This window comes from Oryza sativa, chromosome 9 (genome assembly GCF_034140825.1).
Source record: "Oryza sativa Japonica Group chromosome 9, ASM3414082v1".
Taxonomy (NCBI): domain Eukaryota; kingdom Viridiplantae; phylum Streptophyta; class Magnoliopsida; order Poales; family Poaceae; genus Oryza; species Oryza sativa.
This window is the reverse complement of record NC_089043.1, coordinates 14,561,703-14,630,608: the sequence shown is the minus strand read 5'-3', so window position 1 is coordinate 14,630,608 and position 68,906 is coordinate 14,561,703. Positions and strand designations below refer to the sequence as shown.

The 68,906-nt window shown below is 42.7% G+C and overlaps 4 protein-coding genes, 1 long non-coding RNA gene and 2 other non-coding genes across 17 annotated transcripts in view; 1 reads left to right on the top strand and 6 right to left on the bottom strand.

The window, feature by feature from the left end:
* Nucleotides 1-4,003: 4,003 nt before the first annotated feature.
* Nucleotides 4,004-5,769, bottom strand: LOC107277188 (uncharacterized). Its single transcript, XR_010734822.1, has 3 exons — nt 5,637-5,769; nt 5,461-5,514; nt 4,004-4,217 (listed from the first exon to the last, which is right to left on the bottom strand). It is a non-coding gene; the product is annotated as an uncharacterized protein (transcript).
* A 2,610-nt stretch (nt 5,770-8,379) lies between these two features.
* LOC136351220 (BTB/POZ and MATH domain-containing protein 2-like) lies at nt 8,380-9,729 on the bottom strand. The gene has a single exon (XM_066304364.1). The coding sequence runs from the start codon at nt 9,684-9,686 to the stop codon at nt 8,535-8,537; it is 1,152 nt and encodes a 383-aa protein (XP_066160461.1). The 5' UTR covers nt 9,687-9,729; the 3' UTR covers nt 8,380-8,534.
* A 13,471-nt stretch (nt 9,730-23,200) lies between these two features.
* Nucleotides 23,201-24,505, bottom strand: LOC136351772 (uncharacterized). Its single transcript, XM_066304087.1, has one exon. It carries the CDS (start codon nt 24,503-24,505, stop codon nt 23,201-23,203), a length of 1,305 nt encoding a protein of 434 aa, XP_066160184.1.
* Nucleotides 24,506-29,776: 5,271 nt separating this feature from the next.
* Nucleotides 29,777-35,690, top strand: LOC9269728 (uncharacterized). 10 transcript variants are annotated; one of them, XR_010735268.1, is made up of 9 exons: nt 29,777-30,171; nt 30,867-30,944; nt 31,067-31,212; nt 31,864-31,985; nt 32,066-32,378; nt 32,542-32,670; nt 34,932-35,052; nt 35,133-35,380; nt 35,510-35,690. It is a non-coding gene; the product is annotated as an uncharacterized protein (transcript). The 10 variants fall into 10 exon arrangements; XR_010735266.1 differs by having other exon boundaries at nt 30,779-30,944; XR_010735269.1 differs by lacking the exon at nt 30,867-30,944 and having other exon boundaries at nt 31,064-31,212.
* A 6,680-nt stretch (nt 35,691-42,370) lies between these two features.
* Nucleotides 42,371-45,053, bottom strand: LOC4346773 (ankyrin repeat-containing protein At5g02620). The gene is made up of 2 exons (XM_015795887.3): nt 43,426-45,053; nt 42,371-43,305 (listed from the first exon to the last, which is right to left on the bottom strand). Exons 1-2 carry the CDS (start codon nt 44,083-44,085, stop codon nt 42,562-42,564), a joined length of 1,404 nt encoding a protein of 467 aa, XP_015651373.1. The 5' UTR covers nt 44,086-45,053; the 3' UTR covers nt 42,371-42,561.
* A 1,735-nt stretch (nt 45,054-46,788) lies between these two features.
* On the bottom strand, nt 46,789-55,200 carry LOC136351698 (ankyrin repeat-containing protein NPR4-like). Its single transcript, XM_066303962.1, has 3 exons — nt 54,970-55,200; nt 53,703-53,797; nt 46,789-47,771 (listed from the first exon to the last, which is right to left on the bottom strand). The coding sequence occupies exons 1-3, from the start codon at nt 55,198-55,200 to the stop codon at nt 46,826-46,828; spliced, it is 1,272 nt and encodes a 423-aa protein (XP_066160059.1). The 3' UTR covers nt 46,789-46,825.
* A 13,144-nt stretch (nt 55,201-68,344) lies between these two features.
* The window catches only part of LOC9269567 (uncharacterized), a 2,774-nt gene continuing 2,212 nt past the window's right edge, over nt 68,345-68,906 (bottom strand). For both annotated transcript variants that reach the window (XR_010735062.1, XR_001548565.3), the window contains one exon: nt 68,345-68,685. This is a non-coding gene — a long non-coding RNA (uncharacterized lncRNA). The remainder of the gene's footprint in view (nt 68,686-68,906) is intronic.

The following is a 68,906-nucleotide window of genomic DNA, read 5'->3' as shown; positions in this document are numbered from 1 at the left end:
GGCCTTTAGGTAATCTAATTTGTTTTTCTTGTAAAAGATAATCAAAAATTTTATCACACTTGGCCACATAAAAACTATATTTAACCTCACTTTGTCGATCTTTGCGAGGAGTCGGCATTAGGTTAGAGCAAACAAAAGGCTTGTTTTTATTAGTACATGACCACTCGGCAACATATATATCATGATAACCCTCTTCCTCACTATCACTAGCCTCAGGGTAATCAATCGCATTAACATTGGGCTTTTTGTCATATGATCTAACAAGTTTTTTATTATCCTTAACCCGGCTTTCCTGAGCCAGAGCCCTTTGCATAAGTTGACTAACATCAAGAAATTGTTGGCCATCTAGTCTTTCTCTAAGAGGAGCAATTAAACCATTAAAAGCAAGACCAGCCAAATCTCTATCAGTTATATTCAAGGTATAACATCGGTTTCTAACATCCCTAAATCTCTTAATATAATCAATGACTGGCTCATTATACTTTTCCTTAACCGATGTTAAATCACATAACCTAAGCTCAGTTTCTCCAGTATAGAAATAATCATGAAATTTCTCTTCTAATTGAGCGCAAGTATGAATAGAATTTGCCGGTAAAGAAGTAAACCATGTAAAAGCATTACCAGACAAAGATAAAGAAAACAAGCGCAATTTAAAAGTATCACTATTAGCCTCACCACATTGTGCCAAAAATTGACCTACATGCTCCCATGTGGTTTCACTATCCTCACCACTAAACTTGGTAAATTCGGGAACTCTATAATTACGGGGAAATGGCACATTATCATAATAGTCAGGATACGGCTTTTTGTAAACCCTAGCACGATTCCTAGTTTCAATCCCGAATCTATTCCTAATAATCTCACTAATTATATCCTCCATATTATTAGGCCCATGTTGATTTGGCGGTGGATTAGGTGGTCTAATAGGTTGTGTTTGTGGCGCAATATGATTATATTGGCCTTGTCTAGTATCGGGAGGATACCCCCTAGCAACATCATTATAAGCATTAGGAACATGTGGGGGAACTTGGGGACTACTTGTAGCACTAGATACAGGAGGATCAAATGTTCTAAGATGATACAAATAACCAACATTAGTCATTGGATCTATTCCCTGTATCGGAACAATTGCGCCGGTCTGACCGGCCCAGGGCCCGGTCTGACTGGCATCCAGAGGTGCGGTCGGACTGGCCTGAGTGCCGGTCTGACCGCCGGGGTAATACCCGGTCTGACCGGCCGTTTGGCCGGTCGGACCGACGGCTAAGTCCTGGTCTGACCGGTCGTCAGGCCCGGTCAGACCGGCCGTGTGCGCCGTTCCATCGGTTTTACTACCCGTTTGATCTATAGGAGGTTGGTTAGCAGTGGTAGAGGCTTTATCCTTTGACATGTAATCAGCCATAAGAGGGCCGAATTTAACCCTTAAAAACTTATCAAATTTACCCTCAAAAGTTGCATCTAACTTATCTTTAAAAGCAATCATAGATGAATCTATTGTAGATGCTACTTGTTGTTGGATAGATTGTGTTACCTCATCATTACTTACCAAGTCGGGGGCAAGCTTAGGACGTGGCCCGGGCTTGATGATCACGCCTTGAGGAGTCCTAGTGCTTGCCCTCATCAACGCCTCCCGTGTGAGTTCGTTGATGTACTCCTCCATAGCTTTGCGGTCCTCTCCTTCGATATCCTCCAATGTGACCGGTATCACATTGGATGGCTCCACCTCCGTCTTGGATGGCGGCTTCGTCATGGCGAAATCGAAGTTGAGTTGACGATGAACGGATCTCGTCCCCAGTGGAGTCGCCAAAAATCGTGTTGGCAACTTTTTTGACAAGTTGACAAGCACGATCGTAGCACCTTAAGCCTTGCGGTGATCCTAGAGTCGCCAACCACCTCGATCTAGCAAAGAGCTAAACCTAGATGGGTTTTGATAACTAAACCGACTAGCGGAGCCGATTTATAGATAACTACCTGTCTCGTGGGCAAAACGGAAAGTTTTCAGGACAAATCTACAAAGAGATGTCGCACTCTCGTAGCGGCAGCGGACGGTTTACGGTGCAAACCGACAAAGATGGACAAACTAAGAGAAAACTAAAAGCAATATGAAAAACGATTTGATTGATTGATTGTAGATTTTTTTATTACAATGAACCGGCCATGTCCCTTATATAGGGGTTGGTCTTGCCCTCTACAGGCCCTACTCCACGTCCAAGTCGGGGTAGAAACCAAAGGAAACCCGAAACATGCCTTCCCGAGCAAGAAAACTTCGAGACCCAACGAAACACAGTCGGACTCGGACCTGCCGGTCAGATCAGCCACACACCGCCGGTCTGACCGGCCCTCAACCGGTGGTCTGACCGCCCAACACACGGCAGTCAGACCGGCCCACTCGGAGGAAACCGGTAGACTTCCAAATTTTGGCAATCTTTCCTATCTTAATCCTAAGTGCCAAATTTGGGTGTAAACAGGAGGAGCATGAGGGCGAGGTGACCATGTGGAAGGGAAGAAGGGATTAGGGTTGGGAATTGTTGCACAAATCTCAAAGCGTATAACCGTCTAAAATTCGTAAGGTTTCGTAAGGTTTTTAGGTGTGTTTTCTATCAAATCCATATAGGCAGTCCCTTTCTTTAATCTACCATCTAAACTTACATCCAAAATATAGAGTACTTTTAATTTATCATGTAAATGTTGTAGCCATTTAAGTTAATTATTACTTTTATTTTGCTATAGTATTAAGCTAGATTAATTAACATTGTGGTTTAGCAAAACATTAGAACCATATTACATGTGGACTATGTGCCAAAACTCTTATATTTTTTAAAACTTTAACCATAATATGTGGGTTTTTTAAATTTATTTTACCTCTAAAGCAGTTGGGATTTATACACCTTCCTAAGGATGGGAAAAAACAAAAAAAAACTAAAAATCTTGATAGAAATAAACACTACTAAAAAAATGACATCAGTGCTGAAAATAGACCCGACATAAAACTTTTGGCACTAATGATACCCTCCCCCCTGCCAAAAAATCAGTGTTGGGTCTCTGCCCGGCACATATGGGCCTAGACGCACATAGGCAAAATCTGGATAGAATCATGTGACAGGTAATTTCTAAACCCAACACTGATATGGACAAAATTTAGGCTATGGAAAAAGTACAAAAATATTTTTAATACTCTTACTATCCTTACTCATGTATCTACAAAGCCACAACCACTATTACCTATTTTCGCAAGTCGTATATAATTCGTGTCATGGCAAGGATTCAAACTTGAGACTTCTACCTCGTATTCAGTTTCCTTACCAACTCACTTACACATCAATCCTGTTAGCAAATGGTATTTTCCCTTTTAAGCCTTTCTAAACCCAGATTTGAATCATGAATTTGAGTATAAAAACACAAATAAAAATGTTGTCAACTACCAAATTATAGATCTTGTTGAGAGCTACAATTTTCATATAAACTGTCGTAATCCGAATTTGTCTGAAAAAGTTATGTTCATATGGTCAAGCTTATCACTGCCTGGTCATAATAATACCCAGCATGACCAGTATTCTAAAAGCCCGGCACTGATGTCCTTTTCCGCTAAAAGTAGAGTCAACTCGTTCCAAACGGGAAAACCCGACACTGATGTGTTACTCATCGATATCGGTTAGTGACAAGACCCGACACTGATATGTCACCGAACAATCACAGCCAGATGGTTGTAAGACCCGGTATCGATGTCTTCTTATCAGTGTTGTGTGAAGTAGGTGCATAATGCGAACTCGTTCTTTGGGCTGAAAAGCATGGTCAGTGCTGGATTTTGTCGATCCGGCACTGATGAGAGGGGCATTGATTGTAACACCCTAGGTATCCTTTTACCTACAATGCTATACACTATGGAATAAAAACCACCAAATCCTAAATCCATTAAGAATTTTGACAGAGTCTCCCCTCTAAATCCATTAAGAATTTTGACAGAGTCTCCCCTGTAAATATGGATTTCCACGGCTGGTAGTTAATATATTAAACTATTAATAATATTATTCCCACAGTGCGATCCATCCATATAATCCATGGAAATAAACTAATAGATATCTAAACGATTATTACAAGACCAAACCATGATATAGTTTAAGTGTCATTATGTACCTAAGTAATATAGTTTGATAGTGTGTAGATAAATGTGTATATAAGAGTGCTACTTCCCGCCCTTGCATGCCGATCTCAATGTGTACCTAAAACCAAACAAACACAATAGTGAGTACAAAAATACTCAGCAGGTATAATATGGAAGTAGAAAACACATATACACATGATTGGAAATAGAGAATGAGCAAAAAGTTTTCCTTCTTTGAAAAGAAATAGCAAGGTTAAAGGAATTAGTAGTTCCCATCCCGAGCATACATGAAATAAAGTAGTATTTTCCATCCCGTACAGTTGCGAATACATCCTAACAATTGCCGGCAAGACCGAATAAGCGTGATCAGCGCTTACCCACATGAACATGAATAAAACCAGATAGCATATACATGACTCGCATGGAACATGATTAATTGAAACCGGAAATAAGGAAACAAATTGAAACCATATTGCACATCCATGACAACTATGGAACTTGAATTATTTACTGAGAACTAGCATACGGAATATTAAAACAAGGATAACGTCGTAAACATAAAATACACTTGAAATCTAAATGGCATGAACAACAGTCTGAATATAAGCAGCCACTTATCACATAGAAATATAACGGAAATAAATAGATAGAGCCATCAATCCATAAATCACACAATTAGTTTGTCATGTACTTGCATTTAACCTTGACGGTAACCCGACGAACCACCTTCCACACCAGATCTCTCCACACATATGGAGCAAAACTACGAATAAACCACTGTATTCAACTAATGATAGTTACAAAGGATATTTACTAAAAATCAAAATCTAGAACATATAAACTTTTTACCTATTTGTATTAAACAACCTATAGTAGTTCCATTACTGCTTTATGCATAACTCGCAAACCGTCTAACGGAATCTGGCAACCAATACAACTTTGGTCATCTAGTTAAAAACTGTCTACAACTTTTATGTTGGGTGAAAAATCAGGTTACGCTTCTGTAGGTCTCAGATTAAGGAAACACGAATTCTCCCTATTTCCAGACCCGACAGTAGTACTTTTTTTGTTGTTTCTGCTAAACCGTTTATCGGAATCAAGGGAAACTAGCGCCGTTAGAAAGATATCAACGATGACTACAAACTTTATTTAGGACAACTAACCTGAATCCTGATGATTTAATACCAGATTTGAAAATACGGTTTCCGGCCCGTAAACAAAAACCTCAAAAATTGCACGAGCGGCTATCGAATCACTTTCTATTTGAATCTTATAGTTCTAGGGAGTAAACAAAAATACCGTTACAGCGAGGATACTAAACAAAAGTACCGTTACAGCGAGGATACTAGAACGGCCTTTACCTTCCCTTCTTCCTCCTGTTCTCCTGATCCTCTGCACTCTGAACCTTCTCCTCTCTGTCCGATGCAGCAGCAGCCAGCAGCAGACCATGCAGCAGCAACCGCATGGAACCATTAGTAGCAGCAACAAACAACCAAAGCTGTAGCCATAGATCAGATCGACAACAGCAGGAGCTCACTGGGAAGAAGCAAAACGGAAAGGAACCATCGGTTGCGATGGATGACGACGGTTTTGCGGTCTCTGGCAATGGCCGTGGTGGCGGCGCAAAGACGGCGGCTGCAACCAGATGACAGCAGCAGTGGCAAGAGCGCAGGTGCGGTGGCGGCTAGGGCTGGCTGTAGCGATCTCTCCTTTATTCCTTTTTTCTTTTTTTTTATATAAAGAAAAAATGCCTGTGCGTTGCAATGGGTAAAGTTGGTTTTTTTTACAAGCCGAGTAATAAAATAAAATATTGGGATCACAATACATTATAATTAAAAAGTAGCCCATTCCGTGCCTGTAAAATGGTGGAGTTATCCTCCTATCAAATTCGGCTGAATCTTTCTCGATCTCCCAAAATTGATCGAGTGCTTTTAATCTACTCGATCTCCTCTTTCTGTTTGTCTACTCGATCTTCTCTTTCAGTTTTTTTCAAAATCAGAGCTAACCAAACTCACCCATCGACCATTATCAACTACGGTTAAATATAGATTAAATTCAACAAATTAAATCCAAAATTGAAATAGGAAATCATGGGGAACATGATGATAAAGGTGTGGGAAATCGATTTTTATAATCAATTGAAGGAGGAAATATATGGGATATGGGAGGTAGCCTAGCTGCAGCTTAGGCTTGCGGATTGGATAGGAGGAGATCGGAAAAAAAACGGAACTGACCCACTAAAAAATTGGAAAAAAATACATGTGGAGAAGGGAAAAACCGGGCCAAAAAAAGCTAAAAAAGCAAAAACATCTTAAATTTTTATAATAGGTAAAGATGAGACTAAAAAGGAGATCTAACGCCCACATCATTTCAATCCACAAGACATCATTCGGACTCCGATTACTATAAATTTATAGTCCATGTTGCATTACTCGACGAGCTCTACGCATCCACGGTTCCTGATCGCCTATTCGAAACAGTTTAAAAGTTGAACTTTTACGTGTATATTCTAATATTTTTCAAAATACATTAATTTGAAACTCGGGTATTACATTGATGTGCTGCTCCATGGTAGTGAAATGATTACATTCAAATGCTGTGCATCACGTTTTATGTAGATATATGCCAACAAGACCTCTAAGTACTAACATGATGGCACTCTCTAAGTTTTCTATGTACTAATCTATGCTTTCTATAAAGTTACAAGCCCACTAAGTCAGGCAACTATATATGCCACTTTATCACCCTCTAGCAATAATTACATATTTAATCATGCAAGAATACAACATAATTTACAATTTAATTAATTATACAAATCAAAATGCAAGCATATCCAATCACCACCCCTCATATCATTTGCATAATATTTTAACAAAACTATCTATCACATTTACAATATTTAACATATATTGATCAATATGTTTCACACTAAAGCACGTGTATCATTTGACTGATAAACCCTAATGTTTCAACTTTTTTTCTTTTTACTCCTAGCTTGATTGTAAAAAAAAAGTTAATATTGGAAATTTCTTAGTAATTCCCGCTGCAAAACGTGGGAAATCACCTAGTACTAATATATAAAATAGGCCACATCACCATCCAACACTAGTGGAGAAACCTTTTTTTACTCCCGGTTGGTAACCCCTTTAGTCCCGGGTTTCCAACTGGGAGTAGGAATCCGGGACTAAAGATCTGGTTGAAATAATGGGGACCAAAGATCTATCTTTAGTACCGGTTGGTAGCAAAAACCGGGACTAAATATAGGGATCTTTAGTCCTAGTTGGTAAAGAGAGGGTAGCGGCAGTCTAGATGGCCCCCTTTTCTTTTTTGTTTCTTTTTTGTTTTCTCCCAAATCGAGTGGCATGCACATCCCAAACCAAACGCTAAATCTCCAAATCAAAGTAACATCTCAAATCCACATCACAAATCTTAAAGTTACTTATACGCACAAATCAAATACATCACAAATCCTAAAAAAATTACACACAAATCAAAAACATCACATATTATACATCTCAAATCCATACAATGAATCATAAAATTATACATCTCAGTGATTCACAAAATAAAAAAAAGAAAGAGAAAACAAGCTCCAAGCACAGCGCCACTACTACTGCTACTACTCAGTGCACCGTGTTTGCAGCTGCGCGCGCATGTGCTCCCCCTGCAACCGCACGTTTGCACCACACGCCGCGCGTCCGCGTGGCCTCCTCCGTCTCCAGGGGAGGGAGGAGAAAGGGGAGAAGGGGGAGGAGAGGGGAGGAGGAAGGGGAGGCGAGGATCGGCTGTGACCTGTGAGGAAGTGGTTGTGATTGTGGAGGAGAGGATAAGGGTTAGGGATTATATACTACGTGTTGAATTTTAGTCCCGGTAATACCAACCGAGAGCAAAGATCTAAATTATCTTTAGGATGACTAAAGTGGTGATCTTTAGTCCCGATTGGTGTCACCAACTAGGACTAAAGATCCTCGCCCCCTGACATGCCTCTAACAGAGAATGAATCGGGACTAAAAACCATCTTTAGACTAAAGATCATATAATGGCTGTGGGGTTTTCAACCGGGGCTAAAGATCATTTTTAGTCCCGGTTCTTTTTGGAACTAGACTATTGTGGTTTTGGGTCGACCTAGTAAAGATCAATTCTCCAGTAGTGCAAGTATCCTACATGACCTATACCACAATGAGATAAGACTCTCTATTTGCTAGTCCTATATAGGACACAGACCACAACAACAAAACTAGCACAGACCTCTAACTCAGTAACAACGACGAAAGTAGCATAACGATAATATATTAGACAACTGGAATAACATTTTTATGGGGTTTATAATATACACACAACAAAGCTATAAGTTTTCTTTAAAAGAAAACCCGTGGCAACGTATGGGCATTATGGTAGTTCATTCTGAAATTAATTAACATGATAACAACTGTAATTAAGGGTTGTTTTGATCTTTGGTATCGGTCGATGGGAATTTCGGAGTTAGCCGTGGTTTCTTAAACCTGTCCCGTATCTCCGTCAGCACGTCCGGGTAGCTCTGCACCACCTCGTAGCACTCGTCGTTGGTCGCCACCGAGTAAATCTGCGTGTTGGACAGGAACTCGAGGCACGACCCCCTCAGCTTCGGGTACGACCCCTTCTCCGTCAGCGCCAGCGTCGAGGCGACCGTGTCCATGTTGATCCCGGCGCACAGCGTGTCCTCGCACGCCTGCCTCAGCGCCTCCACCCCGTACGCGTCGGCCGCGACGAGCAGCCGCTGCAGCTCGGCGATCCTCGTGACATGGTCTGCCTCGCCGTCATCGTCGTCACCGTCGCCGGTGGCCGGTGGCGGTAGCTGGTTGCAGTAGATGTAGTGGAGCATGTGCTTGAAGGTGGTGGCGCTGATGCCGTCGATGGTGACGACTGCGGTCTCCGTCTTGGTCTCGGCGTCATCGGAGCCGAACAGCAAGCTCCTGAACACCTCCGACTGCGCCGCCATCACCAGGCGGTGCGCGTTGAACCTCTCGCCATCGACGTCGAAGCATACGTCGGTGAGAGTACTGTCCTTCTTGTTCGACATGGCGGCGAGACGGTGGCCTAGCGAGTCCAGCCATAGGCAAGGTGGCAACTCCGGGAGAAAGAGCACGGAGCACACCGCCACCAGGACGCCATCCTGCACGCAGTTCTCCTCGAGGTAATCCTTGGAGACGAGCAACCCGCACCCTCCTTGGTTGCTCCCGGCGGCGGCCTGGATAGCCATGGATCTCGTAGGCGGCTGCAGGGCCACCGACCTGGCATTGTCGACGAGGACGAGATCGACCACCACCTTGTGCACGTCTCGGTAGCGTGGGCCGGACACAACCACGGCGAAGGCGGCCAGCTTTCTCCGCCCGATCAGCAGCCTGAAGGACGCCTCACACCTGTACGCGCCGCTGTCGCCGATGGCGCACGTCGTGCGCAGCGTACGGCCGGCGACGGCGGGTCGCCTCGCGGCCGCGTAGTCGACCCGGAACGTGACGTGCCGACCGTCGCCGGAAGAGAGGAGCTTGCACAGTGGGCTGTCGTTGATAACGGCTACACCTTGATCGGTGGTGCTGGCAGCTGCCATTGGTGACGTCGAGAAAGGAGAGTAGGTGGAAGAGGAGGGGGTGGTCGGGGGTGGGAGTGGAGGCGGCGATGTGGTTCGGGTTGGTTGGCACAGCATCTATACTATGCAGAGGCGGCAAACGAGAAATCCGATTGGTTATATTTCGGTCCTTATATTTAGAGTTCGGTTTGGAATTATATCTGTTTATCTATTCGGTTTCAAGAAGAGACACAGAAACGTATTGCAAAACTATGTATGTAGGGCAACCCAGTGTGTATATAGTAGTAGTCGTCGTCCAGGGGGCCGGTTTGATTTTGGTTAGGAGGCAAATGTTGACAACCGCAGTATACATTCCTTCTAGATATCAGAGCAGGAACAATAATTTTGACAACTATTACCATATTAACTCTTCACTGTATCTCTTCTCTATCTCTATCTCTATCTCTATCTCTACTATTATAAAATTAAATATGTTTTTACCGGTACTTTGGTACGTCATCCGTGTATGGGTCGGTTTTATGTCCGTTTGCTTTTAGAAATACAAATTCGTATTTGAGTCGGTTTTTAAGTTCGTTCGCTTTTGAAAATACAGAGAAATCGTATAAGAAATCTCTTTAAAAAACTCGCATGCTAACTTGAGACGATCGGACTCTAATTGCAGCTCATGATTTTGTAACAAAATATATATCCAAACGAATTTAACACAATGCATTTCATATTAACTAAACCATATATCTCTATCTCTTCTCTACTATTATAAAAATTGAAGGTGTTTTTGCCGATATTTTGGTAGATCACCCGTGTTTGAATAGGTTTTAATTTAATGTTTCTATCCAAGCAAATTAATTGGGCTGCCTTGAAAAAAAAACGTGTCCGATTCCCCGTAAAGAGGGTGAAAAAACCGTCCGTAATAAAAGTAAAAACAGAGCGAAAAAGTCCCCCAAAAGAAAAGTCTGATTCCCCGAGAACGGCGAAAAAAAGTCGTTCCTTAATAAAACAAAAGATTCATTTTTTTATGCAGCAATAAAAAAGGCAGTTAAGCAGTCCGTGAAAAAAATCCATCCAAATAAAAAGGCAAAAATAAACAAAAAAAAAGCCTTCAAAAGAGAACAGAACGTTTCCGTCGTAATCTTTACCTATTATAAAAATTAAATAATTTTATACTCATCGAATTTTTGTCCGTTATCCCTTCGTTCCAACAAGCCGTCTTGTTCGTTACTCGGTTCCCGACCACGCGCAGGTATGTGATCGGCCGCATCCGGCTCTGTTTATGACGCGTACAATGCGTTAGACAGCTCAACCAAGTACCATGTAACTAAGGTTTATCCTCTTATTTAACATATAAGTGTGTTCACGGGTGTTAGGACAAAACTCAACGAGTACTGTATGTGTATTGTCTCTGTATTCAAATGTGATCAACTGTGAGCAATGTTTACATATTTATACAAAGGTATATAAGAGAAAATTACTTTATTGTGAGCAATGTTTACATATTTATACAAAGGTATATAAGAGAAAATTACTTTATTGCCCCTAGTTCTATAGTGAATCTAGAGTGGCTGGCCGGTGGGCTAGCCCTTGGGCAGAGAAAATACTATGACAAATTTATACTGTAGCATCGATGGTGCAACAGGATGGCAGAGGGAATCCAAGCCGTTGGCTCCATCGTTCCAACGGTTATAATGTGCTCCAACTGATAAAGTTGTAGTCGTTACTACAACAACACCGGATCTCACTTCTTCAAGACGGCTTTCAGATGCTGCACCTGGCCACTGACTATCCACTTAATTAATGCAAGGGGTCTTGCTATCGGTGACCAGCTCTTCTTCACAAACACGGAACGTCGGCAGATGCTTCTAGGTGAGCCCCATGGACCTGCTCGACAGTTGAGATGGTTTTTTTAATTTAGGCAAGATTCGATTTGTACAACGGTGTCTCTGTTAATCTATCTTTATCTTTACCATACTATAATGGAGCAATTTAGGTAGACATGCTAGACCCTCACCGTTTGATTGTGAAATCCAATGGCCCAGATCAGTTCAACGATCCTCCTAGAGTCTCAGTGAAATCATTCGTGCCACCAACTAATCCCACACATACGCCCCTCCCTCTGGTGCTAACCACGCCTCCAACCCTCCACAACCTACACATAGATGGCCAAATAGGCTGCTCGGCCCGACCATGCCCAGCCGTGAGATCAGTCATGCCGACATGGTCCGACCTACACGCCGAATCGGGCTGTGTCCGTTCGTGGGATGCACGACCTAACAGGGGTGGATTTAATGTAGAAATGATGAGGGCCTTGGACCCTTGTCAAAATTACACTCCTTAGGTATATCGGTATATCCCTAGTAGTATGACCTATGGGCCCCCACTTTAATTGGGAGGAAGGACCTCAGTCCCCAAGTTTTTGTTCCTTTCATCGCAATCGCGCACGCGTGGAGGGGTCGAACGGCCGCTCCCTTTCTCTAATTCTCCCAGATTCCATCAACTGGCAAATCCGCAAATTATGGATCAGGGAAGGGAATAGAAAGCGAACCCACCATTCGTCGCGCTTCCCCGCATGCCACACAGTTCGTCTTCACCTGAATCGCCGCTTTCTGCCTTCGTCGACCGCTCATCATCGTCAGCGCCTCAGCCTCAGCAGCGCTGCTCGTTCTCTCCTCTCTGCCTCCCTGGTACGTACTCATCCCCTTGACCCTCTCCTCCCTTTCGTGCTATCAATAGTTATAGTGGATGGATCCATAAGTCTCCCTCCTCATGTGCTCTATCTAATTAGCATTCCCATGATTTGGTTGGTGAGATAATGAACAATTTTTTTATTAAAAATCCAGCAGCTATGAACACCACCGGAGGAAGTTCTAGTGCAAATGCATCTAGACCAATACTGAGAAAAATCTGGACTCTGGAGTGCCTCAACCAATTCATATGGACAAGTTTCCTCGGATACAGTAAAAGGAATAGAATGGCAGTTATCATCCCAACATGAAGACATAAGAAAATATTAGATACAATCTCTAATGACGTGATTGTCGATTGTTTCCATAAAATGAAACACCGTCGTGAAAAGGGTAAAAAGGATGCCATGTACTATATTTATAAATCTTATTTCTTATCTATATATACTAGTTTCAGTAATATTTATATGGCTTGTGTTAACTTATGTTGTTTCTATATACAATTGACATTATTTGAAAGGCCTATCTATATATTACTATTAAAAATAATGTAATATCTCAGAGTTTTTAGAAGCTGCAATAAGGTGAGTTTCACTTGGCTTTCTAACTATTCTATGAGTTATATAGATGCATGCCCCCAGTCATTTTTTATCCTGCGTCCGCCCCGCGACCTAATAAGATGGGTTGTGCCGTGCCGGAGGCACGAAAGCCCATCGTACTCGTCTTTAGAATAAGTCTATTTTGCCTTCCAAATCTCTTTGGGTCGTGCCATATAGGCTAGAATAAGTCTATTTTGCCCTCAACTATTTGCACATGCCTTATATGGCTGACAATAAGTCTATAGTTCCTCCCTCATCCATTTTCCTCCGATCATTGGACCGTGCCATGCTGGGCCAGCCCACCATGCTGAGGCAGAGGCCGAGGCATGACCCAACGGTCAGGCCGGGTTGGCACGGGCCCAACATGTGCCGTGCCTGGACCGGGGCAAAACCCCATACCATGGGCCGGGCCATCGGGCATTCGGGCCTAGGCGTTTTGGCCATCTATACCCTGCAGCCCGTTCCCCCCAACTCCCGTCGTCGCTGCCCTCCAGCTCCCATGGCCTATGCTTTCCATCGCTGCAGGCTACCCCAGTCGCTGTTGCGCCCTCCACCTTCACTGCACCGTTCTCGGAAGCCCTAATGGGCGATTAGTCACGCCCCCCGCACGGCCCGCAGTCAGTTGACTCCTCTAGTCTCTCCTATCTACTACATATATATACGTATATAAAGTATATATGTATGTATACATATTGTATATATTTATTATTTTTTTAATATGTATATATTTTTATATACAAAGTTTGTATAGTTATATATAAACTTTGTATATGTATATATACAAAATATACCAATTTTGTATACGTATATATACAAAGTTTGTAAATGCAATATAAACTTTGTATACTCATTTGTATACGTGTGTATTAAAAAACCGAAAAAACTGAAAAAGATATGGAAAGAAAAAACAGAAAAAAGAAACGTGCGCCAAAAAAGAAAAGGAAACCGGACTAAAAATATACGAAAAGAAAAAAAAAACAGAAAAGAAGAAAACCGTTCGTTAAAAAAAAAAAAGGGAGAAACCGCGTGCTGGCCGCGTCCCCCTCTCCGCGCGGGGGAGGACGCGCGCGGCTGAGCGCTCGTTAGTCTTTTCAGCGGGTTTGCCCCAGGATATGGTACTGGTGGCGCTGGACAAAGCAGACAGCGATTCGCGACGGCAAGCAGTACATGTGGTTGGTCGTTGCATGCGTGGCTACTGTTAGAATAAATGGGCTGGCCCGATTTTTCTATTAAATTGCAAAGGCCCATAATAAATATTAAGGATAATAATACTACCCTGGGAATTAAACGAGGAGTATCTCAATTTAAATAGGGAGTTATTGGAGGCTCCCTGTTGACCGGTTGAGGTGTGGATCGGAAAGCCACACGCGCGCGCGCCTAGCCTGTGCTGCTTCTGTCTGCTTCCCCGGTTTTGATCGCTTGCACGCACGAGAGATCGGAACGAGCAGGGCATTCAGAACCACACCATTGCCTGAGATCTGCACCGGGTAGGCGGGTGATCAAGTTTTTGGGGAGTGCTTCCGCACGACTGCTCTCGTCTTCTGTTCGTCGACGTTCGTCATCGACCGTACGTCTGCATCACCATGTCTGCCTCACTTGCACCTAGAAATGGCGCATCGAGAGCTGGTGCACAGAACAACAACACCAACGGAGGCAGTTATGCCTCACAATCCAGCGGAGGGACTTTCACAGGGTATAATCCTCTACTGCTATTTCAGTTTTTGATATTTCTGTTAGTCGCAATGCAATTGCGTTCTATGTATGAAGATGATGTTTACTCTACCTTAAGCATGCTCCTGTTTATATTTGATTTTATCACTAGATCACCTCATATTGTTCATGTCATGATTATTGTCTTAATATTTTGGATTAAAATATGCTGATATATGACTATATTTCCAACAATCCAAAAACCTGATAGGTCATTTTCGGTAGTTGGGTTTGCTGCTGCACTGAAACCACATGCTTTTGATGGTTCTAATTATAAGAGGTGGAAAGCACGTACACTACTGTGGTTGACAGCGATGCAATGTTTCTATGTTTCACGGGGCAAACGAAGTGAACCACCTGTCTCTCCTGAGGAAGAGGTTAAGTTCGAGGCTTCGGATTGCCTGTTCCGTGGAGCATTGATCAGTGTACTCGCTGACAATATAGTGGACGTGTATATGCACATGCCTTCAGGGAAGGACATGTGGGATGCACTTGAGGCCAAGTTCGGAGTTTCTGACGCCGGCAGTGAGCTGTATGTCATGGAGCAATTCTATGACTACAAGATGGTCGATGACCGTTCTGTAGTAGAACAAGCTCATGAGATTCAGATGCTGGCTAAGGAACTTGAGAACAACAACTGTGAGTTGCCGGACAAGTTTGTGGTGGGTGGTATTATTGCCAAATTGCCACCTTGGTCGGACTTTGCCACTTTTCTAAAGCACAAGAGACAAGAGTTCAGTGTTTCTGATCTCATTGGCTTTTTGGGTGTTGAAGAGAAGGCTAGGGCAAAGGACAACCGGGGCAAAAAGGTTGAGGGAGGTTCTAGTGCCATTATGGTACAGAAGAACCCTCATGCATCCCACAACAACAAAAAAGTCATGCCTGATGTCAAACCCAAGGCTACAACCAATTTTAAGAAGAAAGGCAAGGGAAAGGCAAAGGGAGACTGCTTCGTGTGTGGCAAGTCTAGGCATTGGGCCAAGTACTGTCCTGAGCGCAAAGACATAAAGTCTGCCAACATGGTCATTAGCGAGGGCGGAGGAACATCGGGGTACGGTAAATTATTACCTATAGTTCTCTCTGTTTTTTCATTCACCTGATTGGTAGGTTGATACTGGTGCTAATATTCATGTATGTGCTGATATTTTCCTGTTTTCTTCTTATCAGGTCGGGAGAGGTTCCTCCTTGTTCATGGTGTTGGTACGGTCGATCTGAAGTTTACTTCGGGAAAGACCGTGCAGCTGAAGAACGTGCAGCATGTCCCTTCAATAAAGAAGAATCTAGTTAGCGGCTCTCTACTGTGTAGAGAAGGTTTTAGACTTGTGTTTGAATCCAATAAATGTGTCGTATCTAAATATGGAACTTTTATTGGAAAAAGTTATGACAGCGGAGGCTTGTTCCGCTTTTCTTTGGATGACATGTGTAATAATAATAATGTTGTGAACCATATTAGCGAGAATGATGAGTCCAATGTGTGGCATTCGCGACTCTGTCATGTGAATTTCGGTTGTATGACGCGCTTGGCTGACATGAGTTTAATTTCAAAATTCACTTTGGTCAAAGGTTTCAAGTGCCATACTTGTGTTTAATCGAAACAACATCACAAGCCTCACAAGGCATCTGAGGCGAGGGATTTGGCACCTCTAGAACTTGTTCATTCTGATTTGTGCGAAATGAATGGCGTGTGGACTAAAGGGGGAAAGAAATATTTCATTACACTGATAGATGATTGCACTAGATTTTGTTATGTGTATCTATTGAAAACAAATGATGAAGCATTGCATTACTTTTAAGACTTATAAAGTTGAGGTAGAAAACCAACTTGAAAGGAAAATCAAACGGTTGAGGTCCGATAGAGGTGGGGAGTATTTTTTCAATGAGTTTACATCCTTTTGCGAAGAGTTTGGAATTATTCATGAGAGTACGCCTCCCTATTCACCCCAATCAAATGGGGTAGCCGAAAGAAAGAACCGTACTCTAACTAAGATGGTGAATGCCATGTTAGACACTGCGGGGCTTTCCAAGGAATGGTGGGGTGAGGCAGTTTTGACTGCACGTCATGTCCTGAATAAAATTCCAATGAAGCATAAGGAAGTAACACCATTCGAGGAGTGGGAAAGGAAGAAACTAAATCTCTCATACCTACGAACATGGAGCTGTTTGGCCAAGGTAAATGTACCTATAGCCAAAAATGTAATCTTGGACCGAATACTGTTGATTGTGTGTTCCTTGGTTATGCTATTCACAGCATGGGTTATAGATTCTTAATAGTAAATTCTAGAGTACCCGACATGCGTGTTGGTACAATTATTGAGTCCAGAGATGCTACATTCTTTGAGAATGAATTTCCCATGAAAAATACACCTAGCACTTCTAGTCAAAAAACTGTCATACCCCATGAGCACTTTGCACCGATAGAACACAATGATCAAACGCTTGAGGGAAATCCTGAGGAGGATAACATTGTAGATACTCGTAAGAGTAAGAGACAAAGGGTTGCAAAATCCTTTGGAGATGACTACATTGTATACCTCGTGGATGACACTCCAAGAACCATAGAAGAGGCATATTCATCTCCTGACGCTGACTACTGGAAGGAAGCAGTACGCAGTAAGATGGACTCGATTATGTCTAATGGTACTTGGGAAGTCGTTGAGCGTTCATATGGGTGCAACCCTGTAGGATGCAAATGGGTTTTCAAGAAAAAGTTTAGGCTTGATGGTACAATTGAAAAGTACAAGGCAAGGCTTGTGGCCAAGAGTTATACCCAAAAAGAAGGCGATGATTTTTTTCGACACCTACTCACCAGTTGCCCGTTTGACCACGATTCGAGTACTACTTGCTCTGGCAGCCTCTCATGGTCTTCTCGTTCATCAGATGGACGTTAAGACAGCTGTCCTAAACGGAGAGCTGGAGGAGGAGATCTATATGGATCAACCAGACGGGTATGTACTAGAAGGTTAGGAGGGAATGGTGTGTAAACTGTTGATATTCTTGTATGGCCTTAAGCAAGCACCTAAGCAATGACATGAGAAGTTTGACACCACACTTACATCTGCTGGCTTTGTTGTGAACGAAGGTGACAAATGTGTGTACTATCGCTATGGTGGGGGAGAAGGAGTGATCTTGTGCTTATATGTCGATGACATATTGATCTTTGGGACCAGCCTCAATGTGATTGAGGAGGTCAGGACTTTCTGTCTAAGACTTTTGAAATGAAGGATTTGGGAGAGACTAATGTTATTCTTAACATTAAGCTACTGAGAGGAGATGAGGGTGGGATTACACTTGTGCAATCCCACAATGTGGACAAGGTTTTGAGTCGCTTTGGATACAGTGACTGCAAGCCAGCTATTACTCCTTATGATCCCAGCGTGCTATTAAGGAAAAACCGAAGAATAGCAAGGGATTAACTGAGATACTCCCAGATCATTGGTTTATTGATGTACTTGGCTTGTGCAACGAGGCCTGACATCTCATTTGCTGTAAGCAAGCTGAGCCGGTTTGTCTCAAACCCAGGAGATGATCATTGGCAGGCTCTGGAAAGAGTAATGCGCTATCTAAAGGGCACTATAAGCTATGGAATTAACTATAACGGGTACCCAAAAGTACTGGAATGGTATAGTGGCTCAAACTGGATATCTGATGATGATGAGATAAAAGCCACAAGTGGATATGTGTTCACACTTGGAGGTGGCGCTATTTCCTGGAAGTCTTGTAAGCAGACCATCTTAACGAGGTCAACAATGGAAGCAGAACTTACAGCACTAGATATTGCGACAGTTGAGGCCGAGTGGCTTCGTGAACTCCTGATGGATTTGCCGGTGGTTGAAAAACCAGTGCTAACTATCCTAATGAACTGTGATAATCAAACAGTGATTATTAAAGTGAACAGTTCAAAGGACAACATGAAGTCATCTAGGCATATCAAAAGAACACTGAAATATGTTAGAAAGCAGAAAAACTCCGGAGTGATAGCATTGGACTATGTCCACATGGCTAAAAATCTAGCAAATCAGTTTACCAAGGGGCTATCACATAATGTGATAGACAGTGCATCGAAGGAAATGAGCTTGATACCCACCTAAGGTTGTACAATAGTGGAAACATGTCCATTGTGATTGGAGATCCCGTGAATTTGGATGGCGAATCAAACTATTGTGTGGCTGAGAGAAGAGACCCTTGAAAAGGGCTCATTTTCATGATGTACTTCTCTTCTACTCTGCATGGTAGGATGACTTATGCCTTAATGTGATCCGAGTGGTTTTTCTAAGCAGAGATGTTGACCTGTAGAACATCTCAAAAGGAACACACCTATATGAGTTCGACTGCTAGTCACAGTCTATGAGATTTGGGCGATCTCTAGATACTCATGAAAGGGCCTAGAGTTTGACTTATATGCTCCAAAGAAAGCGGATGCAAACGGCAGCCCAATAACACTCAAGGGTTTGAGTGAAACCTGATCACACAAGACTAACAATTCAAGGCATAGTCCATTGTTCAGTTGTGGTCTGATGTAGCTCATTTCCTAGGTGGAAGTTCAACTTAACAGTCTCCACCAAAACACTGGTATATCAAACAGGCACAACTTTGAGAACATTTCTTATGAGCCATGAAATTTGGTGGGGATTGTTAGAATAAATGGGCTAGGCCCGATTTTTCTATTAAATCTCAAAGGCCCATAATAAATGTTAAGGATAATAATACCACCCTGGGAATTAAACGAGGAGTATCTCAACTTAAATAGGGAGTTATTGGAGGCTCCTTGTTGACCGGTTGAGGTGAGGATCGGAAAGCCACACGCGCACGCGCGCGCCGAGCCGAGGGCGTGGGCGAGGCGGTGCGTGCGTGCGTGCGATGCGATGCGATGTACCTGTCTCTATCCTTTTGCAACGGATCAGAATCCAACCCCGAGATTGCCTCCGTAACGGGCAGGCGATTCAATACCCATTGATCGCGTTGTTACTGCGGCAACGGGCAGATCTCTCTCCTGCGCCATAAGGAAAGGGGGAACCCGATTAGATCCGCCCGGTTACTTTCCAAACACTGGTGTTCTTTCTCCTCCGTTGTTAACAGTGAAATTTGGTAAGCCCGGAGTAGTCATCGGCTTAGAGTCAGCATCGGTTTTGAAGTCCTGAGATTAGCCGATGAGAGTTGTCAAGCCGTCAGTTATCAGATTCTTGCTATATTCGGTTAAGGAAATTGATCTACTAAAGGAAGCTTATCCAGAAGAGACCGAGTTCAAAGAGAATGCGGCATGGCAAGTTATCTATTAATTAGGAATAATTTGTTAGTTTCCTTTTTATCTTTAGGAAAGTTTCTTTCTTGTCCGGCAAGGACTTGTATCAACACATGGGTATAAATATGTACACCCGGGGTCTATGTAATGTATCTTCACGATCAATACAATTCGGCCCATCGCCACCCTTTTTTACTTCTACTTTTGTTTTTACGTTCCGGCGGAACATGGCACCCGACGCGGGGCTGCATCGTCTTTGATCTCCGGCGAATGGATAAGTCCAATGTTCCGTCGGTCCAGGCAATTGTATCATCTACATCGGCGTCGTTCAAGGTTGTATCAATACATTTGACCTCTTGGATTGCTCTAGTTTAGATGATATATTTGCCTACCTATTTATCATATGTCTCTATTAATCTAGTCTTAGCATATCAATTTAGCTCTATCGGCTGCTTCTCGTTTTAGGGTTTCTGCCGGTATCGGTTAAATCGTGTTGCTAGATTAGATTAGCCTAGGCATCTACCACCCTAAAAATCAGTCAACGGCTTGATTGTCTAGATATTGTGTTTCTTTTCATACTTAGTGCTGCATCAGTTAAGTTTGATCTACTAAGTCGTGCTTAGAATCATAATCTCTAGTTTGCTTCTTGATTGCCAATAAGGGTTTCATCGGGGTTTCAGCCGGTGAGTTATCTGGACGTTGCATCGGCTCAATAAGGATTGCATATACATATAAGTTGGATTTAGCCGATGACAACAAAGGTTTCACTGTTTAGTCTAATCTTGTGGATTTCATAACATCGGACCTCCAGCCGATGTGTGCTTTAACCTTCGGATCGATGCTTATTTATCATATCATTATTTGCCGATTGGTTTCTACTCGGTTATATTGTTATTTTATTACATCATTAACAGCCGATTGTCTTTATATCATCATCTACATTGGACATATAGCTGGTTGCTTATACCCTATTGCTATCGGCTGGTATCGGCATCGGCTATTATCGGCTATCGGCTGGAACTACTCCATCGGCTTGTCAGCCGATCGGCTGTTTTGATCTACTATTTGCATATCTTGTCAGTTGCAGGATCAAACTGACTAGCATGTCTGCATCTCATCAAGATTTGGACCTGCACAGGAGCTAAGCAGATCTCCCAGGCTGGTGTGTTCGATTTTTTCGTCAACATCCGTGCGCCGCCGCTGCTTGTGTTGCTTCTGTCTGCTTCCCCGGTTCTAATTGCTTGCGCGCACGAGAGATCGGAACGAGCAGGGCCTCCAGAACCACACCTTCGCCTGAGATCTGCACCGGGTAGGCGGGTGATCAGGTTTTTGGAGAGTGCTTCCGCACGACTGCTCCCGTCTTCTGTTCGTCGTCGACCGTACGTCTGCATCACCATGTCTGCCTCACCTACACTTGGAGATGGCGCGCCGGGAGCCGGAGCTGGCGCACCGGGAGCTGGTGCACAGAACGACAACACCAACGGAGGCAGTTCTGCCCACAATCCAGCGGAGGGACTTTCACAGGGTATAATCCTCTACTGCTATTTCAGTTTTTGATATTTCTGTTAGTCGAAATGCAATTGCGTTCTATGTATGAAGATTATGCTTATTCTACCTTAAGCATTCTCCTGTTTATGTTTGATTTTATCACTAGATCACCTCACATTGTTCATGCCATGATTATTATCTTAATATTTTAGATTAAAAAATGCCGATATATGACTATATTTCCAACAGCTACTGCATCACATCCCCTCCCTCAACCAGCTCTGGCCTCTGGCCCGATGGCCCCGCAGCCCGAGGAACTCGCGTTCCTTCAATCGCTCGCCTTCATGCCCCTCCTATCACATTCACATCCCCTTCTGTCGATGACACGCTCTCTTTCCCGTATTTATCTCACTGCGCAGCAGGTGAGCAGAGAGAGCAATCAGAGGTGGAGGAGGTAACTGCACTTTTGTTTATTTTCCAATCACCGGCTAAATTGATGTTTTTGTTTATTTCTCATAGTTCAGTTATAATTCTTGTTTGGGGTTGCTTAGAGGAAGAAAGGTGCTGTTTGCTTTCCCTGATTTTGTTCATGAAGGTCCTTTTTGGAGCTTTGGTATCTGTATATGTGATAATGTGAAGCAAAAGTTGCGGGAATTAATGATCTTTTCCAATGCAAAGTAGATACTCAATGCATTCATCTTTATCCTCATACCGTAATAGTATATATCAGTTAGCACTGGATACAAAAATACCTTATATTGTCGCTCAGTTAGCAGTGGATAGGAAGATACCTTGTTTCTTTCGATGTGTCAGGATTGAGTTTTCTAGCCCTTAAAAACTGAACAGGGCTACATGCTGAATTTTCAAACAAAGATAATGGTCAATCCCTGGTTTTAGAGGGAGGAGTAAATCTATCACCACTGTTGCATTAGAGTTTGTTAATTTTCAATATCTGAAAGTTTCACGTGCCACGGAATGTTCTCTTCTTTCACTCCAGCAAGTAACTTTTGTGTCTGTGTTTATCAGGTCTAGGAATTAGATAAGAATGAAAAAACAACAATAAGATCGTTAGGAAAGAGTTTTAGCTTGCATGGAGCAAAACCCCTGTTAGTCCATCTGATCTCACCATTTTTTTGAGCTCACAGTGTGTGCTTTTGCTCTCTGAGCCGTATGAAGATAAAATTGATTTCCTTTATAATATCCTTGGCCTGCTTCAATCCTTTACATTGATAAGAGGCTGCTACTTTAATCCTTTTTCCATGACAGATCCCCTCCTCTCTCAAACCCAGAAATACTGTGTTGTTCCTATTTTCTGAATATATGCAGTACACTGTATTATTAACAAAGTAGACTGATATTTCATATTTGATTATCTGGAAGAGGATTTGTTTGTGCTCACACTGTGCCAGTGCTTTATGAGAAATATGAAGATCAAGTTGATTTCCTCTAGAATAATCCTTGGCCTGCTGGGAGAACATCTTACTATCTGACAAAATCAATGAACTACTTCATATGCATGCTAATAAAATAACATCATAAGTTTCGGCTAATAATTTAATTTACCACGTAATAAGTAGGCCTTAGAAATTTGAAAAAAAACCAAAAATTAAATAGTTCTTAGACTTTTGGAGGAAGAGAGCATAAGTATAGATAGAGGTACATAATATTAGAATTAGATACTCCTACATATCTATACGTGCACGATAATGTTCTATTTTTAACTAAAAATGCACAAACCCGTCTAACCAACACTTACTAAATCAATGAAAATTAAACCAGGGAATGAACCAGAGCTGTTATACACTCTTTTACTAATTAACATCAGTGGACGTCCGTGGTGGCATGCAAGGGCAAGGCCGGCGGCCATGGAGGCTTGACGGGGAACACCCACTTCTGGACCAGTTCGTCGCCCCAGTCATACACGTGCTCGAGCTCCATGGTCTCGAGGTCGACGGAGAAGGGCCACATCCCCGACCCCTCCGGCGGAGTCAGCACGACGGATCGTCCCATCACCTCCAGGATCTTGACGCCAGTTAACCTCTCGACGAGGCGGCTGTAGTCTTCCAGCTCGGGCAAGCCACGCGTGATCAACTCCGGCAGCCGGAGCGTCTTCTCCACCGTCCACTCCCTGCCGCCGCCAGCGTGGAGCGGCGTCAGCACCTCTAGGTCGCTGTGCTGCACCACTCGGACGAGGCGCCCTCCTCCGGCATCATCGCCGACGGCACGCAGGTTCCACTGGCGGTAGTAGAACCGGGGTTGTTCGCTGGCGCAGCACTTGGGCAATGTCAGCGGCGAGAGCTCGCCGGTGCTCTCGTCGAGAGCGAACACAACGCCGTATATTGTCCCCCAGTAGAGGGAGCCGCCGGCGCGTCCGGCGAAGTGCATGGCGTCGGCATCGAAATGTCTCTGTCTCCTTGGGACGCCCTTGGGCCGGATAAGGTCACCGAGGTCCATGCTTCTTGTGAGGCGCAGCCGCAGCTCCTCGTCGGCGCCGGTGAAGGTGGAGAAGATGCAGGCCGTCTTTGCTCCACTCCCGAAGGTATAGAGAATCAGTAGCACGGTAAAGTTGGACACGCCGGCGACATGGTTGTTGTTGTTGTTCTTCTTCTCGCTGCCGGTGCCGGCGCCGAGGAGGGAGGCGTCGAGGCAGGCGACGTGTTTGTTCTCCAATGGAGGAATCACTGTCCGGTAGCGCCGCGTCCATGGCTCGCAAACGACTATGGAAACCGAAGATGCGTTGCCCCAATAGTATCTCTCAGGCACCAGGAGGACGAGGCCGCCATGGCTGTCGGCGAGCACCCAAGAAGTGTTGCCGGGCTCGGGCACGAAGTCGAGAGAGAAGCGTTTGCTGCTCGTCACGGCAGCGGCCGCCGGCACGAAAGCAAGGCTACTCACCCTGCAGGAAGGAGAAGGACGGGACCAGTTGGCGAAGATGCCCGTGTCAGTGGCGATGTAGTTGCCGATGGTGAGCGCGTTCCGGGAGCGGTAGAGGCGGAGGAAGCCGGCGTCGGCGACGACGCGGCACCACCGCCTGCACGTCGACGCGGCACGCACGAGGCAGATGGGCGATGCGAGGCGTAGGAAGACGCTCTCGAGGAGTTCGTCGGGAAGTTCGTTCACCGCCATTGCCGGCTGCGAGCTCGTCCAATACGACCGGAGCTTGCCTCGTTGGTCCGCGGCGCCGTGCTGCAATTAATACAAACCTTGTTTACCTTAGTCGTAGCCGTAATAGCGTGTATGTGCATGCGTGATCTCTTACCTTAGTCTATGGATGGCCTTATGGCCGGAGGCCCGACTGCCCGGCCCAAGCACGGCACCCGTTACAACCACGGGTAGGGATGTAAGCGAGCCGACCCACGAGTTTACTTATAGGTCAAATAGATGATAACTCATGGATTCCTTTTTATGGGCCTGCTAGCCGCATCTAGAGATACAAGTGGATCGATTTATAGACTTCTTTATAGGTTAAATTAATCGGTAACCCGTGAGTTACCTACTAATTTTGCTTATAAACGGCTTCGCAGTCAAACCTGCCTGCACCCCTACACACGGGTATTTTTTCTATTTATATCTATAACAAAGCAAAAAATACGTAAAGGTTCTGGTATTTTTTGTCCATCTTTCTTCTAGTTTTTCTCGAACAAAGCTTCCGGTTTTTTTTCCATCCGTTTTCTTTCACTGGATTATGGCCCGATCTTTTTTGTTTGGTTTTTTCCGACGCTGTTTTTCTTAGATCTCGTCCAATACATTACATGTGCGCAACGCACCTCCCACCGCCCCCGGGCCAAATTAAACCTAGCGCCGCCGCCACGATGATCAATCTCTACATGCTTTTTCTTCTCCAATTGACTGTAAAAATCGATTCTCTACTGTTTTTCTTCACGATTTCGCTATTGAATTTGTTTTTATTTCGCTAGATTTAATCTCAGTCATCGATGATGATGGCAGATCGGCGAGCTTCCTCAGCTTGTTTTTATCCGAGTTTTGCACATTCGCTCTGATTATTGGAAAAAGTGGAAAGAGAAGATCGAGTAGATTAAAAGACCTCGACCAATTATGGGAGATTGAGAAAAATTCGGCTGAACTGATGGGGAGGATCGACTCCGGCATGCGAACATGAGACTCTCTTCCGGAGGGTGAAGACAGTGAGAGCTGGACCTGTGTCTCCACATATGGGCTTGGCCGAAGATAGGCAGACTAGTGGACTGGATTGAGGCTGAAGACGAATAAAAGAATGGGATTTCGGCCCAAAACCATGAAAGAATTTTTAAAAACTTTTTCAATTATGGAAAGCAATTCTAATGTTTCAATTTATTGCTCAGCTCTTAACAGATGTTGTTTCCATGAGAAAACATTTTTATCCGTTTCAACGCATGGGCAAATTTTGTAGTCTAATAAAAAAATACATAAGGCTTTCGGTTTTTTCCTGGGCCACCTGGTTTATTTTATTTTGTCGACGATCAATTTTCTTTGCACGCGGAATGGTTTTCTTTTTTTGCGTCCATGGGGCTTCCCCTTTTTCTTGGTCTTTTTTTCTTTCAGTTAGTTCATTTGGCACGCGCGGAAAGGTTCTTTTTGCAAGCATCTGCCTTTTTTTTATAACCGTCGCCGGGCCGAATCCTAGCGCTGCCGCCAAGCTGAGCTCTATAGCCGCCATCGTGGCGTGTGCACTGCCATGTTCACCTTTTCACCACCACCGGTGGCAGCGGCAGCACGCAGTTCTCGTGGGAGGATAAGGCCATCGGCCACATCGTCAGGCCATTGTCAAGCAAGCACCTCGGCGGCTCGTGGTACCTGTACGCCCTGGGTGGGAAGCTGGTCGTGTTCGACGGCACGACACCGAGAACTGGGACGTGATCTGACGAAGGTGGAGTACTTAGCCATGCTGCCATCGAACACGACCAGCTTCCCGCCCGACGCCTACAAGTACCAAGAGCCGCCGGCGTCGCCAAGGGGGTGCATGTATGACAATGACCCGGCGATGTTGCCGATGGTCTTCTCCTCTCACGAGAACTGCACGCTGCCGCTGCCACCGGCGGTGAACAAGGCGGCGCGCATGCCATGAAGTTTGACATGCCGACGCGGCCACCGGCCTCCTCTGTCTCCGCGCCATCGGCAAGGTAGGCTCTCAAGAACTTGCAGCTGCCGCTACCGAAGCCTTGTCCCACCGATGGAGGGATGACCTACTTGTACTGCTGCCTCAGGGCCTCGCAGACGAGCAGGCTCCAGAAGCCATCGTCGGCATGTGACCTTGCGAAGCCCAAGAGGAGGAGGCACTCTTGGCTGTCCATGATCCTCCATGACGACTACGGCTGCAAGCCGTCGACGATGTCTTGGACTAGGAGGAAGTTGAGGGAGAAGTGGCTGTCGTCAATGGCCGGTGCTGACACCGGTGATTGTGCAAACGAAGTGATGTTTTCGGGGTTATAGTAGTAACCAGCGATGGTGGGGGCGTGGAGGGAATGGAAGCGGTGGAGGAATCCAGCATCAGCGGCAACGATGCGGTGCCATTGCTTGCACGTGGAGGCGATACGATGAGGGAGACGGTGGAAGCGATGCTCAGGAGAGCTCGACGAGGTCGTCGGGGATGTCCATAGTTGGCTAGCTAGTTTTTTGCAAAAAATTAGCGATCAAATCTGGTTTTTCCCTGATCAAATTATTAGGTGTGTTATTGTCTACGACTCTGTGCATTAGAAATTTAGAGTCCGTTTTGCATTGGAAAATTGACACTGTAGTTATATTGTTTTTCTGGTTACTACGAGAAAGTAGTATTTATCATACGATCATCTAATAAACTAGCAAATACCTGTGCGTTGCAACAGGTAAAAGAAAGATTATAATAAACATTAGATGATTGAGTTTTAATTCGTGATCTAAGCTAACATTTTTGTATTTAATTCTTTAATGAAACATTGCATTTGATTTCATATTGCGCGCAAGAGTGTACCTTGGTGGAAGAAACTTTTTCAAGAAAAGTGACATATAAAATAACTTTGTTTAAAAAACCAACCGGTTCATCAAGGGCCTGTTCGTAAGTGCTTATTGATCATATTCTAGATGCAAATTGTTTACTTATTAACATGATGAATTGCCTATCCATAGCAACGGGTGAATGCAATTAGGGTTTGGGGGTGGTAGCGGCTGAGAACGATCGTGCCTGTGAGCAAGAGCGAGAGGGTGGAGCTGACATACTTCTTAAGGGCACCAACGAAACAAGGATCCAGGATGCAGAGGGCGACAACATCTACAACAGCCAGAGTAGGGGACAACTTCTATCACGATGATGTTGAGCAGGTCAGTAGCCCTTCTCCCCCACTCCCACCTTCCCCGCAGCCACACGCGCACATGAATGCCTTCTCTCCTCTAGCGTCGCCGCCGGCCGCAGCTGAGCCTTGCACGGCTGGCGAGAAGGTGCGAATACCGAACAGCACCGGTGAGCTCCCCCTCCCCCTTTACTCCTCCTCAAGCCAGCGGTTGCAAGATGACCCTACCCTGCTGTCTTCCCCATCTATGGTGGCTTCCTGCTGCTGGATCCACCACCTTCGACTGCCGATGCCGGCCCACCACCCTCCGTCATCCCTGCAGCGACGATGGTACCGCTACTTGCGTCGCCGCCCTCCCGAGTCCACAGCCTACCATGGGTCCTCCCGCGCTCATGGCAATCCCTCTAAGCCCTAGGGAAAATCCCCTTTTCTACCTCTCTGCCCCTTCCCCACCACCACCATTGTCTCGCCAGAGCTAGAGAAGGAGGTCATCATAAATATTTGTGCCGATAAGATAGTTCAATGGATGAACCAATGATTAATGACGTTGTTTTAATTAAGAGTGTCCTATATGGAGAAGTAAAATTTACTAGCAATCAGATAATTATCCAATGCTCAGATTTAATCGAACAGTTCATACAACACATATTCTCTCATCTAATGGCTGTTGTAATACTGATGATATGGCTGCACTAAATCACAGCTAATGAGGATAGTGAAGTTGCATTTATCCCCTAGTGGGTTTTGGTGATTAATGATGAATAAGGTTAAGGGACTAATGTGTTTATTGAGATATTCAGGTAATTAGTCCCAAGGTGAACTTAGGTGATCAATAGATGCTTGGAGACCCCCTACAACATTCCTTCAAAGCGGATTTGAAGCTCAAAGGTCAATAGGATAGTTTATTTTTTGAAATCGAGTTTTAGGAAAAACCGTACTATTAAGAGAGGTTCCAGGTGTGGTTCTGAGATATAAAAAGTGCTCTTAGTGGGTTTGTAGTGATAGAATATTTTTGGGAGCCATTTTTGCAAATGGGTCCAGACCGGACAGAGAAGGTTGGCCGGAAGTTCCGGTCCCTGGACCTGGAACTTCTGGACCCTGCATCGGGTGAAATTTTCCTAAGTGTTGGCCGAAAGTTCTGAGGGTCAGGAACTTCTGGACCTCTTCCAGTTCAAAAATGTGAGTAACGGCTAGATGAAGTCACCTAGCCGTTATATATATCCAGATCGCACCCAGCTCACCTTTTGGCCATTTCACTTCAGTTCTTTCATGCCTTAAGTTGTTCTAACCTCTCCCAAGATCCCTTTGCTTCCTCCACTCAAATCTAGAGCCGTTCTTGTGAGATTGAGAGAATATATGAGAGTGTAGGAGTGATTTGGAGAAGGTTTGAAGACTAGTTGTGTTTGAGCACTTTGGATATCTTGTGGGCTATCACTTGGGCTTATTACTTTTGGAGATCTTCTTCTAGACGGTTAGGTGTCGCCCGTGAGCTTCCAAAGATCTTGTGGATTTTCCGGGAAAGTTTGTGAAGGTTTTCCTTACCTCCGGAAGGAAACGAGGTGAGTAAAGATTCTTATGCTGAGATTTCAGAGGTTCTCCTTGGTAGAGCAACTTGCACTTGTGGTCTTTTCTAGAATGATTTGTGAGTTGGATCTTGGTGGTCACTCAAATTCTAGAAAATGACCTACATTACCAGGGATTAGGCTTTCAGTGATGAACTCTAGTGATGAAACCCTCACTTCTCACTAGTAAGTGGTTGTATAGTGACAAATTATTTTGTTGTCACCATTGGACGGATATCTAGTGACAAACTGTTTTGCCATCACAATTCCTCCTATTACTAGTGAGAAAATGTGTTTTTATCACAAAAGATGTAAACAATGATGACCCAGTTGTGAGAATTTCGGGTCTGGTCACTATTCTATTAAAAAACAGTGATAAACTACCCTGTAATCACTAATCATATCAATCGTGAGGAGTGAATGGTGATGAATTAGAGTGCTCTCACTATCTTGAAGATACCTTGTGGCAACAAAGTTGAATCGTTGAGACAAGTACCTGTGATGAATAAAAGTATTCACTGTTTGGTTCTAGTAGTTATTAAGTTAAGTACACCATCACTAACCTCCTTTTCATCCCTCTCTACCGCTTTGACTGTTCAACAGTCAGGCTCACGCAGAGCAGGCAGCACCGCAGCAGCACCCGGCGGCCGAAGGCATGAGCCTTGGCACGATGGAAGGATTGCAGGCCAAGACGCTGAGGCTGCTATTGAAGGTAGAGCTGCTGCAACATCAGGCCCCGTAGTGGTGGCTACAGGAGCTCTGCGACCTCGATCCGACGGCAGGTGCACGGCGAACTCGATACGGTGCGGCGGGGTCGTGGCGAGATCCATCCTGCATTCGAGTTGCGTCGAGCTCAATCCAAAGCTTCAGAGGGAGGTTGAGCAGTGGTAGTGGGACGCGGCACGATCGGAGCACGAGTGGTGGACGCAGGCGCACCCCGAGCTTACTGACGGCAGAACCAGCAGTGGTAAGTTCCATTTCATCTGCTTGGTGCTGCCGGCTACTATATCTTGATGCTTTGTTGATTAGTACCATGGATTGGCTGGATCTATGTGAGCCAAGCCAAAACAATAGATTCGAGTGGGAGTTGCAGTACTGCAGTGGTATGGAAAAGGGGAAGTCAGTTCAGTCAAAAAAACAAAAGGGGAAAACCGAGAGGGAAACATAGGGTAAGGTGAGGAACGTGGGAGAAATACTCCTGAGCAGATGGATACACAGATGTGTCCAGATCCCTATCCTCTTTATCTGAAAAAAGCTATTATCCAACATGGTCAGCTGTTCAAGGAGTATGGATTATATATCTGACCGTGACTTACAGAGTTGCAACAGGGCCCAATACTTAGTAGTACATGCTAGTTTCTACTAATCAGTCAAATAGGCCTCAATATGGATTAGTTACATTTCATAATCTGCAAGAAATTAATTTACTTAGTATATTGTATTAAACATAGGCAATTAATGTCCTCAATATCAAAGAATTGTATTTCAGGCCAACATATTTTTGCTGTGTTTGTGTAAATTTGCAGTAACATGAATATAGTTTATAAATTAACTGTCATCTACATCTTCTTCAGTTTGGATGTCACTTTCATCATCTGTATCTGTATACTCAGCGCCATCACTTTCAGAATCTTCCTCTTCTTCTTCTTCCTCTTCAAACAGATCATCTTCAGAATGTGTTACTGGTTCTGCTTCAATGGGTTCACATTCGACTCCATCTTTACTGAGAACCGTAGGGAAGTCACCATCATCAATTGTAGTGTAATTCAATGCAGCCGTGATATGCTCATTCTCTTGGCATGCTTCAGAACTAGACTTATTTGATAAAGTTGGATCATTTTCTTCTTCTTCTTCTGTAGGAGGAAAGTCATACAAATCACGTGGCTTCGTCTTGACTACAACAAACCATTTAGGGTCTCTAGTATCTTTGACATAATATACTTGCTCAGCTTGTGTTGCCAAAATATATGGCTCATCAATTGGCACTGTACGGGAAGTATTAATTAAGGTAAATCTATGCTTGTCCTCTTTTACTCCCCTTTTAGTGTGTACATCCCACCATTCACATTTAAACAATATGACACTAAAAGTACCATATGTTAGCTTGATAATATCTGTCAAGACACCAAAATAGTCTTTGCTTCCACTGGCTTCATCACCTTTAACAAAGACTACACTGTTTTGTGATTGAACCAACTTGTCTCGGTCCCTGGTGTTAAATCTCCATCCATTAATCATATAACTTGTGTAATGGGTTACTCGAGCATCAGGACCTCTTGCTAGAGCAAACAACTCTTCTGATATATCTGGAGATCCTTTGGAATGTTTCTCAAATATCTGGAAGAATGTTTATACAGGTTACAAATAGTTGTAAAATGTAAAAAAAATACTTTTATTATGGCGTGTACATACATGATTCTTGAACCATACAAAAAATTCTTTGTCATGGCGCTTTTCCACACCTTTACTGTTCTGGATGCTAAGTTGGTCTTTGTAAATGCTGCAAGACATGTACATGTACGTTAAATTTTGACAGCATTTACATATTAGAAAATGAGAGTAAGTAGTAGTTGTTTACTTTGCGTATTCTGATATTTCTTCATAATTCTTTAGAACATATATCCGAGCTTTCTCCAACTCATTCATATCCATCTGGCAGTATTTGTTACCAAGGAGTGGCCTGCCAACAGTACCAAATATCTGAAATTTTGTACTGCTGTTGTCACTCTGCACGTCCTCGATTCGACTTGGTCGATTGATTCTTGTTTCAACTCCTTGAAGGTACATAGAACAAAAATTTACACATTCTTGCAAAATATTCTTGTTTCAACTCCTTGCAGGATTCTTGTTTGATCCTTCAGGGCGAGCTTTGTTTTTTACAAAAGACTTCAACCTTCGCAAAAACCTTTCAATGGGATACATCCACCGATACTGGACAGGTCCACCAGCAATAGCTTCCTGGGCTAAATGGATTGGTAGATGCAACATTACATCAAAGAATGAAGGGGGGAAAATCATCTCTAACTTACAGAGGGTAACAGCAATTGATGATGCAAGCTTCTTGAGAATTTCAGTATCTAATTTCTTGGAACAAATTTCTCTAAAAAAGCTACATAGCTCAATTATAGCCTCACAAACATCAGCAGGCAGAACTCCACGAATAGAAAATGGAAGGTATCTGTGTAAAAATACATGACAATCATGACACTTCATCCCTGATATTTTAGCTTTTGTTGCATCCACATAGTGTGAAATTTTTGAAGAGTATCCATCTGGCACTTTTATTTCTCTAAGGAACTCACAAAATGCTTTCTTCTCAGCTAGTGTCATTGTATAGCATGCAGGACGAAATAAGATCTTCCCATCACCAGTTGGAGGTGCATGAAGTTCAGGTCGTATTTTCATGAGTTCCAAATCAAACCGGGATTTAATATTGTCCTTTTTCTTCCCATCCAGATTTAACAAGGTACCCACAATACTATCGCAAACATTCTTTTCAATGTGCATGACATCTAGATTATGTCTTATCGATAACGTACACCAATATGGCAGCTGGAAAAATATACTTTTTTTCTTCCAAACTCCATATAATGTGCTTGAGCGTTTTCTCTTATTGTTATGTTTCCCAAATTTCACCTGAATGCATAAAGTGATGTCAACAATAATATACTACTCATATTCTTATACTCAAAGTAATACCAAATAAGGCATAGAATAGCAAATAGTATAATAATTTACTTTCAGATTGACCAGATAGGATACAAGCATAAATATATCATAATTAGTAGAGTACCTGATTGAAATTTTGATATTGACGCATAATGTCATCTCCTGACAACGCTTTTGGGGCGCTACGTCTTTCCTTTTGGCCATCAAAAGATTTTGCATTGCTCCTCCACGAATGTCTTGTTGGCAAGAAGCGACGATGTCCCATATAGCAGTATTTGTGTCCATTAACGAGCCTATGGGACCAAGTGTCCATGTGACAAGAAGGACATGCATATTTTCCTTTCGTGCTCATGCCTGATAAATTACCATATGCAGGGAAATCATTGATTGTCCAAAGCAGCATTCCCCGTAGCTTAAAAGAGGACTTTGCATGAGCATCATAGGCTGGCACGCCTTCCCATAGCTGTATCAATTCATCAATCAATGGCTGCAAGTATACATCTATGTCATTTCCAGGTGCTTTAGGCCCAGGGATAAGCATTGACATTATCATATAAGAATCTTTCATGCACATCCAAGTTGGTAAGTTATATATAGCAATAACAACTGGCCATATGCTATATGATGAGCTCATATTTCCAAAAGGATTGAATCCATCACTAGCAAGGCCTAGCCTAACATTCCGTGCGTCCAATGCGAATGATTCAAAATTCTTGTCAAAGTTCTTCCATTCATTAGAATCTACTGGATGTCTCATATATCCATCATCAACTAGCTTCTCTTTGTGCCATCGCATATGAACAGCTATTTTTGAACACATGTACATACGCTTTAATCTTGGGATCAAAGGAAAGTACCATAAAACCTTCTGCGGAACTTTCCTAGCTTTTCTCCTCCTTGACTTGCGAGCACTATTTTCTCCATCCTCTTTCCATCTTGAAATTCCACAAACAGGGCATGTTTCAGCTTTAGCATATTCACCTCTGAAAAGAATGCAGTCATTCAAACATGTATCAATCTTTATATAATCTAACACCAAATTATTATCACAAGACCACGATACCCTATGGCAGAGACATGATTTTGCTAGATGTCTAGCATCTAATATAGCATATGCTTATTAATTTTTTTTAGATAATGAGCATATGCTTATTAATGAACCAGCTCACGAGCTGAGCCAAGCTAAGCTTTTAGTATTAGCTTTGTTAATGTTAATGAGCTGGCTTATTAGTTTTCCATGCAGGGAGGTGCCAACCCACATCAACAATTAATGTGCATGTGTGTATCATTTTTTTTCACTCCACAGGTTATTGATTCATTAAACAATTGCCATATTTGTTTACGAGAGCTTGTTAACAAATGCTGGTGAACAAATATTTTGGATCAGCACAAACAAACTAATTTGTTATGCACGCACGCATAAATCGGCCAGCAAAACATACTTTCCCTCCAAAAGTAATTGCCAGCAAAATTTTACTCCCGCCAAATTGACAGAGTTACCTCACTATATAAGGCTGCCCATCTAGTACAATCCATTCGCATCTAGAGTTCTCGATCCCTGCGCACACTTGCAGTCAAAGGTAAAGAAACAAATCTACTATGGCTCTTTGCTATTCTCGCAATCCTATAGGATCCATTCGGCATTCCCCATTTTTTATTCACTGCATAGCCCTAGAGTACATCCATCTTTGAGAGATTACACCCACCACTGCCGGGACACAATCACACAACCACCATCTCCAAATCACTGCAGTCCTATGGATCTTCTGGCGGCGCTGGTGCCGCAACATCTACATATTGATGATAGCGTGGTGTCGCAGGGATATGACCTGCCCCTTCTGGCGTCCACTCTCTCCGTCTTGTTTTTCTGCATTTATGATTTGTGTTAATTTCCTAATTAGATGCAACTTAATATCCATTTTTAATTGGGATTCTCTTTCTTAGTTAATTTGGTTCTCAATCTTATAGTATATCGGTGTTTTGTGGGGATTTCTATCTTAGTCAATTTGGTTTGTAATCCTGTAGTAGATCTGTTTGTACTCATTTCTTATTTTGTAGGTCAAAATGGTTTCCCAAGTTCGTCCATCCGTGAACCAGATGGAGACTTCGGATGATGCTGCTCGACAAGTCATAACCAATACTAGGAATGAGGGACGGATGGGACCAACCGGAAACACAGGTATTTAACATATTTACCTTCACTTCATTAATCTATTCCTTCACAAGCAAATAAATTAAAATACTTCTTCCTTCAATTAGGTCTCAAACGTAGGAAAGGTAGGGGTCTCACCATTAATGGAACACTTGCAAAACTGAGAGCAAGGGGTGTGCCACTAGACATTCAATTTGCTGCACAGTTTGGAAAAGTCTATGGTAGGCACGCAAGTGTCTTTAAAAGTGAGGTCACTGTCTGTGTGCGACAAGAGGTCCCCCTTAAGGTGAAGAAGTGGAAAGTCATTGAAAAAGCTTTTCCTGGAACCATGTCATCAATTTGGAATTTATTGAAGGTATGTCATCTGGTTGGAGTTCTTGAATTTTCGGACACATTAGCATATTTCATTTGTACATTTTTGTTTTCTTTTTGCTGTCATGATTTTGTACATTGTTTGTTCATATGATCTACTATCATTCTGTAGGCAAAATTCCCTGAGATCTCAATGGCAGACTACCAATGTGTAATGACACAAGTTGAGCGAAAGTACAATGTAAGACGCCACAAACTGTACAAGACCTATTGCACAACAAAAACAGTGTCCTAGTCATGTTGCGCCAGAGGACTGGCAGTGGTTGATTGATAACTTATGGAGTGATGAGCAATTCCAGGTACTTGTTTAATTTTCTTTACAATTAATACAATATGATTCATAATTCATTATTCTTATGAGATTATTATGTTTTTTTAGAAACGGAGCAAACATAATTCCATTAACAGATCAAAGCAAGAGATGAAATCACATGTTGGAACAAAGTCTATAGTGCAAATAGCACATGAACTGGTAAGGAATATTGTCATTCACTTATATCTTTAAACTATATGTTTGACATGTCTTGTATATATAAATTATAAGGCTTCTTTTGTATGTGATATAATTGCAGAGAAACCTAGTGACAGGTGAATGGCCTAGTGCTATAGATGTTTGGAAGGCAACTTATTTGAAGAATGGAACATGGTCCGTTCCTAATGGCGAAGAAATTCTGGTAAACAAAAATGTCTGTTACCTACATTTTACTGCATGAGTTTTTTTAATATGGACTTACATATTTTCTTTGATTTGTTTAGAACAATCTGCAGACAGTAGCTGAAACAAACCAGGAAAGGATTGCAGCTGCTCAAATCCCAATGGTTGAACACTTTGCATTAGTCCTTGGCAGAAAGCCAAACCACTCGCATGGAGTTGGTATTAGTGCAATCAATGAGGGAGCTCAAGAGAGGTACAGAGTTAATGCACAAGCAGAAGCTGCACAACAGCAAGCCAATGAAGCACATCAACAAGCTGCTGCTTTGCTAGAAGAAGTTCAAAAATTGACAGTAGAAAACTTGCAATTAAAGGGCGAGTTGCAGTCTCAGCGTGAAGAGTTGAATTCTCAGAAAAGAACCGTAGAGGAACAAAGTGGTCACATGGAGTGTTTGTTGGCCCAGAAACTTGAGGAAAGAATGAAAGCAATGTGGGCACGCATGGGTGGCACTGGTGGTGCTTCATCTTCAAGTGTCCCAAACAATTAAGTAAGATTTCTTACGTCATACATGATTACTAATTCAATCTAGTGGTCATTCGATTAATGTTATTTTTAAATTATATGTAGGAAGTTCCAAGTTGACAAAGACTGGCGTCGTGGAGTTGCTACAAAGTTCTGTCCATCTAGGCGAGCATCCTAGAGTCCGTGTCCCAAGTTTCATTTGTTGCTTAGGTGTTCAGTTATCAATTTAGTTATGGTCTTAGTTAAAATGCTCTTTGTATGAGCACTTTGTTATCATTCATTAATAAAGGATAGTTTCCTCTAGTGTGAGGAACCCTTCTGTCACACCCCAATCCGGCACCGCCGTACAATGGCACCTGACAGGAGCGTGTCGTAGGAAAAACGGCGTGAACCGCTTCCTACGAAACCGCGATCTCAGTACCAGTCCCAGGACATAGTGCTGGTACCCACGGTGACAAATATGAATCATTGCAATCCTTAAAATAAATAGAGGACTTAATTACCTTAACTTAGTTGCAGCTCAGAACAGCCCGAGAATGCAATCGACGATGCGGACGAGGAAACACCAACAACAACAGCAGCAGCGGAACCAACGAACTAACACCCAACACCACAGGCGACGGCTGGGAACTAGGACGAAACCCTAATCTTCACTTTACTTCATCTTCAACTTTAGGGCGGAGGAACTATATATATTTATATAGAGCAAGGGTGAGTACTTTCGTACTCAGCAAGTCACGGGAATTTAGGTGTCTGATGCAAGCTTGGAAGAGAGGCAAGGTTGTTTTGCAAATCCTTTGTTTGAAACCACTTTTGAAATCACTAAGTGATTTATTTCTTTCTAAGTGTGGGCCGAAAAGAGACTTGCGTCTCGATTCGACTTTAAGAGATGCTTTTCAACAACTCAAATGGTAATGTACCGACCACCCGGGTCAGATCATTACTTCTCGGCTCCCAGAGCCATTTCACTTGATTAAGCGTCTCCCAGAGCCTTTTTCCTTTTTCTCGGACTCCCAAAGTCCTGCTGCCCAGCAGCACAACAATCCGCTTCTACTCGGGAAGCCTAGTCTATGATGCCCGCAGACATCCCGAATCACACAGATTCGTTTCTGACCACTCAGGTCATCCATCGGCCACATTGGCTGATTCTGGTTATGATTCCCACACCATAATAACTTTTCACAAAGCACAGGCAAACAAATCTAAGCAACGGGAACCACCTCACATCCGCCCATGACCGTGGGCACGGCTATTCGAACAGTTAGTTAACCTCTTCAGAGGGGTACCCCCAAGATACGAACTTATTCCGAACACCCGTCGGTGTCGGAGGTTCGCAACAAAGCCTTTCCCAAGCCGACCTAGGGATACCTCATGCCACATAGAAGGATCAAATCCTCACATAAATTTAGGCCATTTTAGTTTTCACAAATCAAACTCCAACCACCTCGATCGGTAATTCAGCAAGCTTCTCTTCCTTGCTTACCAGGAACCCGGTTTGGCTCCAACCGACCCCGCCCCGGCGTTCCCAACTATTGGCATGCGAGGTTTCCCTGAACCGACTAGTTACTTAGCCAGGGTGTCCCATTCCACCTTGTGGTTGCACTTTGATTATGTTCGATGAGTTTCCCACAGGAATCGGTCCTTATATGCGAATACGGGACAGTGCCACATAGGCACAACTCCCGCATCGCGAGTTTTCACAATTTATTTTATTTTCAAACACACCGACACCACATGTCGGGTTTTCAAGGCTTCTCAAACCCATTTCCCAAATTATCGACAATCAACGGTGTATGTGGAGTAGTTGGTATACGCGCTCAGAGAGCCGGATACCGAAGTACCACAAGGGTGGAGCGACAAGGAATCAGGGTAGTACGGCCTGCAGGAATTTGTGTGACTACTGGGTAGGTCCGTCGGTTTGACATGCAAACCGAGGCCAAGCATGTTATAGGTGTGATTCTAATAGTTCAAGTTGCAAACAAAATAATAATGATTTTTCAATTATAGGAGATATTGATCAAAGGGTGACTTGCCTTGCTAAAGGTCTTCGCGAAGCTTCATGAATCTTCGAGAAAACCACAATCGACGAAAATCCGGTAACCGCAACTATACGCAAACAATCGAAAACCTAAACAAAAGACCAAAATAAAGATCCTATTTAGACTAAATAATAGTGCCATTATATAGATCTCAATTTTATGGAATTACTGGAAGTTGAACGGAGTCAAACGGAGTTACGGATTGGGAGATATGGATTTCGGAGGTTTAATTGGAATATTTGGAATAGGAGAAATGGTTTATGGAATTTATAGAAATAATATTCTCAAGAATATTATTGACAGTCACTGACGTGCGGGACCAAAGAAAATGATTCATGGAATTTTGGGAATAAGGAATTGATTTGTGAAAAAGGGAAAAGGATTTATTAATCCCTTTGGATAAGAAAAGGAAGGAGGGATAGGAACCAGACTTTCCCGAGTAGCTTGGCGCGGCCCGAGAGGATTTGCGCGGCTCAGCCGAGCTTATTGGGCCGGTGCGGGCTACGGGGAGGCAGCCCAAGAGAGGGGCGCGGGGAGAGAGAGGGGGAAGGGGAGCCGGGTGGACCGGGCTCACCTCGCGGGGTCCCGAGTGGGCCCGCTTGTCAGTGAGGCGGTGCACGGTGGAAGCGGCGCACGCGGGAGCGGGCGCTAGGTTTTCGGAGGGAGACTGATCTCAACTGGCCTCGGTTTTTCCGTGGTTCGGGCGCGGCGCGCCGGGTGGACGAATGGCGGTGGGCCTACGTGCAGCCGCATGGCTTGCCATGGACAGCGCGCACGGGAGGGAAGACGGAGGGAGGGGGCAACTGACTGGCTTGGCCCGGTCAAAGCCGAGGTGGCGCCGACGTGGCGCCTACGTGGCAGCCACGCGGGCCGGCGGGAGGAGGAAGAAGGGGAGGCCGAGATGGACGGCGGACGGCGGCCAAGTTCACCGGAGCTCGTCGCGACGATTCGAGAGAGAGGGAGTACACCGGAACGATGGGACGGACGAGAGGAAGTGAACCACCGGATCGGATTCGCTGGAGGAAGGCGCACACCGGTGGCGAGAAAAGGGGGAAACTTCATCGGAGCAACGGGGGTTCGATTAAAAGGGGTGGAAGCATATCCTTGGTTCAAGGAATCCAGTTCCGGCGACGGATGGGACAAAGGAGTACCAAGGAGGGCCGGCGACGAGCGGTGGCCTCCGGGAGTGGACGGCAATGGCCGCGAGGCCATGCCAGGCGGCGGCGGGGCTCGGGGCGATGTCCACGCGCGTTCGGGAGTGCCACCGAGCTATCACGCAGACTAGAGGGGGCGAGGGAGAGCGAGGAAGGGGAACGGGAGGAGGCACTGCCGAGCCGGGACGGGCGCTGTGACGAGCGGCCGACGGCGCGGGAGCAACCTCTCCGACCTCGGGCCGGGGAAGGGGAAGATGACGGCGCCCGGAGTCCTCTTCTCGCGTCCTTCACACGCACCGGTCTCCCTGGTGCTTCGGCGACGGATGGTAAGGGCGACTGCAGGGCAGGGGCGACAAGGCGCGATTGTGGCGACGAGAGAAACGAGTGAGGGAGATGGGAGGGGCTCGGGTTTTTATAGGTGGCGATGTTGGTTTGGGAGAACCGACCTTGGGTCGTTCAAGGAGAGGAGCTGTCGGTCGGGCGTGGTCAAGGTGGTGGCAGGCGGTGACGCTGATGGTGGTCGGGCAAAACGAAAAAGGAGGAGGAGAAAGGGAGCTCTGCTCCTTGCTGTTTCGGGAAAAGTTGAAGGAGGGAGAGGGAGTAAGTGAGGGGGGCTGCCTCTCTCGGCTTTGGAAGATAGCGGCGTGGAGCGGCAGAGCGGCAGCGCACGACGCAGGCGACGCCAGGGCTTGACGCGGCGGCAACCGAGCAGTCGGCCACGCGCGAGCGCGCGGGAACGAGCGAAGGCGGTGGAGGTTTTGGGCGGCGACGGCGGGAAGCGGCGTCGACGCGAGAGAGAGAAAACGAGAGAGAGGGAGATCCTTCTCTCGGCGATGGCTCGTGCAGCGCACGTGAGGGAGATGGCAAAGGGGAGAGATGGGCTGGAGAGTGGATCCGGCCCATTCAAAACAGGGAGAAGGCAAAAATAGACTTTTACAGAGAAGACTGAATTGGAGCTTGGATTTGAATCGAGATTTGAATTCAAATTGCATATTTGAACTCAGCGAAATACGGAGGAGCCAAGGAATGGATTCAAGGTGGACTCGGACATTTTGGAATCGGGACAGGTATTTGGCGAGGATTCAAAGGAGGCGATTGAATTTCGGAGACTTGAGTCGGAATTGGAATTTTGAGGTGGGCGATTTTGATGGCGACGAGGGGGAACAAAGATGGAGATTGAATTGAGATCTTGGCACAACTTAGACTCGCACACAAATAACGGAATTTTTGAAATTAGGATTTTGCTGAATTAGTTTTTAACGTCTCACAAAAAGCGGAGCGTTACACCTTTTTAGTTTAGGTGATATTTCAATTGAGTTCTGAAGTGCTCTATTCCGAGCATACTGTAATCATTCATGAATAAAGGGGTGCTCAGTTATGAATGTTTGAACTTGCCATTGCTCTATCGAGATTTCATCATTAGATTTTGTCATTGTTCACATGCTGAATATTGTCATAAAAGACGTGTTGTTTGTGGCAAGACTTTAGTCACATATATAAAACTTGCATCTGGATATTTAATTTTTTAGTGATAAAAGTTTTCCTTACAGCAATACCCTTTTTTCTCCACTGATGCATTACTTCATATGTGATAAAGGTATTGTCACATATACATATTAGCTTGGTCACTACTACATTTGTAAAGAATGACCAGTTTTCGCAACAAATAACACGTCATTTCACCACAATATATCTTACTTCTTGTGGTTTTTACTTCTCAATATAAACTAATATCTTATCACAAAAACCCTATCATATGTGAGAAAAGTTATTAGCAAAGGTATATTTGTGATGATGAGTTATCGGTAATTAGTAATATGTAGTGACGAGCAAACCAGCACTAACCGTCGACAATATTGTGAGAAAAAAATTCCATCACTACACGTTCACATATGTGAGGGCACTATTGTCACTAGTGTCTCCTGTAATTGTGACCACGATACCATCTCTAATGTACTGCTTATTAGTTGCGATAGGATTATCACAAACAGAGCCATTATCTGTGATGAAAAAAAAAATCATCACTATGCTACTTGTGACGCCAGTAGTGGTGACAACATAGTGACGACCCCAAAATTCGTCACAAGGGGGTAATTGTGATGAGAAACAGCCTTTTAGTGATGAAGTTTTTCATCACAAAAGACATGATCCCTTGTGGTGCTAGAAGTGTTGGGTTGAAGGCCTTGCACATCTTCTGGGTTCTTTGCATAGGTGAGGCAAGTGGTTAATCGAGACCTGACTCTTTGGAGCACCTCAACGGAGAGTAGGATCGAAAGATCCTAACTTCGGGAAAAAAATCGCCCTTGTCTTCTCTGTGATGATTCTGTGCATGATGCTATGATTGTGTATCTGCTCTGTCTTACTGCAGTTTAATTCGTGCAATTTGGTTTAAGTGTCTGCTAGCTCTTCAGGTTTTTCTGTTGCCCAGAAGTTCCGGTGTTTAGAACACCGGAAGTTCTAGACAGTCTGAGCAGACCGGAAGTTCCGGTTCTGCTGAATTTTACCACTGCAATTTGTTTGTGAATTTCAGTAAAACCTATTCACCCCCCTCTAGGCTACATCTCTGTGCGTTCAGATAGTTATATAGGATTTATAGATATAATAATGGACTCGAATTGTCATAATTTGAACTGATGTGGCAAAAATACAATAGTTTTCCCAGAATGGTACACAATACAGTATGTTGTCACCATAGAAACAAAATCACAATAGCAAAAGGGATACTATAAGAAATACAATCTATGGTGATCAGCGGTACAAATACGACATATTTGGTGGTCATATATATGAGTCTAACTACTGTTGGTGCCTCCATTTCAGATAAGCTGGCCAACCAAAGATAATCAGGAAGGGCCAAAATGAGTGCAGAAAGTTTCGAAGTATCTTCCTGCCCAAAATCCACCACACCTTAAACCCAATCCTTCCCTGTAAGAGCACGGCCATGCGGATCTGTGTCTTCATTGACGTATGCCCGTGCAATAACCCAACGGAACACATGAGGCAGATAAGCAAGGCAGTCTTGTGAGCAACTGGTGCCAGGACAACGTATAAACCTAATGCAAATGCAGCTAGCAAGCACCTGATTGATAGCCAGACCAAGCTATTGGCCGAGTTAAGGTGCTCCAAGCGGATGCTGTAGTCAACTTTGGTCATTCCTGAATACACGAGGCTAAATGTAGCCAACAAGGAGTAGACGAATGCAAATGTGATGGCCAAGACGAATGCATCGAAACCGTAGCTTCCGACGAATGTCGGCGTGCCGCCATTGGTGTGATCATCTGCTCTATAACCTCCAGGCAATGTAAAAGCTGCTGCGAATGCCACAGTTGCAATGAGTGTGGAGCAGACGGCCATAACTTGTGTAGACTCCGTAATTGTCTTTGAATCTTCTTGTTCATCGTCATCTTTTTCAACTATTTTAGAATCTCTTTCCTCACGGACCGTTCGGCAAATGCACTTCTCTTGACGATGGTCAAGGGAAGGGTTAGCATGATGTGCATTCGCAAGATGTAGTGACCTCTTTATCCAAATTCGTTGATGCTGTAATAAGCACAAGCATGCATGAGCATCAAGAAGTACATACCAAATTTGTGCAAAAAGAACATGCATTTTCCGCGCGGGGGTGGGGGGGGGGGGGTGGGGAGAGGGGATTGTTATTACCGATCCATGAAGAAGCCCTTCTGGTATCAGCTTCCTTGATATATCTAGAGGTGTTAGACCCTCCTTGTTCAGACAATCAACTTTTACTACTGGGTTCATCAATAGACATAAAACAGCATGCAGATCCCCATCTTGTATAGCCAAGTGTAGGGCGGTGTTTCCATCGTTGTCCTGCAAATTCATAATTTTAGCTGCCAGCCTTCTTCTCCTGCGAACAAACATTATGATTGTGTGTCTTCCGTTCTCAACAGCAATATGCAGAAATGTTCTTCCCTGGGCATTGCGCAAGGTGGCACAATTGGGGCTCTTATTGAGCAGTATGTTGATCGTGCCATCATTACCCTCTGCTGCAGCGACATGGATGGGGAAAGAACCCTTGTCGTCAGGCTGATACGCTGAGGATTCATCAGCATCCATCAACATACCAGTCAGAGTCAAGCTATCTCCCCTGGTTTTCCTAGGATAGAGGAACCGGTCCAAACAAAGAGTGTATATGTCTATGTGGCGCATGATGGAGAACAATATCTTGTGGTAATATGGAATCTTCGTGGGTGGTTCTATCGATACAGCAAAATGGAGAGGTGTCCGGCCGTGTGAGTCACCTTTTCCAGTAAGGTCCCTGTTCCAATTCAAAAGCATTCCGGTCGCATCTGCATGCATTTGGAACTTTCTTTAATATCTTTTTTTAAGAGTGGGCAAAAGTTGTGCCTCCTATATTGATATAATAGGAGAAAATTATACAAAGATATGTATAGGGCTTGTCAAAACCACATGCCCAGAAAAAAAAAAAAGACCCTAAGTGATATCTTCGAAAATTCCAAACACCTGACACTAGTAAAATACCATCATAGGTGCCGCTTGGGAACCGGCTATAGGTGCCAGTTTTCCAACCGGCACCTATTGGTCGGCACCAATAAAAACAACCGACCCCTATACCAAAATAGAACCGGCACCTATAAGTTTGCACGAGCCAAAAAAAAAAAGAGCCGACTCGAATCGAGCCGGAACTCACAATCATCGTCACTACTCCATCCCCAAACCCCCACAAATCACGAATCACAAATCACATATCACAGATCACAGATGAAACATATTCAGAAATAAAATCATCCACAAATCACAAAAAAATCTAAAAGAACTATAAAATCATCCAACAAATCCATCGGGCGCCGCTGGCGCCACCGCCTTCGCTGGACCGCCGCCCGACCGTCCCCGACGTCCACCACCTCCCCTCCGTCCAGATCTAGCGGAGGGGAGGGCACGGCCGCCGCCAGCCGCCTCCGCCGAGGTCCGCCGCCAGCCGCTGTGCCGCCTCCGCCGAGGTCCGCTGCCTCCTCTCCGGCCGGATTTGGCGGAGGGGAGGGCGCGGCCGCCGCAACCGCCTCCACCGGACCACCGCCCGGCCGTCCCCAAGGTCCACCACCTCCCCTCCAGCTAGATCCGGCGGAGGGGAGGGCGCGCCGTTGCCAGCCACCGCCACGCCTACCTCGACGGGCCACCGCCGGGCCGCCGAGAGAGAGAGAGAGAGAGGGATAGAGGGAGGCGAGAGAGAGAGGCGAGAGAGCAAGAGCGAGAGAGAGACGTGAGCGACTCGGTCGGATGGATGGATAAGGCGGATGGATAAGGACGGGCGGATGGATATGGCCGGCTCGGCTCCATATAGGTGCTATTTTTTTATACAAAACCGACACCTATAATTTATTTAAGGTGCCAGTTTTTAAAAACCGGCACTTATAATTTAGGTGTCGGTTTTGTATAAAAACCGGCACCTATACTATAATACCGGTTTTTCTTTAAAACCGATACCTATAATTGCTTAAAGGTGTCGATTTTATGTGTTTTTAGCCTACGGGGGAGAGGAAAGCATTATAGGTGCTGGTTTTAACTATTCCGGCACCTACAGTGCCGATCTCTATGAGCTTATTTCTAGTAATGTGAACTTCCTTAATCTCATACGAGTAAATCTCATAAAATTACATATGCTTTGATCAAATGATCATAAATCTATAATTTAAGGAATGTATAATAAAACTAGAAATTTACAACAAAGCTTATCATTAAAATTTAAGGTGGAGTATGAAGAAAAACTACAGATTTAACAAAAGTGGGTTACCACAACACTATTTTAGAGTTTAAATCCCTAACAGTGCTAAAGTGGGTTATCACAACACTATTTTAGAGTTTAAATCCCTAACAGTGCTGCTGTTAGATAGGAGTTTATATACTTTGTAGTTTTGTGGTTAAATGGCACTAGACTTGTAGTTTTATTATAACTTTATTATTAATTCTATAGTTTTGCGATGATCCATCTTAAATTTGTAGTTTTGTAATATAAGTAGCTTTGTAATACTCCCTCTGTCGCAAAATATAAGCATTTTTAGAATAGTGCCAAATCAAACATTTTAATTTTTAACTACTAATAGCAAAAGGATAAAAAAAGATTAATCATGTAAATTTGATGCTACTATATTTATTGTTAAACGAACTATTATAATATGCAACTCTTTTTATTTAAAATAATTTACTTTTGTAGATATTTGTTGGTCAAAGTAGCATCTCGAAGACCGTGCCAAGGTCTAAAAAAACTTATATTTTGGGACGGAGAGAGTAGATCATTTAAAATATACAGTTTTGTGACAATTTGATCAATTTGAAATTTACTCAAAATTATATTGACTATATAATATATTTTGTCCTATATTGACCCTTGCTTGCTTCAAACATGTCTCTATATATATTGACTAAATTACATATGTGTATTGTATTATTCCAGTTTCCAATTACTTATATCCACATAAATGAGATCTGAAAGTTGTTGTACAATTCAAGTGTATATTTCAATCACAAAACTTACATGCTAGAGATATCACTTTGTCATTTCCTTTCTCTAATTTGGAACCTCCGTTCCAAATTGTAAGTTGGTTTAACTTTTTTTTTCCCTCTTGATATATGAATAGTACTGTATTATGTGGCATGCAGTGATTGCAATTTTTCGGAACAAAATTAATTCCAAAATTTCTGTAATTTCGCCCCCATCGGCAAGCACATACCTTGCCTGAATTTTTTGTTTTTTTCCATTTTCTATGAATTTGATCAAATTTTATTCAAATTCATCCAAGTTTCAAAAAAAATTGGCCAAAAAAGTACAAAAAAATTCGGTTCTTTCAGCCACCCCAGGCAAAAATCGTAATTGGAGATTGCTAACCCTGGTGGCATGCGTAATAGACAAATTGAAATACTACTTGAAACATATATAGAGTGAAAACTGAAGTTGATAGAAAGAAGAAATATGCCAGGATCAAAAGGCCAAAAAAGAAAGAAGTACTGTGAATCGAACCATATATGCATTTGTTATTATATATTGTGGGATCAAACAGTACACGCACAAGGTATTTGTGAATTACGTACCTCTTTGTCGAAGAACAGCAGCGTGCAAGACATTTTGTCCGTCAGGTCCCGAGTAGGACAGCATTTTATCATACCCATGCAGCTGCATCGCAACTTGTGGATTTGGCAAGATCACAGCCAGATACAACGGTGAAGTGGCGCCGTTGCTTGGATGACGAGCTAGCTCTGGATCTTCCGTCATCAGCTTGTCGATCAAATCTTTGTTGCCGAGGCGGACTGCCTCGTGCAACACCGTCTCATGCTGGTGGTTTTTTTTCCTCAGGATCAGCTTCTTCCGTTGATCGCCGGCGCCATCGCCTCCAGCCAGCTCGAGGAGATGCGTGACCATCTTAACATTCCCAGCTCTGGCAGCGCAGTGGAGGGGCGTATCGCCATTGTTGTTGGTCGCCTCGAGGAGGTGCCTGGCCTTGCCATAGATCAGCCTTGCGCTCTTCAAGAAGTCGCCGTCGTCTCCGCTGCTCGCCACCACATGCAGCGCGGAGTCCCCCTGAAACGTGGTTCCCTCCAGGAGGGACAACGTCCCTTCATCTTCACCTTCACCTGCAGTAGTAGAGGGTGGTGGTAGTAGGGGTGCAGAGCGATAAACCTCCAGGACGACAGCGTCGTCGTCTTGGCTGGTCGTCGTCGTCGTCGTCGTCGGTGCCGGCGACTCATCGTCGTGTAGGACACCTAGGAGAACGCGCAGCCTCTGGAGATCGCCATGACTGGCGGCTCGTAGTAGCTCCGGGAGCATTACCACCTTGGGCTTGCATTCGCAGCCGGTGTGATCCTTTGGCGCCCGCTCATCATCCGGACGCGCCTCCTGCTGCTCGGTGGTAGCCGACGACGGCACGGCCTCATTTGCCGTCGCCGCCGCCGCCGCCGCGGCGGTATGCGCGGCTTCTCTCCATTGTTCCACGTCATCGTGTGGCCTCCTCCCTTCAGGCGTCGGTACGGTGCTGTCGGTGCACCCGGATCGACGTCAGATATTGATCATCTGTTGGAGATGTGGGATTCCTAAATACTGCTTTAGTTTACCACCTCTGATAAAGAGTACGCATATGATGATTATGTCGGGTTCCGTATTACATACTACTCCGGACTATATAGTGCATAACATAGGTGAGTACTCACTTTGGTGAGCGCTTTTTTCCCCAATTGCATATAACATCGGTGGAGATGGCAACAAAATCCGTGCAAATTAATTTTTGGCATTTGTAGTGTTGAAAGCTTGTCATTGCTACCTTTATCCTTTTTATTTCCCTATTATAGCTAGTGTGCAAGTTTTGTTCATTGTTATGTTTATAGTTCATATATAGTTGAAATAGCACATAAAGCATGCATTCCTTTATTTTATTGTTTCGTAGGTATTAACATGCTGGACATAAGTTCAATTGGAAACCTTGTACACATGGTTTTATATATCCAGATGGAACCCATTTCATCTCTTCTCACATTATCAAAACTGGACGTGACTCCGGCTTGGATGACCGAAGGGAGGAGGTTAAAATCGGGCATGACGTCAGTGTCCGATTTACGTGCAAAACTACTTTAAACTGATTTTTCTCTTAAAATACTTATCCAAATCATGATCCGATTGCACCATTAAATTCGTTACAATTAAATCTTCAAAAAAAGATCACACAGTGATATATTCCGACGAAAAAAAATTAGCTTATTATTGAATTATTTTTAAATGTTGCATGATGTTCCACCAGATATACCGGAATTGTTTCACTAAGTAGATCGAAAATGTTTCACTCGTTTAAATCGGGTGTTGTTTCACCTTATATAAAAACAATGTTTCAGCAAATAGCGAAAGAATATTTCAGTTCACTGCAACATTTGATTCATACATAGTGAAACATTATAATTGCACTAGGTGAAACATTTTTCGGTAGAAAAAAAAATGAAACGAATTCCCTTAATAGGGGTTTCCAAAATATGTGGGTTTTTTTGTTGCAATGGAATATTTCAGTTCACTGCAACATTGGATCTATACGAAACATTGTGAGTACACTATGAACAAAAAATAAACTAAATTCCCTTAATAGAGGGTTTCCAAAATATGTGGGTGATTTATTGCAGGGGGGCAGGGAGCCAGGGACTGTGGTGGGGCCCAGGTGGCATGCACGCGTGCAGGGTGCAGGGGGCAGGGGGAGCGTCCGATTTTTGCTCCCCCCGCTAGTAGACCGATCCCTGTCATTCTCGAGTCTACGGGTCGGGCGCCTGATCGGTTTGGAGAAAAATCGGGCGCTGATGACAGCATGACGTCAACGCCCGATTTACGTGCAAAACTACTTTAAATTGATTTTTCTCTTAAATTACTTATCTAAATCATGATCTGATTGAACCATTAAATTCATTGCAATTAAATCTTCAAAACAAGACCACACATGGATATATTCTGACGAAAAAAAATTAGCTTATTATTAAATTATTTTTAAATGTTGCATGATGTTCCACCAGGTATATCGGAATTGTTTCACTTAGTAGATCGAAAATGTTTCACTCGTTTAAATCGGGTGTTGTTTCACCTTATATAAAAACAATGTTTCAGTAAATAGTGAAAGACTGTTTCAGTTCATTGCAATATTTGATCCATATATAGTGAAACATTATAAGTACACTAGGTGAAACATTTTTCGGTGGAACAAAAAATGAAACGAATTCCCTATTATAATAGGGGTTTTCCAAAATATGTGGGTTTTTTGTTGCAATGCAATATTTCAGTTCACTGTAATATTATATCTATACATATTGAAACATTGTCAGTACACTAGGTGAAACATTTCTGGTGGAACAAAGAATAAACCAAATTCCATTAATAGAGGGTTTCTAAAATATGTGGGTGATTTGTGGCAATGGTAGGTGGGAGCAGAGAATGCGGTGGGGCCCATTTGGAGAAGCAGTTTCATAGTTACTTCTACAGCGGGACCCATGAGATGAAGCTTTCTGATTTGACATCAATACAAAGGCATGATGAAACTGTGCAAGATTACATCCAAGGTTCAGAGATATGAGGAATAGATGCTACAGTTAGCCGATCTTGCTTTCCAAGGTTTGATAACTCCGATTAAAGAGTTCTCATCTCAAGACTTTGAGAGCTTGTCTCATCTGGCGCAAAAGGTGACTCTACATGAGCAGAGGTTTGCAGAGGCTAAGAAGAATTTCAAGAAAGTCAATCAAGCGTATCCCTATATGTATGATTCTGAAGAGGAAGATGACTTTGAGGTAGCAGCAGCTGAGTGGGTGAGGAGTAAAAAGGTTGTGCCATGTCAATGGGTAAAGAATTCTGGAAAAGAAGAAAGATATGACTTTGATATCACCAAGGTTGATAAGATTTTTGATTTACTACTTCTGGAGAAACAGATCCAACTTCCTGCTAGTCACATAATTCCATCGGCTGAGGAGTTAGGGAAGAAGAAATACTATAAGGGCACCCGCAATGGTTATCTATAGGCTCTCTACAAGAGATCCATGTTAGCATATTTTCCTACTTGGAAGAGATTAAATGAAGAGAGAGAGCAAAGCTATCTACTAACCTGGAGATAGTCTATAGAGAAAAACGAGGCAATGGATTAGAGAGCTATAGATACCAATGTAGTCTATTGCTGAGATGTACATGTCTTATAGATAGCACATTACTTTACCATTGCGGGTGCTTTAAGTGGCATAATTCTAGTTCTCATGCTACTAATGGTTGCAAAGTCTTCAGGCAACATATCCAATTGGCTATTGAGGGAGGAAAGATTTGTAGGATCGAATCACAATAACTAAGCCAACCAGAGGGGGGTGAATGGTTGGTATACCCAAAAACCAAAACTTTTAGCGGAAATAAAAGTTACCCTCAAATTTGGCGAATCACGGTCTGACCAAAGTGTATGCGCCGGTCTGACCGCCTTGTAAACGTCGGTCTGACCGATGTAGATCGATCGGTCGAACCGCCAAAATCACCTCCTACTGCCTGCCTGCCGCCGCCGGTCTGACCGCCCTTACGCCGCCGGTCTGACTGCTGCGATGCCGCCGGTCTGACCATTGGTGTCCTGCCGGTTGGACTGCCGCACCCGAGAAAACACAAACCAAAGAACTCTTAAAGTGGATGACGACTTTATTGATTCTTTTTGTGTTTACAAAGTACACCAACAGCACTCCTTACAAAAATTTCGACTAAACTTGAAACCCTAACTCAACTATCAACTCAATTGCTCTCAAAAGCGATACCGGGAAGCCTCACGCTCGCTCTCTATTTATTACCATACACACACCTTAGTATCCCGCATGATCTCTGACCAATCTAGGTCCATCACCGCAAATACTCTCCCGGCATACAAAGAAACCATGCTCGCGCCGAAGCGCACGTGGGATGGGAAGAGGAAGGGACGAAGCGTGCATGCATGGGAGTAGGTCCGTCACCGCAAATACTCTCCCGGCATACAAAGAAACCATATTCCGAGCCGGGCTCGTGGTGAAGCGCACGTGGGATGGGAAGAGGAAGGGACGAAGCGTGCGTGCATGGGAGGAAAAACGAGCGAAAATATGCCTGGGTGGGATTCGAACCCACGACCACATGTGTGGGAGTTAACTCCCCCCACCACCAGGCTACCAGGTTGCTTGTGTTAGGATAGAATGATTAATATATTTAACATGTATTGAACTGGTTTAGACTGACAGTTCAACTGGTTGAACCAGTGAACCATTGAACCGAGAGCCTCACTAGTTCGATTACTGGTCCGGTCTCAATAACTATGATTCCGAGACCAAGCTATCCCCAAGTTGTCTCATTAGTAGCAAACAACAGTATTACATACATATAGTATCCATCTAGAAGTCATATTCATGAAACAATCACGGATATCCAAACAAACAACCGGAAACCGAAACCGACACAGCGTCGGTCGGTCAGAAAACTAATCAATCTTCCTTACACTACGACAATTCACTTGAACTACCGCGGTCTGCGCCGGTCTGATTGCTTCAAAACCTTGAGCAAAAGTCAACAAAAGTCTAATTGCTTCAATTCTAGCAACAGGACCAAAAGTTTCATCAAACTCCAAACCCTCCACCTAGGTAAAACATTGAGCAACAAGTCTAGCTTTATTTCTCACAATCAAACCATCCTCATTTTGTTTATTTTTGAAAACTCACTTGGTTCCAATAATATTATGCCCAGAAGGTGGTTCAACTAAAGTCCAAACTTTGTTTCTCTCAAAATTTTCAAGTTCCTCATGCATGACGTTAATCCACGATTCATCAGTTAATGCATATGACACATCTTTGGATTCAAAAGAAGCAACAAATACAAAATTTGCACAAACATCATGAGTCGTTACCATAGACCTAGTAGTCCGCTCACCTATATTACCAATAATTTGTTCCGGCGGATGTCATCGTTGAATGTGCAAAGTAGCAGCGACTTCTGAAGTTGTTTCACGTTCTGTACCCTCACTGGTCGAATTTGTAATCTCTGGAGGACCATCCCGAATAGTATCAACAGAACCCTCAGCCGACGACCCTGGTCGGTCAGACCGCACGTCCTGCGCCAGTTTGACCGGAGGTGTGCCGGCGGTCTGACCGGACTAGCGCCTGGTCTGACCGGCCGAGCCGACCTCGCCGTCGTCGTCGTCGTCGCTCTCGTCTTCAAAAATACGACCATCCTCCCCTGAACCTGTGACAATGTACCTGCAATATCGGGTCTAGTACCTGGACTAGCCTCATCAAAAAAAACTTTGCAAGTCTCAACGATTTTGTTAGTCTCCAAAATAAGTACACGATAGCCATGAGAGTGTGTGGGGTAACCAAGAAACATTCCATCGGTAGAGCGTGCCTCAAACTTATTTAAATTTCAAGACAAAGCATTTGCAATAAAAAACACGCAAATGTGAAACTTTGGGTTGACGTTCAAATTGAAGCTCATAAGAAGTTTTTCCAAGTTTTGATCTCAAGAAAACCCGATTTGAAATATAGCATGCGGTGTTAACTGCCTTAGCCCAAAATTTTCTAGGAGTGTGATACTCATCCAACATCGTTCCAGCCATCTCAACCAAAACACGATTCTTTCTTTCAACAACACTGTTTTGTTGCGGAACACGAGGAGAAGAAAATTCATGTTCAAAACCTCTTTCATTGTAAAATTGTTCAAATGAAGTATTTTTAAATTCACCACCATTATCACTTCGAATTCTTTTCAAAGAACCAGATAATTCAAGATCCAATCGAAGAAACAAACTACGAAAGTGTTGAAAAGCCTCATCCTTAGTTGCCATAAAGAAAACCCAAGAATATCGAGAAAAATCGTCAACAATAACCAACACATACTACTTTCCTCCAACGGATTGCACTCTAGCTAGACCAACAGTGTCCATATGTAATAGCTGTCCCGGCGCATCCGTCATCATAGAAATAATAGGAGCATGTGAAGTAGCAACCATCTTAGCGTGACGACATGGTGTACAAACCAAATCAAGATCTTTCTTAAGTTTAGGCAAACCACGAACAAGATCCAAACCACTTAACCTAGTGAGATGATCAAAACCAACATGTCCAAGTCTACGATGCCAAAACATTACATCTTTATCAAACTTAGCAACCAAACATGTTATCACAGGTGAAACTGAATTATCAAAATCAACTTTAAACACTCTTCCATAGTGAGAAATATTCAACACAGAATCACCACAAGAATCAAAAACTTTACTTCCAGTTTTCTTAAAGTGAACCTCAAAATTTTCATCAACAATTTGTGAAACTAAAAGCTACATTCTTTAATTCAAATTTCTCATTTACCTTAACCAAACCTGTAGCGAGAACGGCACTAGTAGAAGCATCACCAAAGATAATCGATTCAGTCTTGGATGCCCGTTTGAGGGAGGAGAACCAATTTTTATCACCAGTCATGTGCCGCGAACAACCGGAATCCATGATCCACATGCTCTCCTTCCTCGCCACCAAAGTCTACACACAAGCAGAAGTCGAAGCCATAGTACTGAGGTTAGATGATAATAAAAATGTAGGAATCCAGTACTGAGACACACGACCAGAAGATCCAATAGGCATATATCCACGTGCAAAAATAGTTTGAGAACTTTTCAAAAAATTTCTCCAAGGCCGGTCTGACCGCAACATAGGAGCTGGTCTGACCAGGGGCCGGTCTGACCGAGGCGCTGCTGCCGGTCTGACCGGTCGCCGGTCCGACCGTGGGATCCACTACGGTCTGACCAGTTTCCTTGAGGGAAAACCAGATTTTTGCCACTTCGATTTTGCAAAAGCAATCTCTCTCTCCTTTTTCTGTTTATGAGCTAACCTGAAACAAAAACCAACAATATGTCCATCTTTGCCAAAAAGAACAAGTATACTTTTCTTTAGAAGAAGATGGTTTTGAAAGATTTGTTTTTGTTTCTTTTAGAGTTGCAGAAAGAGAAGGCAAAATTCTAGCAGATTTAAAAACAATTTTCTTTTCATTAGGTTTTGTCAAAATTTTACCACGTTCAGTTATACTCAAAACATTTGGTTGATTTTTGGTGAAATAATCATGAACACTAAAACCAACACCCCTATTGTAACTAGTCACTCTAGACTGATCCAAAATCATGTTAAGTTGTTTCTTACCTCCAGAAAATCTTTGCAAATAACTTTTCAAATAAGAAACTCATTTTCCAAATTAGCGCAATTTTGACAATCTACCATAACACCTTTGCTTTTACGACATTTGGGGCAAGAAAACATTTTATTGGTTTTCACAACATCTTCCATGTACTATAAGCTTCTTTTAGTTTCATCTTATTTAATGTGCGTGTTGAGCAATCCAAAACATCATGAGGTTGTTAAACATCAAACTAGCATGAAAATCAATTTAATATTTTTGCAACAACTTTTTAGTCAAAAACAACTCATCCAAAGTGCGTGTGTGCAAAGCAAATCCAAGAGCTTGAGAAGATTTATTTTCAAATCATGTGCAGCATTGACATCTCTAATTTTTGAAATCTCATTCATTAAAACCTCACAACTTTTGCAATCATCATCATTAGGAATAAGAGATTTTAATCTAGCAATTTCAGAATTAAGAGATTCAATGATAAACTCCTATTTTCTATACATCTTCTCGCACTTCTTATTTTTCTCTCTTAAAATAAGAATAGCATCCTCAAAAGTATGTACCTCATTGTCTTCACACTCTAAATCCGATTCACCACGCGGCATGAAGCAAACACCGGAGATGTTCTTTCCCTTATCTTCATCTCCACTCTCATCATCTACATCGCTTAGTGGCCCAAACGGGGCATAGACTTGATCAAAAGCCTTCTTGAGAGTCTCCCTGATCTTCTTCCCTCCTTTAACTATACTATTCGGCTTGTTGTCGTTGGTCTTCTCATCACCCTTATCTTCCATCCTATTTCTCCCAAGCATAGGACAATGCGAACAAAAGTGATCCGTAGCACCACATTCAAATCAACGATTTGGTCCACCTCTTTTCATGTACCTCACATTAGTTACAGCTCAAGAAAGTCTGTTAGTTAACAAAACCAAGTCCTCCTCGAACTGTTCGAGTTGATCATCGGACATGACATTAAACAAAGCAAATGCAGAAGACTTCGATGAAGAAGAATCAACATCCAAAGAAGTTGAGGAAGAAACCAAAGCACTCAACTTAGAATCAACTTTACGAGAAAGAATATTCATCTCATGTGTTTTCAGTTTTGTGTAAAGCGAATCCAAAGTCAAAGTAGACATGTCAACAGACTCCTGAATAGATGTAACTTTCATCTCCCAAATAGACATGTCAAGACCATTCAAAAAGTGGCGAGAAACCTCATATTGTGTATAATTAACATCATAAGAAGAATCAACAGATCTAAGATCACTCAAAATTTTATTATATCTACCAAGATAATCATCCAAAGCTTCTCCTGGTTTCATCTCAAATTTTATGTACTCCTTTTTGAAAAGATCTTGACGAAGCTCTTTAATATTAGTAGTTCCTTGGTGAAAGTTTTTCAAAGCATTCCAAATCTCATGAGCAGTTTTAAGATGTGAAACACGATCAAAATCCGAACGAGAAATTCCACTCAAAAGAATATTGCGAGCTTTTCAATTGTTATTAGACTCGGTTTTCAAAGCAATAGTGTCAATCTGTTCAGGAATCACATATGGTTGTGCAACCTTTTGCCAAGCATCATAATCTTCAGCCATAATATAAGATTGCATCTTATCACACCAATAAGCAAAATCAGTACCATCGAAAACATGAGGCTTAGTTGAAAACTTTTTAGCCATTGCAAAAACTTTGGATCGGTTAAAATCCAAAGAAGAAAACAAGGCTCTGATATCACTTGTAGGATCGAATCATAATAACTAAGCCAACCAGAGGGGGGTGAATGGTTGGTATACCCAAAAACCAAAAATTTTAGCGGAAATAAAAGTTACCCTCAAATTCGATGGATCGCGGTCTGACCGAAGCGTATGCGCCGGTATAGCCGCCTAGTAAAAGTCGGTCTGACCGATGTAGATCGATCGGTCGAACCGCCGAAATCACCTGCTGCTGCCTGGCTGCCGCTGCCGGTCTGACCGCCCTTATGTCGCCGGTCTGACCGCTGGTGTCCTGCAGGTTGGACCGCCGCACCCGAGAAAACACAAACCGAAGAACTCTTAAAGTGGATGACGACTTTATTGATTCTCTCTGTGTTTACAAAGTGCACCAACAGCACTCCTTACAAAAATTTCGACTAAACTCGAAACCCTAACTAAACTATCAACTCAATTGCTCTCAAAAGCGATACTAGGAAGCCTCACGCTCGCTCTCTATTTATACCCGAGGTAGGCAGCCTAAAGCCACGAACCAAACTCATACTAGAAGTCCTAGTCACCCTAGGAAACCTTCTTGTACAAGAAACAATCTTTACATAACCAATTCCACCAAATTTGGACTCCTTCCAAATTCAACTCCGCATCCTATGCCATATGGAACCTTCACCTTCCACGTGCATTGAACTCTAGCCTTAGTATCCACCATGATCTCTGACCAATCTGGACATCGTCTTATCCCCAAGCCGACTCCCGGTCCATCACCGCAAATACTCTCCCGGCATCAATTCACCTACACATGGAACAAACAAAGAAACCATATTCCAAGACCAAGCTATCCCCAACTTGACTCATTAGTAGCAAATAACAGTATTACATATGCATAGTATCCATCTAGAAGTCATATTCATGAAACAATCATGGATATCCAAACAAACAACCTGAAATCGAAACCGACACAGCGTCGGCTGGTCAGACCGCGGGCTGTGCCGGTCTGACCGCGCGATACACGCCGGTCTGACCGGCAAAACTTGCCTGGTCTGACCGGTCCCAAAACAGCAGCACCTGTAGATCACCTGTAAAATTCCAATCATCTCCAAAACCACTTTGAAAATAAATTCCAAATATCAAAACCAATAATCTCCAATGCCAATTATTCATCACAGAATAATAATCAAAAACAAATTCCTTATACTGCTGCTTCAAAGAAGTCATATACATCCAACTTCGATCCATGGTTGAAAAATGAACAAAATATTACTGCCTCTGTTTCAGGTTATAAGACTTTCTAGCATTGTCCACATTCATATAGATATTAATGAATCTAGGCACACATATATGTCTAGATTCATTAACATATATATAAATGTGGGAAATGCTAGAAAGTCTTATAATATGAAACGGATGAAATAGTTAACATCTTATAAGATAAGTACTACTAAATTAATAAGAAATGATTAGTACCCTTTTACTTACTTTTATGATTTTCCTGTTCTTCTTTGGAAAAAAATTACAAAAAATCGCACCCTTCAACCTCCCACCAGAATAGTGCACAGTGGGATAACTACAGATAATAGACTGGTGGAGTATATATAGTGTGCAAAATATATCTCAATCGGGCCAAAAATACGACTTCTGTAACGGGCGCTATCTCTAACGGGCATAAATAGAAGCCCGACACTAACAAGAGTCATCGGTGACTGGCAGTAAGGCCATCTCAATCGGGCCTTTGTTGGGCCTAGTAATTATGCCCGATTGAGATATAGGTAGTAATCTCAATCGGGCCTAACTGTGAGCCCGTCACTGATGAGTGTCATCGGTGACGGGCTATAGTTATATGCACCTTGCTTATATATGTACGAGTACATCTACAACGGTATTAATTTAGGCTCAATTGAGATGACTTCATTCTGACGGCCCATATTGCCCAGGCATGTGATGGGCCGTCACAGATGAGAGAATCTGTACTAGTCAATGATGTTTGTTTTCGTCTAGAGGAACGCGCTGAAAGAATAATACTCAAATGGATCGTTTATGTGGTTCAGTTCCCCTTTCTTTCCAAATAGATTGTTTTCTATCTTTATAACATGTTATTTATGCCTAGCACATTGATATCTCTATGTGAAAACTAAATCTCACAAAGAAACCAGGATATGCCATGTCATCTAACAAGTATTAACCGTCGGATGCACTTAAAGACAAAATAAGTCGAATCAATCTTTACGATTGGATGAAACTTAAGTATAGTTGTAAAAAATGTACTCCCTCCGTCCAAAAAATAAAGGCAAATCTTAGATTTCTGTGTCCAACTTTAACTGTCCGTCTTATATGAATTTTTTTATAATTCGTATTTTCATTGTTGTTAGATAATAAAACATGATTAATATTTTATGCGTGACTTATCTTTTTAATTTTTTTCATAATTTTTTCAAATAAGACGGACGGTTAAACGTTGGACACGGAAACCATGGTTTGTTTTTTTTTGACGGAGGGAGTAGGAATGTTCTAGAGTACCGTAGAGAACATCCCAAGGAAAATGTGTGAATGTTCTAGAGTATCTTAGACAACCTCTCCTAACTCTAAGAATACTGCAAGGCCAAATCAATTCCATCCTCTTTTCTCCGTGCACATGAGACAAGTTTAGAATAAAAACAAAATAAACTCCTTTACTATCAAAATGTGAAACTTATATTTAGTTGATTCTTCTTTCAAATTGAATGCATTTTCTGGGCCCACATCAGAAGTGTCGGTCTTTCGATTCCTGGCCACCACTTACACCTCCATTACTGTCTCAATTTGTTCATAAATTCAATTTATAACCATGAATAAATATGGTGAAATCAAATCCATATAAAGTGAAAACACCACACATATAAAAAGTAATTCTCGATATATCTTTACATAGCCACAAAGTAACCTAATAAACATACAGAATAATGTGTGTTCTATGGATTTTATGTCAACAGAATTACAACAAATCCTACATTCACAACTAAATAATTTAGTAAATTTAAAATTATCGGATGTGCCGTTCATTAAAACAATCATGAATAAATAGGTAAGATAAAAAATATCTACCACCTACAAAAATATACGTAACTAACAAATAGATAAACAAACTTATAGTCATAATCCAAAATTATATCTCAACCTAATTGCTCAAACATTGAGCCAAATACTCTTCAAAGTTCAATTCATAAAAAAATTAAATAATAGAATTCAAATATGCAAATAGACCAATTAAAATTTAACAAATGTAATTATTACAAACAGTATATTATCATATTCGGAAATAAAAGACGGGTTATGGTCGCGCGAAGGCGCGACTTAGATTGCTAGTGCTATGTGAGCGTGTGACGTCCAATTCTTTTTTTTTCTTGACAAAAATAGAAGTATGCAAACTCTCTATATTATTTCTAAGGGAATAGTGCTCTATCATACAAGCCTGATCGAAAACACCAACATGAACAGATCGTCTCTTTAATTTGTCTAACGTCCATATAGATGTTGGCCATGGGTTGCTGTACGTGGCATCGTGAGGCCGGCTCGCAGCATTAATACCTAGGAGGACGAGTAACGGGAAATTTTTTTATTTTTTTAGACTTTTTTATGTTTTGATTTTGTTAATAGACCTTTTCAAAAAGTATTTTCGAATCCAAACTTTTTGGCCACGACAGCCCGTCTGGTGTGGCCAAATAACTTTGTCATGCTACACGCAGCTGTCGTGGCAGCCAGCCTCTTGCCACGCCACGTGGAGTGGCAAAACAACACTGCTGGCGTGGTACAAAGGTTTAGTTTTCAGAAACATTCCTTTGAAAATGTCTATTAATAAAATTAAAAAAATAAACAAGTCCAAAAAATTTAATAAAAATCGAGTAACGGTTGGCAGGTAGATCGAGAATGACATGAACATATGGATCGTCGGCTTCAATTTTTGAAAGCCACCTGCTGGCGACCGACAGCCGGCCGGCCAAGTGGGATAACCTACGTCGACGATAAATAAATACTCCTACTAACTGGAGTAGCAGCTTGGTCTTGTGAAAAAGAAAGATAAAATTCTATTGTGTACGTGGTCTTATCTAGAGCTTAATTGGATGCAATCATGCAAAGTACTAGCAGCTGATCGATTAAAAACTACGTTAAACTTAATTAGTAACTGAAATTCTTAGATTTAATTGATCGATCTGCTGAGAGCTTTGTATCGTGGAGCACATTCTATTCACTAATTAGAGCCAGGGCAGCTAGTTACTATGAAAGGTATATATGTCCCAGGATCAAATTATTATGCTAAGCGTTTGATCGTAGAGGCATATGCTAAAGGCTCGTAAATTAAGTTTAATTAAGATTATGTTCTAACCGGGATATGTATAAGTTAGAGCCTTGACTGATATTTTCAATGAAGGGGCATAAGTTTCAATTAGCAGCCGCTAAATTAAGACTGGGTCTCAGAGACGTCCGATGTTGCTGTGACATGTCACCTTATGGAGCTGTTTTATTTAGTAGACTCATCAGTTAGCCTCAAAATCAAAAGGTGAATATTGGTTGATTTTTTAGTCCACTGTCGATACAATTATGGAGGAGATAATTCCACTAGTTTACTTCCCAAAAAAAAAGAGAGATAAAATATTACTGTGATCGGTAGTAAGAAATTAACTTAGTCTTATCTGGGTTACCCTTAAGTCCCACCAGTGTAAATAAAAAGAGGAGGATGCGTTAGGGAGAGAGGACGATTTTTTCCTATGTTAATTCCCAAAACTCTAAAGAGAGCCCAATTGATCTCAAATGCACTTGAAGGGGTTTCGTCGGCCCTTGTCATTAATTATACCACTATGCTTATCTTTTCCACCTTGACTCTCGAATCTTTTGCTTCTCGGGTGGTGTGCAATTCACTCCTGTGCAGGTAAATCAAGGAGGAGGCCGGTGCTAGTGCAACTACATCAACATCAAGAAAAAGGAAAACAGAAGGTGTTCACGGCTTTAATTCGTGAGACTGAGGTAGTATATTATAGATTCCTTAATTTTCCTTTCTTCTTTCTCACCCACTTATAAAAGAGAAATTAACAAGAAAGGTGAAATATTGTTAAAATAGGAAAGTAGTGGAATAAATTAGACAATGTTTGTAGTTAAAATTATATTGTATGAGATAAATTTTGAATAAGTTGTTCTATGTTAATGTGAGGAAATTCGCAGCCGGAAAGGCTAATAGGCGATCGCTCGCCTGGCGGTGGGTTAGCGATAAACCCCTCCCCCCCTCCCTCCACCTGGTTTCCTTTTTTGGCACCGCATTACTTTCCTATTTTAGTAAGTTTATGCACCTAAAGTTTAAACACCTCAAGTTTACACATTTAAAGTTTAGAGACCCAAAGTTTATAAGTCAAAAGTTTATATATCCGATTCAAATTTGAATTTGAATTCAAATATATTTTATAAAGTATTTCTATACATCTAAAGTTTATACACCTAAAATTTATAAGTCAAAAGTTTATACATCCGATTCAAATTTGAATTTGAATTCAAATATTTTTTATCTATAGTATTTCTATACATCTAAAGTTTATACACCTAAAGTTTATAGACCTAAATTTTATAAGTCAAAAGTTTATATATCCGATTCAAATTTGAATTTGAATTCAATTATTTTTTTATATATAGTATTTCTATACATCTAAAGTTTATAGACCTAAAGTTTATATATCCGTTTCAAATTTGAATTTGAGTTCAAATAATAGTTTATAATAGTTTATAGACCCAAAGTTTATAAATAAAAAGTTTACATACCCGTTCCAAATTTGAATTTAAATTCAAATAATAGTTTATAGACCCAAAGTTTATAGGTCAAAAGTTTACATACCCATTTCAAATTTGAATTTGAATTCAAATTTAAATATTAGTTTATAGACCCAAAGTTCATAAGTAAAAAATTTACATACCCATTTTTAAATTTAAATTTGAATTCAAATATTTATGGTGTAGTAGAAAGAGAAGAAGGGAGGAGAAAGGGGGAAAGGAGATAATGTACTGTACAGGAGGAGAGGCGGGTGATCGCTGGTGAGGAGAGGGAGCGATCACCCGCCCATTAGGATTAGCCATTGGCAGCGGTCCGGTTCATTTGGGCTGTACCGTTTATTCGAAAACAACACATAAGCGGGCAAAAATGTTGGTTTGCACTACAATGTTAGGTGGGCTAATTTGGATGGAAAAAGTACACCGGAGGTCCCTCAACTTGTCATCGAGTTACAAAATCGTCCTTGAACGGCAAAACCACCAGATACAACACGTCTTCTAACTTATGAAACCAGTGCAAATTAGATTCCTTGGCGGTTTTGACTTCGGTTTTTGTCTGACGTAGCAGCTGACTCAGCGTGAGAGCCACGTGGGTCCCACATGTCAGCCTCTTCTTCCCCTCCCCACTCCACGTATCTTTCTTTCTCATCCCTTTCCCACAAGCGACGGTGCCGGAATAGCTGGGCACGGTGCGGCGGGCTCGGGCGGCGGGGTAGCAGCTGGGTGCGACCGCCAAGTCCTACGTTGCCATCGTCGCCGAGAAGACCAACCCCAACAGCAGCGTCGCGGAGGACGAGGTCACCGTCACCGCATCAAGTCCTACGCCGCCGTCGCCGCCGAGAGCCCGAGAAGACCAGCCGCCGCGCCGAGAGGGTTAGGGCCAAGGCCGCCGCTGCCCCTGCCTCTGGGGAGGACAAGAGGGTAGCTGCTTGGACACCTGGGGCCCTACAAAGAGCGCCTGTCGCATTGCCGGTGATGGCTGGAGCTGCGGCCGTCGGCGCCGTCGTGGCAGTTATTGCCGTGGTGATCTTTCTCCGCCTCAAGAGGTAAACAGGGTTCACTATATCGGTTTAGTGGTTTTGATCGGGGGTCACCGAAATCCTGAAATTTCAGAAATTTCGGTCCGAAATTTCCAAAATTTTGAACAAAATTTAGTTGAATTTGAACAAATATTACCCAAATTCATGAAAAAATTGAAAAATTCAAAAATTTTGGCCGAATTAATATTGTTTCGGAGGGGACCGAAATGACCGAAATTTCAGAAATTTCGGTCCGAAATTTCCAACCCTGGAGGTAAACCGGTGATCTAATGCACAGGAAGTTTTGCTCTGCTGCGACAGCCTATGAAAGATTTGATGATTTTTTTTTGGTGATGAACTGATGATGGTAGAGTGCTGGATGAGAATATATGACTTCTATGAGCTAGTTGCTTAATAACCTACAGAAACATAGGGATCTGAACACTTGTTATGTTCCATTCCTGTTTTTCCTTTTATCATTCTACCTGCTTCGGTGGTGATGCTAAATGTCTGAAACAATTTGTGATGCGTAACTGAGGAACGCCGAATGGTTGCTGCGGCTATGCTTGTTCTCCATTCTGAGATTCTCATTACTTCTTACTTTCTTACTGATGGTTTGCAGTTTGCATATCTGGAGATGTGCCCATATATTGCTTGATGATTTTGAGATATCCTGTTTTAATGAATGGATGAAATGAGCAAATAAATCTGTTGCCATATGTCACAGTTGCTGCACGGCCCCCCGCGCCCGCCCTTCCCCGCCGCCGCCGCCCAACTCCTCCACCGGCGGCTGCCGTCCATGCCCAGGCCCGGGTCCACCCCGCCGATCGCGCCCCGCTCCGCCACCGACGGTCGCGCCCACCTCCTTCCCCGATGGCGGTGGCGGCGTGGGAGGACGGGCGTTACTAGCGAGCGGCGGTCCATGGCCGCAGATCGGCGGTGGTGGTGGCGGCGGCGTGGGGAGAGGCCCTCCTACTCGCCGCCGCCTCATCGCCCATCACCGGCCGCCGGACTCCCACCTCCTCCACCGGCCTCCTCCCCCGCCATCAGCCCTGCCCAACTCTCAATTGATGAGAGAAGTGAGAAAAAAAAAGAGGAGAGAGGAAGAGAGGTGGAGAGGTGAGGGGGAAGAAGCTGACATGTGGGACCCACGTGGGTCCCACGCTGAGTCAGCTGCCACGTCGGATAAAACCGGAGTCAAAACTGTCGAGGGACCTAGTTTACACTGGTTTTGTAAGTTGGGGGACGTGTTGTATCTGGTCTTGCGGTTCAAGGACGATTTTGTAACTCAACGACAAGTTGAGGGACCTCCGGTGTACCTTTTTCCAATTCGGATCGTCGTGATTAGTTGCGATTTTGATGGGTCTAAATGGGCTGAGCTGTTTGTTCAAGAACTACACATAAGTGGGCCTAATATTTGTGGGTCAGTGCAAGAAAGTCTAATTTATGTTTTTAAACTGTAAAATCGGGTATAATTCATCCTCCGACTTCTAAAATCTGTGTAAATTAAGTCCATCAGCTGTTTTAATAGCGGTTTTAGCTGGCGTACGTAGCACCAATATGACAAGTTGACTTACTTACGTTGTTCCTATGCAGTGATTATGTGACGCCTACGTGATATCATAGAATCCACATATCAGTGTGCCTCTCTTCTTCCTTCTTTCCCTTCTGGCCACACATCCCCCGTCCACTACCATATCATGAGTCCGCCGCTGGCATCGCCCTATAATGTCGCCACTTGTAGCTATTCGTCTCTTCTTACATTCTCGCTACCTTGACGACCCATAAGACGAGCACCACAGCAGCGCAATAGGTTGTCGTGCCCGAGCGGACGCAGCACGCAATAGTAAACTTATCTTTAGGAGTTAGGACTGGAGTGGAGTTGTAGCACAGTCTAAAATCACCTTCGCCTCTCTAGTTCATTTTATGATAGCGCTTCACCTAGCTCCGCTCTTATTTTAGGTGGAGCTAAAACTGTTTGGTTGAGAACTGTGCCAAACAGACCCTAAGGTTCAAAATTTCGGATTAAAATTTTTTGAAATTACTTTGCCTGATTTTTTTTGGATTTTTTCATTTTCTTTTTTATGAATTGCATGCACGTGTTAGTTAAACACAATTTTTAAAATCATTTTCCCCAAAACTACATACACAGTCTATGATTCTACTAGGGTAACCACAATGTATATAGCAAAAATAGCCCATATAGATGGGACCCATATATGAACTATAATTATTGTTATCTTCACAATGTATATAGATATCAACTAGTATTAGAAGGAGAGAGGAAATAGAGACAAATAACATATCCTATTACTATAAAGATATCTCCCACTAACTACTTAAGCTTAACATGCAAAGATGCCACATCATCATCCACTAATTAACAAGATGCCACATCATCATCCACTAACAATCATCACATTTAAACATGATGCAAACATGCTATATCTTTATAGTTTTTATAATTTAAGAGCTTTTCAAACACAAACATGTTAAATTATCATCCAACATAATTCACATAATACTTCAATGTATATGTTTTATGATATCTTATATACTTATAAAGTTCATCCTCACTTAGTTAGTGCTTAAATGATTAATCTATGGTCCAAATTATCTTTCTCCTTTTCCCTCTAATTAAGTCATATCACATCAATTGTTTTTAGCCTTTAGATGATTAATCTACGGTCCAAATTATCTCCCTACTTTTCTTCTTCTATAAGGTCATACCACCTTACTTTTTACGTTTGAATCACCATTGTACATACTATTTAAATTTAAATTATCATAAACCACATTAATTTACTTAACTGATGTTATCTAGCTATCTTACACATTATTTTTTTTATTGTTATCATACTAAATTCCCGCAGCAATGCGCGGGGTTTCACCTAGTTTTATTCTATATGGGCAGCCCATATGCTTATGGGTGGCTTTCACTATTTTCTTGCTATGGACTTATGGCTGAGTGGAATATTTTATTGCTTATGGACTAGTTTTAGACTACATTGTGGATGCTATATTTGTTGCGATTAAATCTTTACAATGAGATCTTGCTTGATTATATTCATGTGAAAAATAAATATATATTTCAATCACTAAAATTTTATGTTCCACTTTGCTAGAAGCATAGCAAATGTTCCAATTAGAATTGGACTATGTTGCACGTAGTATTATTTAGATGTTCCGTTAGTTACTTTTGTAAATGATGCGTGTCTTATTTATTTAATGTTCCAATAAGTATTTCGCAATGTTTCAATAGTTATAGCTAGATGTTTTTTTATTTAAATATAGTTATGTTAGATTATACTTTGAGCAACTAATATATTGATGCAAACAAATTAAACTACAGTTCTGATAAATAGTTTAGAAGAAATTAAAACATAGTTTGAAGTTTGCTTACTATTTTGTTAATTAGATGGAAGAGAGAAAAAAATTACAGCAATGCATACACTTAGTGCATGTGCATGTTACATGAGAGAAAAATAACAGCCAATACTCAGTGCATGTGCATACTACTATAAAAAAATACTACTCCATCTGTCTCCTAATATAAGAGATTTTGATATTTTACTTATACTGTTTGATCACTCGTCTTATTCAAAAAATTTGTGCAAATATAAAAACCCAAAAGTTATGTTTAAAGTACTTTGGAAAATAAAGTAAGTCACAAATAAAATAAACAATAATTCTAAATTTTTTTTAATAAGACGAATGATCAAACAGTAAGCAAAATGTCAAAATCCAGTATATTAGGGGACGGAGGGACTAGCACGGAGCAGATATATATGATGTCCTATTTTATGCGAGATCGCTAATTAGCGATTGCCCGCGGACGATCTTTTTTTTTCACCATTTTTTTGGCACCATATATTTTTTTCTTTTTATATACCTAAAATTTATACATCTAAAGATTACACACCTAAAACTTATAGGTAAAAAGTTTATATACCCGATTCAAATTCGAATTCGGATTTAAATATTTTTTATATAGCATATTTCTATACATGAAATTTATACGTACGAAGTTTAATGTATATATTTATAAGTGTAAAGTCTATGCATATGAATATATTTTTAAGAGTATTAGATTTTTTCTATTTTGTTTTATTTTTCTCTAACTTGTTTTTTTTAAAAAAAATATGGTGCATTAGAAATGAGAGAAGGGCGTGTTAGCGGAGGGGCGGGGGTGCGTGATTGTTGTGGGCGATCACCCGCCATTAGACCTTCACGATTTTATGTCATTCATCAGCCCTTCGACGTCTAGTCGTCCCCATCAATTGGAAAAAGTACATCAAAGGTCTCTCATCTTCTCATCGTATTACAAAACCGTTACTAACCGCAGAACCAGATATATCTCATCTCTCATTTTACAAAACCGGATAACCATGGGTCCTTAGGCAGTTTTGACTTTTGACCCAGTTTTGTCCTACGTGGCAACTGAGTTATTGTGGGATCCACATGGGCCCGTACGTCAGCCTCTTCTTCCCCTCCCCTCGCTCTTCACCTCTCTTCCTCTCTCCACGGGCGGCAACTGGTGAGAAGAAGTGGGCCGGTAGGCCAGTGCGGCGTGCGCGACCAGCGGGGGAGGAGCTGGGCGCGGTAGGCCGGCTGGTGGGGATGTGGCCGACGGGGCAAGGCAGGAGAGGAGGAGGTCCAACGGTGGCGACAGAGGAGAAAGGGACTCTCCACACCAGCCGCGACTCCAGGTGCGGAAGAGCTACAAGTCACTTCGTTTCACGGCCCTCCCCACACTACCGCCGCCACCACAAGCCACCACCGCCAAACGCCCTGAGCTCCTGCGAACTCACTGGCGATGGCGACTAGCGGCGGAGAGAGGTAGGAGCGGCTGGAGCGAAGAAGGCCCGTGGGTGGTGAAGCGCCGCCACCCTCACCGACGACATGGCGAGTGTGATTCCGGAGAGTGAGATGGGTGCTGGCGATGGCCGACGAGCAGCGATGGTGGTGAGAGAGAGAGAGAAAGAGATGGCACTACACCATGACATAGTGCCTATGGCAGTGCAACTACCCTAGAAAGTTGTTTCTGTGGCAGCTCATCTGCCAGGAAAAAGCATTCCCGGCACTAGTTAACTGCCCTACAAAGTCCTGTAGGGAATGCCTTTTGCCGGCAGGTATCAAATCCCCGGCAGTTATCTGCCGTAGATACTCTAAAGCTTTCACGGCAGATAATATTGTCTCCGGCAGTCATCTGCCCTAATTACTGAATAGCTTTACCGGCAGATATTTGGATGGTCAGCAACTTATCTGCCCTACAAGGTATACATCACCAGCAGATAGCATGACACTAGCATATTTGCATCCAACAGAAAACACGGATTCCATTGTCCACACACAGCAACAAACAATTCAAACATCTTTGATACGATTTCTTCTATCTACAAGTTGAGACCAATTCAAGGCTTCAATTATTTGAATACAATACATCAGTTCACAGTTATTAACACATTCCAAATATATTACAACCAAGTCAATGATACAAGACCATGTTGGTCCATACAAGCAATAGTCATCTTTAGCTATCTCATAATCATTCCAAAGCTCACTGAAAACTTCACAAAATCCAACTAAATTTACAAACGTATTCAGAGATATATGTTTTTAGAATTCATTGTTACAAACATATTCACAGACATATGTCAGAATCATAAATTTTTCATGCTGACAACCAGCTGAAGAGGTGCACAGATCAAGACTTGCAAAAGATGTACTCATCTTCAGAGCAATGTTCAGGCATTTTCCATTCTGGCAGCTACAACAGAACATAAAAAACTCTTTAGCTCCAGGTTCATTTAATAATAAAAAAGCTCCAGGTTATCCCTAACCAGGGCACTCAGGGCTTCTCCTAGCTCGACAAAAGATTAGGCCTGCTATCTAAATTTGAGAAACACATGCAGATAATAACTCATTTTTTGTCACACATACACATAATATCACTGATTTCACTTATATCACTGATGGTTCATAGCTTCT

What these genes read in the sequence shown, in the direction of transcription:
- LOC136351220 (XM_066304364.1), bottom strand. Translation starts at nt 9,686, where the DNA reads ATGGCAGCTGCCAGCACCACCGATCAAGGTGTAGCCGTTATCAACGAC.
- LOC136351698 (XM_066303962.1), bottom strand. Translation starts at nt 55,200, where the DNA reads ATGGAAGATAAGGGTGATGAGAAGACCAACGACAACAAGCCGAATAGT. An exon ending in TAGAGTGTGAAGACAATGAG is followed by an intron (nt 53,798 to 54,969) that starts GTACATACTTTT and finishes ATCTAACCTCAG; the next exon opens with TACTATGGCTTCGACTTCTG. An exon ending in TTGTTCGCGGCACATGACTG is followed by an intron (nt 47,772 to 53,702) that starts GTGATAAAAATT and finishes GTGCACCGACAG; the next exon opens with CACCGTACCGACGCCTGAAG.
- LOC4346773 (XM_015795887.3), bottom strand. Translation starts at nt 44,085, where the DNA reads ATGCATGCAGATGCGACCGGAATGCTTTTGAATTGGAACAGGGACCTT. An exon ending in AAGGGCTTCTTCATGGATCG is followed by an intron (nt 43,306 to 43,425) that starts GTAATAACAATC and finishes TGCTTATTACAG; the next exon opens with CATCAACGAATTTGGATAAA.
- LOC136351772 (XM_066304087.1), bottom strand. Translation starts at nt 24,505, where the DNA reads ATGGCGGTGAACGAACTTCCCGACGAACTCCTCGAGAGCGTCTTCCTA.